The sequence below is a fragment of the Meles meles genome, chromosome 3 (genome assembly GCF_922984935.1).
Source record: "Meles meles chromosome 3, mMelMel3.1 paternal haplotype, whole genome shotgun sequence".
NCBI classification, from domain to species: domain Eukaryota; kingdom Metazoa; phylum Chordata; class Mammalia; order Carnivora; family Mustelidae; genus Meles; species Meles meles.
The window spans coordinates 140,984,585-141,055,745 of NC_060068.1; the positions used below are offsets into that span (position 1 = coordinate 140,984,585).

The 71,161-nt window shown below is 48.2% G+C and overlaps 1 protein-coding gene across 1 annotated transcript; it reads left to right on the top strand.

Moving 5' to 3' along the window:
• The first annotated feature begins 18,831 nt into the window (after positions 1-18,831).
• Positions 18,832-56,000, top strand: CCDC69 (coiled-coil domain containing 69). Its single transcript, XM_046000875.1, has 9 exons — positions 18,832-18,989; positions 35,538-35,607; positions 38,120-38,226; positions 38,719-38,806; positions 49,166-49,239; positions 50,224-50,325; positions 50,829-50,948; positions 51,846-51,943; positions 52,684-56,000. The coding sequence occupies exons 1-9, from the start codon at positions 18,942-18,944 to the stop codon at positions 52,859-52,861; spliced, it is 885 nt and encodes a 294-aa protein (XP_045856831.1). The 5' UTR covers positions 18,832-18,941; the 3' UTR covers positions 52,862-56,000.
• Positions 56,001-71,161: the final 15,161 nt, after the last annotated feature.

Consider the following 71,161-nt stretch of genomic DNA (forward strand, 5'->3'; position numbering starts at 1 on the left):
TAGGTTCTTTATAGATTTCAGACAGTAGCCCTTTACCAATATGTCATTTGCAAATATCTTCTCCCATTCTGTTGGTTTTCTTCTGGTTTTGTTGACTGTTTCCTTTGCTGTGAAAAAGCTTTTTATCTTGAAGTCCCAATAGTTCATCTTGCCCTTGTTGCTTCCCTTGCCTTTGGCAAGGTGTCCAGGAAGAAGTTGCTGTGACTGAGGTCAAAGAGGTTGCTGCCTGTGTTCTCCTCTAGGAGTCTGATGGATTCCTGTCTCACATTAGGTCTTTCATCCCTTTTGAGTCTATTTTTGTATATGGTGAAAGGAAATGGTCCAGTTTCATTCTACTGCATGTGGCTGTGTTGTTTATCTCTTTTTCTCAGCTTCTTTATTCTCCGTGATTTTGTCTTCTGTATCACTAGTTCTCTCTTCTACCTCATTTTCCTAGCACTTAGAGCCTCCATTTTTAATTGTGTCTCATTAATAGCCTTTTTGATATCAACTTGATTAGAACTTAGTTCTTTTATTTCTCCAGAAAGGGATTCTCTAGTGTCTTCTATGCTTTTTTCAAGCCGAGTTGATATATTTATAATTGTTATTCTGATCTCCAGTTCTGACATCTTACTTATGTCCATACCGATTAGGTCCCTGGCAGTCAGTACTGTCTTTTTTCTCTTTTTTAAGGTGAGTTTTTCCATCTTGTCATTCTTGCAGGAAGTGATGGCTTTTCTATTTGTAGAGTTGCAGCTATTCTTCTCTTAGCTCTCCAGTTGAGTTCACGGGGTACAGAATGATTTGATAGCTCTCTAGCTGAATTCCTGGGACCACACAAAATTAAGGTCTCCTGCTCCTCTGCCATCTTGGACTCTTCAGCCTTAACTAATTGATTTTAAATTAAAAAAAAAAAGAAAAGGGTATTTTTATAAAAACTAAGAAAGTGGCACTGTTGCATTGCTATTAACTAACCTCCAGACTTTACCTGATTTTTTTTTAAGATGTTATTTATTTATTTGACAGACAGAGATCACAAGTAGGCAGAGAGGCAGGCAGAGAGAGAGGCAGAAGCAGGCTCCCTGCCAAGCAGAAACCTTGATCGATCCCAGGGGCTCAATCCCAGGACTCCGGGATCATGACCTGAGCTGAAGGCAGAGGCTTTAACCCACTGAGCCATGCAGGCACCCTTTTACCTGATCTTTTAATATGCTTTTGTTAAGTTTTTATTTAAATTCCAGTTAATTAGCATACAGTGCAGTATTACTTTCAGGTGTACAATATAGTGATTCAACACTTCCATATATCACCCAGTGCTCATTACAGCAAGTGCCCTCCTTAGTACCCTTCACCTATTGCACCCATCCCTCTACTCACCTTCCCTCTGGTAATCATCAGTTTGTTCTCTATAGTTCAGAGTCTGTTTCTTAACTCTCTCTCTCTCTCTCTCTCTCTTTTGTCCCCCTTTGCTTATGTGTTTTGTTTCTTAAATTCCACATATGAATGAAATAATATGGTACTTGTCTTTCTCTGACAAACTTACTTTGCTTGGAATAATACACTCTAGCTCCATCCATATCATTGCAAATGGCAAGGTTTCATTCTTTTTCGTGGCTGAGTAATATTCCATTGTGTACATATACCACATCTTTATCCATTCATCAGTCAACGGACACTTGAGCTGTTTCCATAATTTGGCTGTTGTAGATAATTCTGCTATAAACATCAGGGTGCATGAATCCCTTTGAATTACTATTTTTGTATTCTCTGGGTAAACACCTAGTGATACAATTGCTGATCATAGGGTAGCTCTATTTTTAACATCTTGAGGAACCTCCATACTGTTTTCCAGAGTGGCTGTACCAGTCTGCATTCCCAACAGAGTAGGAGGGTTCTCCTTTCTCCACATCCTCACCAACATCTGTTGTTTAGCATTTTTCACAGAGCCAGAACAAAACAATCCTAACATTTGAATGGAACCACAAACAGCCCAAATAGCTAAAGCAATCTTGAAAAAGAAAAGCAAACCTGGAGGCATCACAATTCCAGACTTCAACATATATTTTGAAGCTGTAGTAATCAAAACAGTATGATACTGGCACAAAAATATACACACAGACCAATGGAACAGAATAGAAAACCCAGAAATAAACCCACAATTATATGGTCAATTCATCTTCAGCAAAACAGAAAAGAATATCCAATGGGAAAAGACAGTCTCTTCAACAGATGGTGTTGGCAACATGCAGAGGAATGAAACTGGACCATTGTCTTACACCATACGCAAAGATAAATTAAAAATGGATGAAAAGCCTAAATGTGAGAGAGGAAACCACCAAAATCTTAGAGGAGAACACAGGCACCAACCTCTTTGACATCAGCCATAGCAACTTCTTCCTAGATAAGTCTCCTGAGGCAAAGGAAACAAGCAAAAATAAACCATTGAGACGATATCCAAATAAAAAGCTTCTGGTCAGTGAAGGACAGTTTTTGTTGAAACTGTCAACAAAACCAAAAGGCTACCTACAGAATGGGAGAAGATATTTGCAAAAGAGATATCCGATAAAGGGCTAGTATCCAAAATACCTAAAGAACTTATCCAACTCAACACCCCCAATATGGATAATCCAATCAAAAATGGGCAGAAGACAAGAATAGACATTTTTCCAAAGAAGACATATAGATGGCCCAATAGACACATGAAAAGATGCTCAACATCAGGGAAATGCAAATCGGAACTACAATAAGACACCACCTCACACCTATCAGAATGGCTAAAATTAATATGCTTTTTAAATTACACACCTTCCTCCCATTCTGATAAGCTCTTCGTTCTCTCATCTAGAACAGCCTTTTCATTATATGTAAGTGCATTTTCAGGCCCCTTGAGGTAGAGGATTTGCCCAATGACCCACAGCACAAGAAAAATTAAAACTCACTTGTCGGGGCGCCTGGGTGGCTCAGCGGGTTAAAGCCTCTGCATTCGGCTCAGGTCATGATCCCAGGGTCCTGGGATCAAGCCCCGCATCGGGCTCTCTGCTTGGCTGGGAGCCTGCTTCCTCCTCTCTGTCTCTCTCTGCCTGCCTCTCTGCCTACTTGTAATCTCTATCTGTCAAAAAAATAAATCTTTAAAAAAATAAAATAAAAAAAAAATAAAACTCACTTGTCCTGGAGCTAAGCCCACAGTGGTATGAGAGGTGCCTATGTGCCTATACTCCTTGGCACTTGTGTCGGTGATAGATGGAGGAACTGGAAGCTCACGCTGGTCTGCCCTAGAGCCTCATTAAGAACTAGGAAGGGGGCTGCACTGGCTCCCTTCCAGCATCATTCCTTCTCCATCTTTGTACCTGTCAAGGCCCTTCAACCCCATGACCCTCTTCCTCCCCACTCCTGAATACTCCAGTCTCTCAGCCTCAGACACACTCTTTCCCACAAGCCCTTATTGATCTTGGGCATCAAAGGCTAATGCTTTCAGCCATCTTGGAAGATCTCTCGTGAGCTGGCACGTTCCTTGTGGATGAGAGTATTTGATCTCCATATGAAGGGCTTTGGAGGAGCTGCTGGAAGTCCACAGACACAGTGACTGCAAACCAAATCTATAACCAAGGTAGAAGGTGAAACCACAAGTACAGTGTCTTGTTCAGAGCACTTGTTTCCACGTCAGGCAGATTCTGGCCTTTTCCAGCAAGAGCATATGAAGGGGCCTTATGCTCTCTGGCCTCATTTTCCTCATTTGCAAAGCAAAGATTAAAAGAATAATTGATAATAATAAACAACTACTCGTTGGTGCTAAACTATTCACTCATTCAACAAATACTTACAGATTGAAACTATAGAAAGATTTGAACTATATAAACGTCCTGCCCCCACCCTTATAATCAAAGCCCTATCACCAACAAAGTTCATTCCAGAAAGGTAGTCAGCAGGGAAGGACATAAACAAGATACTATCTAAGAGTAATCATACTAGAAGACGAAAAATACAAAGTGTGGCAAGCTTGAGTCTGGTGGGAATTCTCTGAAGAGACAGACTTTTGATAATCCTTGGGAGAAGTGAAAAACATCTGGGGTAAGAGTCAATGGGAAGTGTAAACATAGTCAAGACCATCAGGTGGTAGTTCCCAGCCAGGGCTGCATACCATCATCAAGGCAGCTTTTCCCCATCCCCAGGCCTACACTCCAGACCAATTATATCTCTACATCTCTGGCCTCAGTGCATTTTTTAAGTCCAGACAATTCAAATATGTAGCCAAGAGTGACATCCGCTGATATGAATCACCTGGCCCACAACAGGTGCCCACGTACATGAAAGTGGCAATTATTAAAACAAGCCAATTGTCTTGGAAGACATCACATCCTAGGAGTGATGGGTTGGAAAACTGGAAGTTGTTATCACTCTAACGTTCATGGTCATGAGCTTCCTAGAAGAGTAACTGGGTCTGAGCCCTCCGATAACAGGGCCCAGGATGACCTACCAGCTGTGCCCCTGTGTGGTAAGTCAGTGTTGCCAGGGACCCAGCAGGTGCACACAGGCTGGTAGGGTGAGTGCCCCGAGTGTGATGAGGAGTGCTTATCACTTTAAATTCACAAGAAGTGGGCACTGAGTCAGATCAGAAGTCACCAGACAGGCAACTCCAGCCTCAAACTCATGATTTGTTTGCATGGTATTTTTTAGAAATTTACATAGTTGCCAGTATATAATAAAAACAAGGGATTCCTCATTAAATTGTGGATTTCCTACTTTTTCTGAAACAATCAGAGAATCTGGACACACCAGCCTGCCTTCCCACAGGCAACAGTCCCCTGCCCCTTTCCGTGGCATCTGAGCTTAGGGGTCTCCACAACCCCTGTGGGCATACTTGGATCTCTCATTTCTGTTAAAGACTGGTCTCTGTGTGGTTTCAACCCACGTTCTTGTTTTTTGTTTTTTTTTTTAAGATTTTATTTATTTATTTGACACAGAGAGATCACAAGTAGGCAGAGAGGTAGATGGAGAGAGGGGGGAAGCAGGCTCCCCGCTGAGCAGACAGCCTGATATGGGGCTCGATGCCAGGATCCTGAGACCATGACCTGAGCCAAAGGCAGAGGCTTAACCCATTGAGCCACCCAAGCACCTCTGGACATCGGTTTCAAATTGTGGCTATGCTCGTTAGTAAAGGATCATTGTCAAAAAGAAGGTAAAATCATAGCTCTCATACAGATAGAAAATGAGCACACGTGAGAGATTTTATTTAACTTCCTCAGTGAGGAATACAGATGTTACAACCAGTGCAAAGGAAAGTCTAAAACACAAACACATTTGTAGATCAGGAATATTGAGATAAATGTGCAAATGGAGGTAAAGCTGCCTCCTTCGTCATAGAGGACAGAAGTCAATTTAACAGGGATTTGCATGTCCACAAAAAAAAAATGATTTTCCAGGGTCATGAGTTATCTACAACTCATGCAATGAAAGGCTCAGAGCCCGAGGCGTAGAATCACAAGCGCATATTGGAAGGGGACGCTCTAGGCAATAAACAGCTTTGCATTGAAGCCAAAAATTTTTTCTCTAAATGGTAAATGGTATTTCTGACTTCAGGCAATGCCTTCTAGTCTCCCAGGTCAGGGCAACACCCCTGGGCAGGATTGCCAAAGCTCAGAGGAGCACCACATGCTTCTCACCCCACTTGCCAGAAACCTGAGCCTTGGGTGGCCTGACAATGCCCTGGGGGAGGGGTTGGCTCCATCTGGCAGGCAGGGCCTCCCTGGGGAGGGTGCCTCTGAGCACCAGCCAGGCCTAGCTGCCCTTCCACCAGCCTGAGTCTGAGGGCCCAGGGTGGGAGGCCCCTGTACAAATTTGTATGGCTTCGATTCCCAAAGATTTTTATCGCCTTCGAGCCTTTGCGTAGAGCCGTGGTCCCAATACTGGCACACATGGAAATCACCTGAGGAGCTTTAAGCAAATTACCTGAGAGCCCATGCCCAGGCTGCATGCAAGAGTGGGACCCAGATATCAGACCTTATTAAAAAAAAAAATTATTTATTTATTTATTTTAGAGGGAGGAGGGGCAGAGGGAGAGAGAAAATCTCAAGCAGACTCTCCACTGAGGGTGAAGCTCGATGCGGGGCTCAGTCTCACGACCCGGAGATCATGACCTGAGCTGAAATCGAGTTGGGTGCCTAACGGACTGAGCCACCCAGGCACCCAGACATCGCATTTTTAAAAGTCTCCCAAGGGGGGGCGCCTGGGTGGCTCAGTTGGTTAAACAACTGCCTTAGGCGCAGGTCATGATCCTGGAGTCACAGGATCTAGTCCCCCATCTGGCTCCCTGCTCAGCAGGGGGTCTGCTTCTCCCTCTGACCTTCTCCCCTCTCAGGCTCTCTGCTCTCATTCTCTCTCTCAAATAAATAGATAAAATATTTTAAAAATTAAAAAAAAAGTCCCCCAAGGGATTCCAAGGTCAAGCCAACACTGAGAACCACTGGCCTAAAGCCGCTTTTATCTAACTGTGAAATGCATGCAGAACATCTGGGATCTCATTAAAAAGCAGACTATGATTCCTCAGGTCTGCGGTGCAGTCCAAGATGGTGCATTTCTAACAAAGCCTCCTTGAAGTCAATGCCGCTAGTTGGAGGACCACAAAGAGAGTAACAAGGGTCCAGACTGATTGACTTTTCTCCACCATTGATTGGCAGAGATAAGATACAGAATCACTATTTCCTTCCAAGGAAGGCATCAGGTGACTCCTCCTGATTTACTGAGACAGAGCAGGAAGGCTTTGTCCTGGCGTTCCTAGGTTATCATCTCTGCCCATCGCCCTACTGCATGCTGAGGTGAGATGGATTTTGTGATGTCTGAGAATCAGTCCAGAGGCATCATCCAGCTCCAGTGAGTCAGGGGAATCCAAGCAGGCTGATCAGAAGCCTGTTCTTTGAAAATCTCTGTTCTACACTTCCTACCCTTCCTCCCTCCTGCTTCTTTCTCTGCTCCCCTGCTTGTCTCCAAAGTAGCTCTGAAGGATTGAGTTTAACAGATCCTGGCTGTTTCTGTCAGTAATTTCCCAGCCAAGAACAATCCCACTGACTTCTCAGGAGGTCCAGGCAATGCCTTTAAAAGAACTTTAATTATCTGGTAACTCCCAACAGGGTTGGGGATTGAGGGTGGGAGTCTAAGAATTTTGCCCCTTCTTGGGGATGTAGTTTTGGAATAGGGGCGAGGTTGGTAGGGTCCGGAGCCAAAGGTCAAGAAAGAATTTTTGAGACATCTTTGGTGCAAAAAGGTGGTTTTACCAAAGTACAGGGACAGGATCCGGGAGCAGAAAGAGCTGCTGCTGCCCCAGGATTGTGTGGAGCAACTAGTTATATACTTCAGGGTTGGGGGATGTAAATATAAGGGAAGTTCCAAAAGGATTTTCATATGCTGAAAGAAGCCTCAGGAAACCTGAGACCTTGTTATAGTCAAACCAAGGTTGTTTCTCCCTCTAGCAAGGAATTAACATTAAGACAGTTGGGAGCTTCCTGGAGGAAGGTTACACCCTTCCTGCCTCAAGTGTTTGTCCATGGGCGGCAAGTTATAGGGACATTTAATTTTATCTATATTCTGCCTTTGCTTCCCACATCTTTAGGACCTGGGACCCGGACTCTGGGGTAGGAGTTAAGTAATGCTCGGGCACCAGATGTCCGCTAGCCAGCACCATCGTCACAACCTCTGCACGCGTCCTTTACAGGTTCCAAAGCATTCCATTAACTGGATCATTTACTCAACAAGCATGTACTGGACAGAGCGATGCCAGGGTCTCAGGCCCCTGGGATGCCAAACTGAATGGGCCTGTGCTCTAAGTACTCACCACAATCGCTCTGGGCACCTCGCACACTCTTGCCTGCAGGGCTGAACGGAAACCTAGGTAGGTGAGGCTGTCGGCACCTCCCTGTAGTACATTCATCCCACCGGCAGGGGGCGGCGGTTGCCCAATTCGAGCTTCTGTGAGCAGGCACGCCGCCCGCGAGGGGTGGACAGATCTGATTTTTCAAGAGAAGCTGGAAATACAGAATTTTATGTGAATTTTTCAAATCGTTCAGTGTGCGTAACTGATTCAGATCGCTATAAAAGACCGCGTGAGCTAAAAATAAGTCCGCAAGATGGATGTACCCTAAAGAATCTTCGTGGACCAACTGAAGTTTGATCCCAGAGAGTGGGATCCTGACTTCATTCAAAACTGCCAGAGCTTTACATCATTATTCCAATGCTCGCATTTTATCTGTGCGGAGACGGAGTTCAGAGAAAAGAGGGGCTTGTCCCGGTTTGTTAGGGCGGAGCCGAGAGTAGGACTCGGGAATCCTGGCGTCCAGCGCAGGTGTCTCCTGCTAGGAAGAACGCCCATCAGAGCCCTGGGGTCCCCCGCGAAGCACGATTCTGTAGCTCAGAGGGCGTGCTCCGGAGAGCTGGTGCTGCCCAGGGGAACCCTGACGGGGCTGGGGAGGTCGCCAGAGCCCAAGGGCAGGAGGGGGAGCAGGAGTTTATTTTTAGCTGCCTAGAATGTGCCTGTAAGCCTTATTTAGACATCAGGCGACAGAGTGAGCTGGAGGCAGCCGGGGGCGGGGGAGGAGATAGCCTCCCCCCCCCCCCCCACCCCGGGCTCCTTTTACAACCGCTCTCCCCTGCCCGCCCCCTTATCCTCCTTTCTGGGGGCTCTGGGACTGCTCTAAATAGCAGCCTTGCGGGGGCGTGGGCACCGTCCTGCTCTGGCTGGTTGGCTCTCTCCTCCACCTCCGCCCTCTGTCCCGCGTTCCCCACAGTTCCACAAAGAAATAAAACTCTGGGGTCCTAGAATGTTTTCTCTTCACCTTCAGGGGTCATGGATCTCTTTGAGAAGCTGGAGTAATTCTCCACAGTGGTTTAGAGCTCAGGACCGGAAGTCTGGTTGACGTCAGCCTTACCCAGCATATGACCCTAAGCAAGTCCTGAACACTCTTCAAACCTGGGTTTTCACTTTAGTACAGTGGGTGGTTCCTGATGATTAAATGCAATAAGATGTAGACTTAGCATATCATAATAAATCATCAATAAATGATGGTAATGGTGATTAAAGTGATTGACCCTATCCAAGAAAAAAAATGGGATCATTCAGACATACACAATTGTGAATAAAATTTCAAGAGGTTCACGTAACCTCTGAAGCCCATGGATCCGGGTTCAACTTTGGACCCAATCCGGTCAATTAATCCATTCATCATCTGTTCAACAAATCTTTGCTTGAGTTCACTCTGTGCCAGGCACTGGGTCAAACATGGGGCAAGGATGTGAGGACAGAGAAGTGAGTGCGTGTGAGTTATCCAGGGTCAAAATGCAAAGCAGTAGCAAGCCAAGGATCAGAATGAAAGTCTTTATAAAAAAAAAAAAAAAAAAAAAACAACTTTGTTGGACGCCTGGGTGGCTCAGTCAGTGAAGCATCTGCCTTCAGCTCAGGTCATGATCCCAGGGTCCTGGGATGGAATACTGCATTGGGTTTCTTGCTCAGTGGGGAGCCAACTTCTCCCTCAGCATGCTGTTTGTGCTCTCTCTCTCACAAATAAAATATTTTAAAAAATAAATAAAAACAACTTTCTTGAGGTATAATCCATGTAGAAAGAACTGCACGTAATTAATGTATGCAATTCCATGAGTTTGGGCATATGCATACACTCCTGAAATCATCACACAAAATCAAGGGGAGAAACATTTCCATCACTTCCCAAAGTTTCCTAGTGCTCATTTATTTTTCCTTTTGTTTTTGTGGTGAGAACACTTAACATAAGAGCCACCCTATTAACAAATGTTTAAGCGCACACTGAGGATTGTTAACTCTAGGCACAATGTTGTACCACAGATCTCGAGAACCACCTCGTTACTCTCTGCTTCTATGACTTTGCCTATTTGAGACACCGCATATAAGTAGACTGGTGTGGTATCTGTCCCCCTGTGACCGGTATATTTCACTTCACATGATGTCCTTCAGGTCCATCCATATTGTCACAAGTGGCAGAACTCCCTGCTTTTTCAAGGCTGATATTCCCCTTGTAGGCACAGACCACATTTTCTTTACCTACTCATCTGTCAGTGGACATTTGAGTTGCTTCCGTATCTTAGCTATTGTGAATAATGTTGCAATAAACATGGGTGTGCAGACATCTCTTTGAGATCCTGATTTCAATTCTTTTGGATATATATCCTGAAGTGGGATTACTGGAACATATCACCATATTTTTAATTTTTAAAGGAACCGCCACACTGTTTTCCATAGTGACTGCACCATTTTACATTCCTGCCAACAGTGCACCAGATGGAAGTGTCTAGAATCTCAGTCTTTACCCAGTTGAGGAGTAACTTCTGTCTCTGAAAAGGGACCACAGCAAAGATCTCTTCCTGTGGCAATAACAATGGATGTGAGTATCCCTTGTTTCAGGACCTCTACCCCAGCAGGTCCTTGCATGCTTTCTCCAACATGCTCTACCAATGTTCAGTTCTGTTTGCATACCTCCTTCCATGGAGGGCTCACTCCCTCTCGAACCAGACTCCTGAATCTTGGGCCAGCTGGAAGGTCTCTCCTCCCAAGAAGATGGGCTTTATATTCCTGGATGCCTCCACCTGCTGCCTCTGGTTTTTCAAGACAGCTTGGGAGACAGATCACCTTAAGTCCTCTGGAAGCAAAAGTGCCTTGAGGAAGGAAGAGGGGGAATGGGGTGAGCTGGAGATACCATCTGCTTCCAGCCTTACCCCAGGTTCCAAGCCCGGCCTGAACTTAGGCTCTTCCAGAAATCCAGGTTCCTGAGGCTGCCACCCTCTGCAGCTGCTTCTTTAAGAAGTGCCAAGGGGCTGGTCCTTGCTACTGTCCTTGGATCCTGTCCAGGGCCCTGATTTAAAAGGTATTGCAACGTTTTTTAAAAAACAAACATGTGTTGTAACCCAAGGCCCTGGTAACCACAACACGGTCAGCCGGCTGCTAGCTGCCACCTCCCAGGCTAAGAGGGGAGGAAACTGCTCTCCACTTACCCGCCTACCGCCTACTGGAGGCACCCCTACTCTGCAGTGCCCGCCGTAGTTACCATATTATAGCAGGCTGAGAGCTCAATGAGGGCAGGGCTGAGCTGGACCTGGGGGCTGCCATCCTTCTGGACTGAAGTGCCTTACAGACCTGCACCAGTTCTCTCCCAAGCGCTCTGTCCACCCTCCACCAGAGCCTCCTGTGACCATTTGCAACACCAGTCTGATCATATCCCTCTCACTGCCCGCAGGGCAAAGTCAAAGCTGGAACTTCAAGGCCTCTCTTGTCTATCTATCTTCACCTCCCTCACTCCCTTCCTTCGGAGCCACCGAGCCCCCCGAAAACCTACATGGCACCAGGCCTGAAAGACCTTCCCTATTTTCTTTTTTTATTTTATTTTAATTTTATACATGTATCTATTGCAAAATTATCACCACAATAAGGTTAGTTACATCCATTATTTTCTTGACAGGAAGAACCCTTACTTAATCTGCCCAGCCCCCCTCAAACATCACATCCTTGGTGAAGCCTGCCCTGAGCTGCTCTCTCCCAGATGGAATTCGTTACTCCTCCTGCTTCATGGTATTCTCTGTACCCCTTGTAACATTACTTGTCCACCTGGAGCAGAAGTAAGGTAACGTCCTCCTCCTCCTCCTTCTTCTTTTTAAGATTTTATTGATTTATTTGAGAGAGAGAGAGCACAACGGGATGAGGGGCAGAGGGAGAAGCAGACTCCCCGCTGAGTGGAGAGCTGGACATGGGGCTTGATCCCAGGACTGCAGGATCATGACCTGATCCTGACCCTCGGACCTACATCCTTTCTCACATTTGTTCTGAGCCACTCCCATTTACCCGTATTTGACTTCCTTGTCCCCGTAAACTGTTTGGATAGCCCAGAAACTCCAATATGCAGGTAAAGAGTAAATGAATAAATAGAATCAGGTCAATAAAAAATATAAATGTCACAAATTCATTCGTCAAATCGTGTGTTCCAGTTTGGGACTTGGGAAGCAAAGTGTCCATCCTCACCATCTCTGGCTCTCGTTCCAGTTACTTTCCTGGAGGTAAGATAGTCTCACTGGAATGGAAAAAGGAGGGTGATGTCAGGGCTAGGAGGACTAGAGGGCGGGGAATGGAGCAGTTACCTGTTGGGAACGGGTGACTTAAATTGTGAATACATAGCAGTTGACATAGGTGGACAAGCGTTCATTTTTCAAACTGAAGAATGAGGTGGCCCATGAGAAACTGGGATCCCACCCAACAAGGACATACAGTAAATATGTTTGACACAGAATGGCATGGAGAGCATGCAGAAGGGAGAAGCCATCCTCTGATAAGGGGGATGAGGGGGCACATAGAGGGACAGGTCCATTTCAGGCTTGGATGCAGCCAGACAAGCAAATATCCATCTCTGATCTGGAAAGCCCCAGCCCGTGTTGCAGTCCTGCTCATTCATGTACACTTAAATCAACAAACTGTTCATCAGAGGACTTTCAGCAGAAGGACTCACTCTTGGTTCTAGAGGTGAGATGACTCAGGGCTTAGCTCAGAAGCCGCAACACAGTTCCCTGTGTTTCACATGGAGGGTACAGGAAGGGGTGACCTAGACCAACCCAGCCAAGGATGTCTCAACCATGGAACATGGGACTGGCGCATACACGCACTGAGCCCTGGACCTCACTCTCTCTACCTTATCTCTATACCCATTTAAAAAAGAAATCACAATCAGATAGGAAGAGGACATAAAGGTCAAAACTACTCAAACATAAGCGCACATCCAAATGAGCCGGGGGACTTGTGCAATGCAGATGCCTGGGCCCCACACCCAGTGTTTCTGATTCGGCTGGTCGGGGAGAGTGGGAGGGCAAAAATTTCTAACAGTTTCCCAAGAGATGGGGATGCCGCCGATCGCTGAACTACATTTAAGAACCACTGATGTGAAGAAATGTCCACTCCTGTTCATTACTTGTAGTTTCCAGACCCTAGAGCCCACCACTTACCATGCTGGACAGTTTTCCTTAGAGTAAATCCCTGCATGATGTTATGCCTCTCCTACTCTGTGTTACATATAAGATCCTTGAGAACTTCCTTCTGAACTTTATCCAACAGAGAGAACACTAACCAGATTATTGACATGAATCAACTCTTGGTAAAGAAAATGGTAGAGTGAATCTTACTGCCTGCTCTCCTATGAGAGCCCCAAATCCCAAGCCACGGGACTCCTGGGAAAATGGGCAGAGGTGGCTTCTCACTAATTAGCATTACTCAGGCTCCATTCTCCCTTCCAAAACCTCCCCATTAATTTAGTTGAACACAATTTAATATAATTAATGTAGCAACTCAACTCTCTGGTGAGATGATGACCCACCACAACTACTGGAGACATAAGGCTCAAACTTTAGTATGTAAATTCCTTTGACTCTGTTCTCCAGTTCCTGGTAGATAGGAAAAGAATGAGGACTCCAGAGGATTCCAAAGGACATGAGCCTGCCCATTCCTTGGGAAATACTCCAGTAGAAGCCTAAAGACTCGGGTGCCTGGTTGGTTTGGTCAGTAGAACATGCTATTCATGATCTTAGCGTCATGAGTTCAAGTCCCAACTTAGGGTAGACCTTACTTAAAAACAACAAAAAGCCTGAAGACTCAAAAATTTGGGGTTTTTCCCTCATCTTTTTCTCTTATATATAATTTCAAGAGGAAGCTATCAAAACATTTCCATCAAAGACCTGACAAACTTTTCTCAGCAGAGCCTCACTTCCTACCTCACTTCCTCACTTCCTTTGGGATCTCTAAAAGGAAAAATATTCCAATTAAGTTCAATATAATAAACTTTAATTAGTGACCTATGAATTGGTTAGAAATTGCATTCTGCTGCTAGTGACAGAATCTAAATGGCAGTGGCTTAAACAAATTTATTTTTTATTCTGTTGTGTGAAAAAATTAGTAATTGATCAAGGCTGGTATGGGGGCTGGATAAATTCATCAGAGATCTGGACTCCTTTTATCTTTTTGCTCAGGGTACTAAGATGGCTGCTGGAAGTCAGCCATCATGTCTGTATTCCAGGCAGGAAGAGGAGGTGGGGTCGAGGAAAAGGGGGAGCCTTCTTCCCAGATGAGTCATTTCCTTATTAGAAATTTTCCTGGAGGGGTGCCTGGGTAGCTCAGTGAGTTGAGCTTCTAGTTCTTGATTATGCCTCTGGTCGTGATCTTAGGATCATGCAATCCACCCTGTGTTCGGCTCTGTGCTGTGCATGGAGCCTGCTTGGGATTCTCTCCCTACCTCTCCTCCTGCCTCTCTTCTCTCTCTATCTCACTTAAAAAAAAAAAAAATCCCGGATGCCCCAACCAGTAATTTTCTTTTACATATCACCAGTCACCCCTAGACCCTAGATACAAGGGAGGCTGGGTAAGTAATCCCTTAGCCCACACATTGCTGCCCCGGAAAATAGGATGATTTTATAACTAAGGAAGAGGGAAGAATGGAAGTTGAGTAAGGTGACTGGAAGTCTCTGCCACAATCTACTAAGTACCGGCTGGGTAAGGAGGGAGGAGACATAACCCTTAGTCTAGGTGGGAGGACACACAGAGCCCACAAACAAGTATAACTCAGAGGAAAACCACACGTGTGCCAAGAGAGCTGCGGAACAGGTGCCACAGGCTTTCAGGAGGAGAGGGCATTTGAGCTGCTTTGTGGTGCTTAGTGGAACTATAACCTACAGAGAGGGTGGCATGGAAAGTCACTCTTGGCAGACAGCACACTTGGGGAACAGCTGAGTTCAGTTGGAAGAACTTGAACAGAAAAAGCGTTCAGGGCTGGAAAGACATTTAGCATCACTGAGTTCAAATATTCTTAACTGGGGGGTGCCTGGGTGACTCAGTGGGTTAAAGCCTCTGCCTTCGGCTCAGGTCATGATCCCAGGGTCCTGGGATCGAGCCCCACATCGGGCTCTCTGCTCCATGGGGAGCCTGCTTCCTCCTCTCTCTCTCTGCCTAGTTGTGATTTCTCTCTGTCAAATAAATAAAATATTTTTTTAAAAAAGTTCTTAACTGGGGTTGCATATGCAGCCTTACTGCAGGGGCTTCGGGGGCCCCTGAATTGCCTGAAGTTCTAGACAAAACTTTTTATATATGGGTATATTGTACTTCTCCTATGAAAGAAGTTCAGGATCATCCCCATAGTGTTCTTTCCAATTTTTCCCAAAGAGCCCACCCCGTCCCCGACTTCTGTCCCCTACATGCAACTTAGCCACAAACTCTAATTCTTCATTCCCCAACTCCCCAACCTCCATCTCTACCCTGCCTGGACACGCGCTCTTCCTCCCTCTTGTAATTGCTTCTCCCTGCTTCTCCTCTTACCCTAGATATGGGAAGATGAGTAGTGATCTCCTCCTTGCTGGAAGGACAAAAACATGGCCTGCACAAACACCTAGAAGGGAAATTATTATTTTTTAAGAGAACTTTTTTTAAAGATTTTATTTATTTACTTGACAGACAGAGATCACAAGTAGGCAGAGAGAGGCAGACAGAAAGAGAGGAGGAAGCAGGCTCCCTGTGGAACAGAGAGTCCGATGCGGGGCTCGATCCCAGGACCCTGGGATTATGACCTGAGCCGAAGGCAGAGGCTTTAACCCACTGAGCCACCCAGGCGCCCCTAGAAGGGAAATTATTAAAGAAAGTTGTCTTAGTTGCAGGCAACAGAAACCAACCTGGGATGGTAGGATTCCTTAAAGCATGATCATCCTTTGGCATTGGTATTCCTCCAGGAAGTCCTCCTTCCCTAACTCTATTCACCGTGGTCTCTTATCTTCTTTTAATACTAATACTTTCCACAACTTAACATTAGCTTTATATCCTGTTTTGTATTGTTCCCTCTCTTTTTCTCTGTATAGGTCTAACATTAAAAAACAAAAAGCAGACTATAGCTAATTCAAGGACAAGAACCAAGTCTCCTCCCCTTTTTCTTTGACCATGCCATGACCGAAAGGTGACCAATCATCCCAGTGGTCTTAGGACTAAGGAGACATGGGACTTTCAAAGCTAAAAGTGCAGAAATACTGAGCAAACCAGGATGAATTAGTCACCCTATTCACCCAAGAAATGGGTACACCATACCTTCTTATTGATGGCTCACTATGGGAGACAATTCTGCCATTCACCAGTATTTCTGGTTCTCCTCTCCTTCTGGGTACACACTGTCTGTTCCATCTCCCTGAAGTTGAGCATGACCATGTGACTTGCTCTGGCCAATAAAATGTGAGAGGACTTAACAGGTGTCACTTCTGAGTTGACCCATTTAAGACCTTATGCTTCATTCCCTGTATACACTCTTCTCGTGCCCTGGCAAAACTTGAAGGCCTGGTGTTGAGAAGCCTGCATCAGAGGTTGGTGCAGAATGTCTGTGTGCCGCAGAGTCCCCTGCCTTCCCATGCTGGGCATGTGGTGGGAGCAACACTTAGTTTCACTCACAATAAGTCACTGCATTTTTATGTGTTTCATTACCTCCTCAAAACCTAACCTAACCTGACTGGTACATCAACAAATCTCATTAGCCACTTATTCAAATGCAAGTTACCAAATTAAAAAACAAAACAAAACAAAACAAAAAAAAAAACTCTAGATTTTTTTTCTGAGGCAGGAGCTTTGAAAAATATCACCAAAAAGCCTGTTGTATGGAAGTGGCAAATCTGAGCCTGGTCTCCCAGGAAGCTCAAAGAAGCTGGAGGCAAGAGCTCTTGAGAACAGAGGCCCTAGGAGTTGCCTTCCCAGGTCCCACCTGCCAGCCCAAGCCATTGATTTCAATTGTTGGCATTAAACATTTCAGATCAGTTTTGGAAACTGCAAGTCTTCAGTGTTCAGATGGGAAACTCTCCAAAAGGGGAAGCAACGGGTTGAGGATCAAACAGGGCAATTCCTAGTTATGATCTTCCCACACATTTTTGGCCATTTTGGCTTTGTTTTTTTCCTTTTCTTTTCTACCTAGTTAATTCACAGTCATTGTCTCTTTCTTCAGGTTTTCATATATTAACTCATGTATTCACTTCATGGTGAAAAACTAGTTTTGGTCTCATGAATGGATTTACAAACATATTTTTTTTAAAAAACTTTCTTTTCACAATTGTGATTTTTATATAATAGTCATAAGTATATACTCATTTTTTAATATCTGAAACCTCTCCTGTACAGAGGTGATCACTATTAATACTTCTTTAAAAGTAGGAATGGATTTGTTATTTCTTGTCTTTTTTTAAAACAAGATTTTATTTATTTATTTGACAAGAGAGAGAACACAAGCAGGGGGAGTGGGAGAGGGAGAAGCAGGCTTCCCACTGAGTGGGGAGCCAGATGCGGGGTTCAAACCCAGGACCCTGGGATCATGACCTGAGCTGAAGGCAGATGCTTAATAACTGAGCCACCCAGGCACCCCATGTTATTTCCTTAAACTGAAAAAAATTCATCCTCATCAGTATTTCTACTGGTTACATAACTTTCTGTTTTTATAGATATGTCTTAGTTTATTTAACCAAGCTCCTTTTTTTGGATATTTAGGTTGTTTGGGGTTTTTTTCTGTTTGTTGGTTTATTTAATTTGTTTTTAAATCCTGAGCATGGTTTCAATAAACATTGTAAATTTAAGGAGACACTCTTTTCTCATTACCTGTTTAACATGTCCTATAGCAATGGTTCTCAGACTTTAGCAGGGCTCAGTATCACCTGCCCGGCTTGTGAAACTGTAGATTCCTGAGCCCCATCCCCAGAGTCTAGGATATGTAGGTCTGGGTGGAGTCTGATAATTTGTATTTCTAACAAAGCTGTCTGGTAGTGCGGATCCTGCTGATTTGGGGACCACACTTTGTAAACCACTGTCCTATATTATTCTTCCTTCTAAGAACCTCATATCATCTAGGCCCTTGGTTTCCTTCCTTCTAATCCGCTACACTTGGTTTTATAATCTGTGGAGGGGGAAGTTCTTTTGTAGTGTCATACTCTTTCCTCATTCATGACTGTAAGTCCCTTTCACGTTTGCACACCTTCCCAAGTGTCTCTGGCCTGGTATCATTTGCTAATAGACACACGGAGACACATGCACACTGATTTTCAATGTTAGGTGTGGTTTTGTGGCATTGCCACTCTCAGAAACCTCAGGTAGTGACAAAGTGAGAGTAAATAAAAGTTCTCTTCCCCAGGCAGTGGCATGTTCTGTCCCTTTTTCCCACTGCATCTACCTGTCTGCTTCCCAAGGAGTTGTAATGGGAAACATTTATCCAAGGCAGAGTGTTACAGATGCTTGTGAGCTGGAAAGAGCTATTGACTCAGAAGTGAGGAGGTATTATGATTAAACTAAGTATCATAATGTATTTGTAGGGAAGTGGTTCAAAGCTTAGGTTCAACAAATTCCAGTTTTATTTGGAATTTATTTGGGTTCTGGTACTCACCAGTTATGTGAGCTTAGGCAAATCACGTCTCTGAGCCTCATTTTCCTAACCTGTAATATGTAAGGAATAATATCTTTGTTGCAAGGAGATGGAGAAAAATAAAGTAGTATGTACAATGTAGCCGGCAGCTCTCAAGAAATGGTAGCTGTTGTGTTTTCTCTAAGTAATTGTCTTAAAATTTTTCCAGGTCTTTTCTCTGGCGAGGGCCCGGAAAAGCATCCGTTGCTCCTAGGGAACTCTTCTGCCCTGGCCCAAGGTCGTTATCATTTACAGAGATGCTGGTCACCTGCCTTGGGAGGCAGCACCGTGAACCCCGCGGGCTTCGCGGAGGCCCTGCTCTTCGGGTATTTACGGCGCGCGGCCGCCCCAGCTCCGGCTTAAGTCTGCGCTTCCAGGTTCAGTTTCAGGGTCTCGCCGGCAGCCCCGGCCCGCGGGCGCGCAGCGTTCAGCGGGGCCGGGACTGCTGGGTCCCCCGGGGGGGGGGGGGGCCGCCGGAGTTAGGAGGCGGCGCCCGGGTGTCCCCGGAGGAGGATGGGCTGCGGACACAGCAGGCTGAGCTGCTGCAAAGCCCCCAAAAAGGTAATGGGCGCGGGCGGCGAAGTTTGCCTCGGGAGGGGAGGAGGGTGCGGAACCGCTCCGCCGCAGGGACTCTCGGCGCCTCCGGCCCCCTCCTGTGGTCCCGGGGTGTCGGGCGGAGGACGGCGAGAGGCCGGCGCGGAGGGAGGCGGGGAAAGCTCCGCGGGGCGGCGCTCTTAGCGCCGGTGCGGGGCTGAGCCGCGCGGGGCAGCCGAGTTTACGAACACGGCCCCTGGGCCGGGGAAGCGCAGCTAATTCCGGCTGCCCGAGTGGGGAAATGTTTAGCTGTATAGCAGGTGCCCTTTTCCTTCCGTCTGAGGCTGCTCGCTGTGTGGCCACGGACAAGTGACTTGACCTCTCTGGGCCTTCCTCTTTCCCCACCGTTCTGAGGCACAGAGTCTCCGCGGCCGCTACTCGCAGAGTGGTCCACGGATTTACAGCAGCGGCACCACCCGGGACCTGTTTGAAATGCAGAATCTCAGGCTCTGCCCGGGACCTGCTAACCTAGAACCTGCCTTTTAACGAGATGTCCAGGTGATTACAACAGGCTTTAAACTTTGAGAAGCGCTGGTCTCAGACCTCTTCAGGCCCCAGAGCCGGTGCGTGTGGGCTGTCCTGGGAGTACTGGGAGGGGCCAAAGAGGGAGGAGATCTACCGCCTGCTGCTGCCCTTCCTTTCCTTCCTGTCCCTCCCCCGAGGGGCCTCGGAGCTGGGTTAGGGCCGGGGAGACTCGACTCGGGTTTCTGACAGTAGGACCAGGTGCCCCTTGGGTTCTGACCAGCACAGAAGGTCGGAGCCTGGAGCCAGAGGACAACTTCCTCGGGGGGACGCCCGAGGCACACAGGGGGAAGGGAGGACCCTCAAGTTCTAACCCTTCTGCCTACTACTCCTTGCTTTTCAGCCAGGTGGGAGTCGGTGGTCCCATAAACTTGATGAGCAGTCCCTCCGGAGACCCAGAGAGGCCCCACACTGCAACCAAAAGTAGTTATTTTTCATAAAACTTTAATTCCTCTCTCTCTCTCTCTCTCTCTCTCTTGCTTTACTGGGGCCAATGCAAGCTTTCCCTGCCCTGTGCTAGCTCAGGGAGAAGAGTTTTCGCCCCAAGTACAATGCCTCTTGCTCCTCCTTTATTTCTAAAAACTTCACGAAGCTCTGATGGGAAACCCTCCTGCTGGTCTTCCCTTACTCCAACAGGGAAACTGAGGCTTGCCTGCAGCCGTGGCAGCAGAGGGCTGGCTGATAGGGATAGTGGGCGGAGAAAGCTGAGCCTGTTTTGAGACCCGGAATGGAGCCAGCGATGGGTGGACATCAGTCCTGGCTCTACCATAAACATGTTAGTGACCTTGAGCAGCCTGTACCACTCTTAGGGCCTCAGTTTCTTCCTCTACATGGAGAGGGAGGGAGATGAGCAGGATGATTCGCAAGGGTCTGAGAGTCTGTGTTCTCTGTATCTGTGTCAGCATCTCTGTCTGCAAAGTGAGCCAAGAGTGACTTCCATCTAGGCAGGGGCGGAAGGAGGCTGGAAGAGGGGCTCCATTCCAGGGCTGACACTTCCACAGTGAGCATGGGTTCCCCTGCCTCCTTGCCCTTCCAAGAGCATTACCAGCTGTCCCTGTCTGTCCTTGGCGTAGCCTGAACTGGACAACCCCCACCCCCCACCCCCCACCCCAAGCTGTGAAGGGCAATAAAACCCCCACAGACTATCCCCTTGGAAAAGGGCCCCAGGTACCACCTGTGCTGATGCACAGATCAGAGGGTAAGGCCTGGAGAAGGGAAGGGTCTTGACTGAAGTCACAGAGTAACTTAGAGTGGAACCCAGGTGTCCGGCTCCCTAGTCCAGTGCTCTTTGTCTGTATCCCTACTCTGTGCTTCTGGTGGCTTCTTATTGATTCCAAAGCCTTTTGGCATTAAAGCCTTCACTCCATTGCCTCAGGGCAGTCTGGCATGTCTTCCCGGCCCCAGCAATGCCAGGCCCTTGCCCCTGTGGGGCAGGACCTATAAGCCAGTTCATTTGAAGTTCACGCCTGTTTCCATCCCTCCAGGCTGTGCCCCTGCCCAGTTTCTCATCCAAATCCCACAAGGCCTGAGCTCACAAGGCCATTCCCACCAGCTGTCAGTCCCCTCGGGGATACAGGGCTTCAAGGATGGGATGTACAAAAATGAGCTCACACTGCAGAAGGGTTAGGTCACGGCAACCATGACTCACGCTGAGTGGACTTTGCAGAGAGCTTTCACATCCCACGGGCCTTACAAAAGCCCCGGAAGCTTGGCTGAGCTGCAGGCACTTTGCCATGCCACAGGTGAAGTCCCAGAGCTTCAGGCAGCAGTGATGCATCCAGCGTCGTAGGGTCCATTGATGACAAAGCTGTTCACCTGAGCCTGGTTTTCTGTACCTCCCTCTGGTGCTCATCACCTCATTTAGGTGCTGCCCAACTATTTGAGTGAGCAAGTGAGGGCCAACCAGCCAGGCTAGGGGCCAGGCCGGCGTGCAACTGTGGTATCTCACCCAGCCTCGGGAGATACAGGAAGACTCCTTGGATGGGGAAAGAAGAGGTGTGGGGATGCCTTGACTGAGCGTTGATGGTTTGGGAGGAGTTCCAACTGAGGCAGAGAGAAGAGCCTGAGTGGGGGCTGAGCCGGAGGAGAGTGCAGAATGACGGGGCTCACTGTGGAAAGTAGAGGTGGCCGGCAGCAAGGAAGGAGCCCAGCGTGCTCAGTGGGGACTACCCCAGCTGGGGACAGAGATCTGACCACAGGACCTCTCAATCCTTCCAAGTTCAAGGATTAGAGGGTTTGCTGAGTCCTGTAGTCTCCTGTACCTGTGACCTATGCCTGGTGGGCTTAGCTAAGAGACCCAACCTGAGGCTAAGTCAGGGCCTTACTGGGATGAGTTGAAACCCTGATGAGTGCTTAAGTGGGGATCCCTGGCAGGTGGGGGCTGAGGAGTCATTGGCACTGTCAGGTCCTTTCTAAACCCATCTTGACTGAGACCCTGGGTGATGTGGTCATGTCCCCAGGAAGACTTGAGGGGGAGGAGCCAAGGAAAGAAATTTGCTGTGGACTTGGCTATAGGAATGACATGGGAGTCCAGAAGGGCCTTCTATCCCCAGTAGCTTACAGTGCTCCCCCCGGCCGGGTGGGGAGGGTCACCTAGTGCCTCATGGTCAACCCCCTGTGTGTGTGCCTGGTGTAGTGTCGGAACTCCGCAGCCCCCCAGGACTTTGGCTCTGGCCGCAGCACCACAGCCCAGAGCAGAGAGTCAGAGAACCCGCTCAGCACAGCTCCCACAGCTGGGCCTCAGGCAATGGGTTCTCAGTGGGTCGGTCTTTCAGGAGACTTTCAGGAGCACTTCTGGGTAGCAGGCCAGCAAGCGAGGTAGGGATGCAGAAGTGAATGACCTGGAAGAGGCTGGCAGGGGTACACGGAATTCCGAAACAAACCATGGACACTGAAGGGGTAGGCTCTAGAGCCGGGGTCCTGGGTTCTTTTTCTCCCTGTGTACAGCGGGGCTGGGTGTTAGGTGCTGCTTCGGTCTTAGCTCAATCGCACTCCGTTAAGTGGCTGTGGACAGGGCTTGGCTTCTCCATGCTTCAGTTTTCTCATCTGTGAGAGAGGTGTGAGATTAGCTCCTGGGTCATAGGGTTGTTCTAAAGATTAGTTGAAAGAAGGCACGCAGCAGAGCCCCTGGTACACTGACTGGCAAGTGGCATGCCCTTGATAGGAGGTCATGTGGGTGAGGCCAGAGGGAGACGTAATCATACTTCACGGACATCACTGCCTGGATCGTGCCCAGCAAAAGCAAACAGGGATGTGGGAGACAGGGGGATATTAATGACCTTGAGGTTGGGGACATGAAGCCTGGAGCCTGGCTGTTGCCTTCGAACCTCTGAAGTGTTGCCAAGGGGACGTAGGGAGCAACCTTGTTCTCTGTTGTTCCAGAAGGCAGAACTGTGGCCGGTGAAGCTAAAGGAAGCCAGATTCTACTTCTCGTGAGGAAGAAAGGTAGCAAATTTCCCATCTCCAGAGGAGTTCAAGCAGAAGTCAGGCAACATTTTGGCAAGACTAGAAGAGTGGATGCGAGCCCAGGACTAGTAAATATTTAGGATTCGGCTTAAGAAATCTAATTCTGGGTCACCTGGGTGCTCAGTGGGTTAAGTGTCTGCCTTCAGCTCAGGTCATGATCCTGGGGTCTTGCAATTGAGTCCAGCATCGGGCTCCTTGCTCTGCGGGGAGCCTGCTTCTGCCTCTGCCTCTACCTGCTATATTCTGTCTGCTTGTACTCTCTCTCTCTATCAAATAAATGACTAAAATTTTTTAAAAAAGAAAAAAATCTAATTCTGATTATTATAATATTTAATGCAAAATTTCAGGCTTGGGAAAATACAAAGAAGTTTAAAAATCACCATTAAGGGGCGCCTGGGTGGCTCAGTGGGTTAAAGCCTCTGCCTTCGGCTCAGGTCATGATCCCAGGGTCCTGGGATCGAGCCCCGCATCGGGCTCTCTGCTCAGCAGGGAGCCTGCTTCCTCCTCTCTCTCTCTCTCTCTGCCTGCCTCTCCGCCTACTTGTAATTTCTGTCTTTCAAATAAAAAAAAAAAAAAAATCACCATTAAGAGGCACCTGGGTGGCTCAGTGGGTTAAGCCTCTGCCTTTGGCTCAGGTCATGATCCCAGGGTCCTGGGATCGAGCAGGGAGCCTGCTTCCTCCTCTCTCTCTGCCTGCCTCTCTGCCTGCTTGTGATCTCTCTCTCTGTGTCAAATGAATAAATAAAATCTTAAAAAAAAAATCACCATTAAGACATAGCCTCTGTGTACATTTCAGTGTCCTGTATATATATGTATGTATATGTATAATATACATAAGGGTGACTATTTTTACATGATTGGGACTGTATTTTATTTTATTTTATTTTAAGATTTTATTTATTTATTTGACAGACAGAGACCACAAGCAGGCAGAGAGGCAGGCAGAGAGAGAGGTGGGGAAGCAGGCTCCCCACTGAGTGGAGAGCACGATGCGGGGTTTGATCCCAGGACCCTGAGATCATGACCTGAGCCGAAGGCAGAGGCCTAACCCACTGAGCCACCCAGGCTTCCTGGGACTATGTTTTAAAGAGGTTATATTCTAGTTAATATTTTGCTGGAGGACTTCTTGTTACATAGTCCATGGAAACACAATTTTTAATGCACCTAATATTTTGTGCATGCTCCATGGCTTATGTAACTGGTTTGGACCCTTGGTTGCTTGCATTCCCCACTCCTACCCTCATTCTTCATAAGCATCCTCAGGTTTTCATCCTAATGTGTTGGGGAGGGGTGGCTCTGAGCTCAAAATGAGGGGAGCGGAGAGGCTGAGGGAATGCCTCCTGGGAGAGCTGGCCTGTTGGCTGGGCTTTGAAGGTTGGCGTGATAGGGCTAGACAGTTGTGTGGGGGTGAGTGGGATAGAGGCAAGTCCAGGCTCCTGACACCTGGGCAATAGAACAGGGCGAATCTGACCTTTCAGCTTGGTTTGTCGAGGGTTGGGCAGTTGAAGAACTTGAGAGGAAGCTGACTTTCCCGGGCCCTGAGCCCTGTCCCCCAAGCATCGTGGAGACGATGGTGTGTATGTAGCCTCTGAGCTGGCGATTTTTGCCCAACCCATTAAAATCATCCCAGCTAAATCCAGTATCAGCTTCCATATACAGGCACTCTGAGAATCTTGTGAGGTTGGAAGCCAGATTTCTATTTTATAAGAGGATTCTATACCAGTGGCCTATGACCATTAGAAAACTTTAAGATAATCCTTGCCTTAAAGACACAGTCTTTGACAACACATTTTCTGCACAAGTATGCAGTTTTAATTCTGTTCTTTTCCTTTGTAGTTGAATTCCCAGGTGGCTAGTGTAGGTCCCCCAAGGGTAGGATATGTCCCCCACCACCTAAAGACTTCCATCTTTGCCTCAGTTGGGTGCTGAGTTTGGGGCCCATGCTTCATGTCCTTTTTGTTGTAAAGAGGGCAGAAAAGATAAAACTTCACATTAGTTGCCCAGAAGCAGGCTGCTATGAAAGTCAAGTTGGTGATGGTCCTAAGCGGGGAGGCACTGCCCACTGACCTCTCAGCGTTCACAGATCAGCTGCTAAACAACAGCCTGAAATCTGCCTGGAAAGGGGGTTCTCAAAGGTCTTCATATAACATTCATGAACATTCATGTTCAAAAAAGAAACTTGGAAATTGTAGAGACACCCCCTCCCCCCCACCCCAGTAAAAGGGAGAGCCCGATGGTTGGCCCAAGTTCTGGCTCTGACATTTTGGGGGCACCTGGGTTCCCATATTTGTCCCCTCAGCATCCTCCACCCTCAGAACCCTGTGAGCCCTGCTGGTCGACCAGGGAGAGCAGGACACATAGGTGGGGGAGGAGGAGCTCCTGTGAGCCCGGTGTGGGCAGACAGTAGGAGCAAAAGAAAAAAACCCATCCATCTTTAGCATGTGTAGATCTAAATCTGTCCATTACCTGAAGACAAGTCATCCTGCTTCTCTTGCCAGGTGAATTTTAATCCCTAGGAATCGTTTATCTTGTTACTTTATTTTCAAACCTGAATCTTCCAGAACATCTAGGCCAAACGCCTTACAATAGATAAAACATCCATCCCACGTCCAGGCTTTCCCCCGGATAAGTGATGTACAGCCTGACCTACTTCCACTTCTCCCTCTCCCCCACTGTACACTGAGTATAGGAGGAACCTTGTAGACCTCCTTGCCACTTCTCCACGGCTCCCCCAACCCTACCCGCTGCCCATTCCTTTAGGATGTAGCCTTGACATTAGATTAGAAAGTTATCTGTACTGGCATGGGGGTAGAATGCACCCCCCCCACTAAAACTCAGGTACACCGAGAACCTATGAATGTGACCTTTTTTGAAAATGGGTTTTTTAGGAGATGGAATCCAGTTAAGATGAGGTCCTACTGGATTACAGTGGGCCTTCATCCAATGACTGTTGTCCTCATAAGAACAGGACAATTCGGACAGGGTGAAGGCCATGTGATAACAGAAGCACAGCTCAGAGTGCTGCAGACACACAAGCCAAGAAACACCAAGGATTTGTGGCATCCGCCAGAGGCTGGGGGAGAGGGATCGAACAGATTCTCCCTCAGAACCCCCAGAAGGAACCAACTCTCCTGACACCTTGATTTTGGACTCCTAGCCTCCAGAACTGTGAGAGAATCCATTTCTGTTTTAGGACTCCGACTCGGGGGTAATTTGTTACAGCAGCCCTGGGAAGCTTGTACATCTTCAGGTTAATGACTCCCAACCCCAGCTCTCACCCTCCACTGTCAGTCAAAGTGGGCAGCAAGAACCCAAGACTTCCCGTTTGGACCCATGGCTGCCCCAGAAGAGTAGGGAGCGTGGCAAGCAAGGAGGGGCTCGGGCAAGGCCCAGAGGCTTTTTCGGCCACCAGCCTCGGCTCCTGTGGGAGAAAGCGCCGCCCTGGGAGTCAGCCAGACTCTGACTCCAGCCTCTGCCACTCACTGGCTGGGGATCTGAGCTAGGAGGTCCTCTCCCTGGGCCTTGACATCCCCATCTGTACAATGACTGCCTCGGCTGCTTTTAGGTTTCAAGAGAGGTATGTCTTCTTGTTGTTAATCCTTTGCACACAAGTAAAACATGAATACATCACTATTTAAAAGATTCTAAGAATTCAGGTAACACTAAATGTCCCCCTCCTTGGCTACAGCAGTCTTTGTCCTTTCTCTAGAAATGACAAGTGCCGGCCGTCTGTGCTTTCCTAGGGGCTTTTTCTCTGTTCATTTGTGTGCATTGATGTACCGAGAAAAAAGGCTCATTTTGCATATCCGTGTTCTACTAAATGCCTTTCTGACTTTGTAGGTAAAATGTCCTCCATGGTTGAGACTTACACGTGACCTTGCGTAGTGTCACGTACGTTCGTGTGTTGAGGCAGGCCCCACGACAGACATGCGGCTGGCTTCCAGAGTGTCCCTGTTACAAACGGCGCGCCCTGAGTTCCCCGGGGAGGCACGGCTGCCCTCGCTAATGTGTGTCTCTCTGCGGGCAGTGCGGTTGCGGGGGTGTGGGGCCCCGTGCCTGTAACCTGGGGTGGGGAGGGAAGCTACTGACTCCCCGTCACCCTCTGCTCCAGGCAATTACTGCCTCCCCACAGGGGCTGCTTGAGAACAGGGGGTGGTGGGAAGGGCTCAGGACACCCACCCGGGTCCTCCTGAGCAAGGGCGCCTCTTTTCTTGTCCTCTGGGGAAGCCCTCTTCACTCAGGGGTTGACAGCTGAGTGTCAGATCGTCTGCCCTGCTCTGCCCCGAGCAAACGAGCCCGACAGGACTTGACACAGGATGAAGTGGCAGGGTGACCTCACTCTGCCCCTTCTCCTACATCCGAAGCACGTCAACACTAGAAGGACTCCGATGTATCCCCATTGCCCAACTCCTGGCCACAGAGAAGAAGCAACCATAGCCAGGAGAGGGTCAGGTACTTTCCCAAGGTCACGCAGCCAGTGGCAAGCCCGGATTTCGACTCTAGACCCCCACGTGGGAGTTTGCCATTGGGTTGGAGAGGCCGGTGGACATCTGGCATATTATCTCAGCCCCTGCCTCAGCTGCTGACATCATTTTCTGTCTCATTCCCTCAGGGTCTCAGGCGGACCCAAATGCCAGACTTGGTGCTGAAGGCTTTTGCCGGCTCCAGGCCCTCAAAGCCGACCGGAACTGTGGACACCCCAGGAAGCTTGTAGCGGACAGGAAAACGTGGGCTCTGGGGAGAAAGACAAGGGATATCGCGCATCGGAAAGCCTTTCTGTCACTGTCTGTGAACAGGGCTGGGCCCCATGCTCAAGGCCTCCCCCACAGTCCACCAAGGCCTCGCCGGCCTGGTGCTAAAGAGGGAAGTGGTTCTGTCCTCCTCTGAGATCTCACTTCTCAGTTGATCAGATAGAAGCACTAGAGACCACATCCGGCCCTGCCTGGGGAGCGCTGGGGGCATCGCAGGTGTCCCGAGAATGCGCGGTGCGCCACAGTGGAACTCAGTGGTGCAGGCTGGCCCTCCAACCGTTAGACCACCCTGATCTCCTAGCCACGCTGGTCTGTCCCGGGGCACGCAGTGGGCGATGCTGATGCCACATGCTGAAACATGAATGAGGTGAACTAAATCTTCAGTGTCCCCAGCATGGTGGGAATAAAATCAAATTCAGACATTACTTGGGCAAAATGCTTCTGCCCGTCCATCTTAGAGATAGGGAAGCTGAGACCTGTGTCCTTACTGTGATCTTCCAATGGAGCCTCTGTGATTTGGGTGTGAATGCTTGTATTTCTCAACAGCCCTGAACATTTAGGCCCTGCCTTTCCTCCCCCTTCTGGAGGGGGGCCCTTTGGGCCTCCACACCACCCCACCCCTCCTTCCTGCCTCTCCCTTCAGCCAATAGGCTCTGCCCGGGGGTTGTTAAGATTCTGAAACTACTGGTGCGGGCCCCACCCACGCTGAGTCTAGACACCGGAAAGGCAGCTCTGATACAGCACAGGGGTGTGATCTGAGTCCCCTGAGGCCCCGGATCTGGTCTGTCCTCTCCGCTTTGGCTATGGGGATCAATCTGGTGTATGCATAAAGGAAATGGAAGGGCCTCCAGGCTCCCCCTTGAATCTGGATTCTCATTAGGGCTCTGCTCCCCTGCTTTGTGCTTTCTGACAAGTGTTGTCCATCCCACCTCTGGGCCTCCATTTCTCCATCTGGAAATAGGAAGCAGGGATTAGAATAAACAGTCTTCAGGGATCCTTCCAACCCTGCCTTCTGGTTCCTAGGAAGCATTCCTCAACCAGAATGGGTGTGATAGATAGAACTCTGGCCGTGGGAAACCAGGGGACAGGAAAGGAACTAGTGACTTTTTAAAAAAATCTTATTTATTATTTGAGAGAGAGAGAGATTGAGAGAATGACCAGGAGGAGGGGCAGAGGAAGAAGCAGATTCCCTATGGAGCAGGGAGCCTGATGTGGTGCTCCATCCCAGACCCTGGGATCATGACCTGAGCCAAAGGCAGATGCTTAACCAACTGAGCCACCCAGGTACCCAAGAGCTAGGTAACTCTTAAGGGTCCTTTGATTACTAAATTCTCTAAGCAAAGCAGAAATAATGAGGACCACTCTGACTGATACCACTCAATCAGAAATACACAAATCCTGAAGGCCCTTGGAAAGCATGGAGTGATGGTCCCTACAGCGAGGTGAGAACAAGTGTGGTCAGGAAAGCCTGGGCCATCCTCAGGGCTGCTCTTGACTCCCATCCTAGCAGGGGCCCCAACATAAGGGATGCCTGGGCAGCTTCTGTCTGAGTGGCTTCTGCCTTACTCACCGTTGCCTGGTGCAGCTCACAGTTTGAGGGAAATTGAGGCATCTACCCCAAAGACTTTAGTGCAGGACTCTGGAAATTCACCCCAAAGTACTACAACCTGGAGAATATTCAACAGAACCCTCCGAGGTCATGTTCATGCTGGTGGCTTTCATACACCACCTGAACTTTATGCTTACCAGAGGGCTTAATTTGCTGAACATCAAAGATGCTTTATAGAATTATAGACTGTCAGAGTTGAAGGTTCTCTGTGATCACTCCTTCCAACCTGCAAAATGAAGTTTGCCTTTCTTGAATGCTACCAGTGACGGAGAACTCACTATCACCACCAAACCCCCAACTCTAGTAAGGCAGCCTATCTCTGTATGGGATAGTTCTGAAATTCTACTTCATGTTGAACTGAAACTTCTTGGAACTTCTAGTCCTTAACCACAAGCCTGCCCTCCGAGGCTGCAGACCACACACTAGCAGCTTCTACCTCACGAGATTTGAAGGCAACGGCCAGGTTTCTCAAGGCTGAACAACGATTGTTAACAGGAGCTCCTGTAATCTGGTTTGGGGCTCCTTCCACGTGTCATCAGCTCCATTTGGATGCATTCCAGTTTGTCAATTTACCGTTAGAAATGCAAGCATATCCTTCGGGGTCTCACTGGACCCGATGTGAGCTCATCTGGCTTCTCCGCAGCTCTGGCCACCACGCTCCCACTCTACCCAGCTCTGCACCCGTATTGGGCAGCCACATCCTACCGCAGACCAGGTTCGTTTCAGGTTGGACCCAAAGCAGGGCTCTGCTCCGGGCCGGACCAGACCTGGGTGTGTGTTACCAAGATACAAGGACGCTGTTTCCGGCCTCCATATTGGAAGGGCTGTCCTGGTGTTTGGAAGAACGAACAGAACACCTGTTCCGACCCTGAGGTGTTGCAGATAGAGAAACTGAAGTCCAGCGCAGGCAAGAGACTTGCCTAAAGTCTCATAGGAAAGCTGGAACCCAGGTCTCCTGGTGTCTCCCCCAGTCCTAGGTTCTCCCTACGTCCTGTGCTGCCAGCTGCCCCCCTTTCACTGTCTTCTCCCAGTTTCTGTTGACTCGGGAAACCCCACTGACCCTGCTATCCCTCTTCCAGAGCTCAGTCTGGATGACTGACCCCAGCCCTGGGCCTCCCTGCTCTGCTTTTGGAGGGGAAATTCTTGTGTCCATCTCCCAGCTCCCGTCCTCTCCCACCACAGGGTGATCTCTGCTCAGTGGCCTCTGAGGAGGGAGCTGCCCGAGCCCCAGCCTGCGGATTTTCCATGTGCTTATCAATCCTGCTCAGCTCTGGGCTATGTGTCCTCAGGTTCCTGTGAGCATCAGAGTTGCTTGCATAGACTGGCCAATTAGAGCTCCCCGGCACACCCACCACCCTTGGATCCTGTGGGTCTAGAACTGGGTGCCGGAGGTTGTGTTAAGCAAACATTCCAGGAGGTTCTAATACGGGAGATCTAGAGACCACATTCCTAGAAATAGTGTTCTGGGCATCATAGCAGATGCTGGGACAAATTCGAAGTGGGTTTCAAACATGGTCCCTGTCTCAAGGAGCCGGTTGGCCTCGTTGGAGAAACATAGGGATCCAGGTAGATCCCCACATGGGTGTCCGAGCAGACACCCAGGCACAGAGCTGCTGGGGACTAACCCAGTGCTGGGGAGAGACAGAGAGGAAACGTGACAGGTACTCAGTCTGGAAGCCTGAGGAACTGTGGAGGGTGCGTCATGCTGGGATGAATGCCTCGGGATGGCCTCCAACACAGGGATGTGCCCACTGGGGCCAGGAGTACAACAGGCTTGTTTGGTCTGGGTCTAGCAAATTTGCCAATTTTTTTAAAGAAGTAATACTAGCCCCTGTTGGCAGGGCTGCTGTGAAACTGTCCTTGTCATGCTCCAACAGTGGGTGCATTCATGGGTAGAACCTTTATGGAGGTTAAAGCCAGTGGTTTTGGATGGGAAAAAAAATCATATAAATCAGCAAGTGATTGGTGAAAGCATAATTGGGAAATTAAGAAATGGAAATAAATGAAGTATTCAGGCAGATTGTTAAACAATTGAACTCGTTCACAAAGATGTAATATTTGAGTCATTCAAATTAATGTATCTACAGAACACTTAATGCCGTATCGTAAAGGCCCATAATATATTTGAAAAAGAACAACATAAGGAAGTATGTCATGTTCCAGTAATTAATAAATAGATCTATTATTACTACTACTATAATTGGAGGGAGATGTTTACAAATATTTATGAAAGAAATAGGGAGAAAGAAGAGGATGTTCGCCTGAGGACAGATAGTGGTGAGTCTTTTTTTTTAAAGTCATATAAGTAGAAAGAGAGTGAGTACAAGCAGGGGTAGAGGCAGGCAGATGGAGAGGGAGAAGTAGACTCCTCATCAAGCAAGGAGCCCAAGGAAGAACTTTATCGCAGGACCCTGGGGTCATGACCTGAGCTGAAGGCAGATGCTTCACTGACTGAGCCACCCAGGCATCCCGGTGATAAGTCTTGGACGTCGCTGGTAGCTGTAATCCTGGGAGTTATTTTGTCAGGATCTGGGGACTTGAGCGCAGGGTCCTGGCCTGCCTGTGGTCCAGAAGCTGTTAGTGGGGGAGAGTTTTTCATCTTTCTGCGGTGGTGATCTGGCAGAAGACAGTTTTTCATGAGCTCGATGATCTTACTTCAGGCCAGTCTGAGGGAGAGCTACCAAAGCACTACAGGGCCTTTGTTCTTGCCCTGCTTTCCAGACAGAACGTAGTAAACTCAGGCAATGTTTGAGCTCTCAGAATATGCCAGACACTCTAAGGCCATTATCCCATCTAATCCTTAAAACGATTACCTGAGGAAACCCAGGCTTGGGAGGGCCATGCAGTCACACAGTGTTACATTTAGGATTTGAATCCTGGTGTGGGTAATTCTAGAATCCCAGAGTTCTTTTGTTTTTATTTTTTAAAAGTTTTTATTTATTTATTTATTTATTTTAGAGATAGGGAGGGGCAGAGGCAGAGAAGCAGACTCCATGCTGAGCCCAGAACCTGACTTGAGGATTGATCCCACAGCCCGGATGTCATGACCTACGCCGAAACCAAGAGCTGGATGCTTAACCAGCTGAGCCATCCAGGCACCCCTGGAATCCCAGGGTTCTTAACCACACTGCTCCTGTCTCTACTGTGCTGAGACCTGGTTCTAATGTTGAGTTTGCCATCTAGGCACAGCGTGACCATATCCTACCTCCCTGGGTTTCCTGTGATAAACTTGGATGTGAGTACTACGGAGAGGAGCAGAGGTCAGAGGCTGACCTCCACCACGGGGATCCACTAAGACCTTCTTGACTCTATACCTAGCAAAGGAGGGAGCAGGAACCCAGAGGAGGGAAGAGATTTGTCCAGGGTTGTAGAAGAGCTGGGACTAGAATCCAGGAATTCTCAGTCCCACGAAAACACCCCCAGGTTAGCGTAACCAGGGGTGGAATGGGGGATAAGACAACTATTGATCTCCCTCCTTCCAAAACCCCTGGGTACAAAGGCTGGCTCCTGTCACTTCCCCAGACTTGCTTTGACAATTTCCCTGACTTGGGCGTGGGCCAGGCATGCCCTCTCTCATGGGCAGAGAGAGCTGAGTCTTCACCCTTCACCAGGTGGAAGGAGACCTCTGTTGTCAGGGATATCGGCCCCCGAGGGCCAGGGGGACGGCACCGTGTCTTGTTCCATTTGCCAGGGCTCCTGCTGCACCGGGCTCTGTGCCAGGCACTGTGGGGCAGGAACAGAAGGTTGTAGAAGCCTGCTTGACTTACCTTCCTTCCCCAACCAGCAGTACACTTTCTAGCAGCAGGTCAATCATTCTTGAGTTCAGGAAATTGTTAATAATTGTATGCAATAACTGATGTTTAAAAATCTGTGACCAGAGTAAACAGTACAGTTAATTGAATATTTTCATACTCTTTCCACAGGATGGCTTATTTTTTTTAAGTATCTCTCACTTTTTTCTTTTTCTTTCTTTCTTTCTTTCTTTCTTTCTTTCTTTCTTTCTTTCTTTCTTTCATTCTTTCTTTTAGAGAGGGAGGGAGGGGGAAGGGGGCAGAGGGAGGGAGAAAATCTTAAGGAGACTCCACACCCAGTGTGGAATCCCAACAGCCCGGAGCCTGATCCATCTCCCAACGCTGAGATCATGACCTGAGCTGAAAGCAAGAGTCGGATGTTCAACTGACTGAGCCACCCAGGTGCCCCTTTAAAGTGTTTCTTAAAATGGGATCTAGAATTTTTTTTCCACTTTTTTAAGAGCATCTTTTTTTTTTAAAGGGATAGTTGACAATATAAACATTATATTAGTTTCAAGTGTACAACAATGATTCAGTGTATGCATATATTATGAAGTGATCATCGCAGTAAGTCTAGTTAAAATTCAGGGACATTTTGGGACCCCTGGGTGGCTCAGTTGGTTGAGCGTCTGCCTTCAGTCAGGTCATGGTCCCAGGGTCCTGGGATCGAGCCCCACATTGGGCTCCCGGCTTGGCACAGAGTCCCTTCTTCCTTTGCCTCTTCCCTCTGCTCTTTCAAATAAATGAATAAAATCTTTAAAAAGAAAAAAAAGTGATGTTATATATTTTAAAAAGTCATCCAAGAACATCTTTAAAAGTTACAGAATGCTTAATTTATATTTTCTATCCCAGATTCTGGTCTAGTGGCTAGTGTCATGCCTTGGCTGACTTTCCACCTATCTGGGGTAAAATGAGAAAATTAAAGGTGTAAGTGTGTGTATAACATTGGGTATGGATGTCAGTTCCCCTTTCCTGGAAGGGTGTATTGAGCTTTCCTTACTGTATTTTAGAAGGTTAGAGACGGTCCTCTATTTTATGAAATGATGGTGTTAGTCTGCAGATAATGTTCTCAGACTCCTTGGTTGTCAACCCATATCAACTCTCCTATTAAAAAATGTTATTTACGAAACTCGAAAATCTGGGAACCACTAACTCTGCTTCAGGATTTAGCCTTTTGGCATCAATTTCCTACTTTGATCAGGTTCAACTAGTACTGGCCCAGGTTGGTGAAAAAGCCCACAGGTATGGCTCAAGCCCTTGACTCCACCAGTTTTTCACTAACCACCTTGACTGAGTCCTCACCTCCTTCAGCCCCAGCCTCCTCTTCTGTAAATTGCGGATATTCCTGTTTCCCAGGATCACTTTGAAGATCAGCTAAGGTAGTGTAGATAAGACATCATAGTGCCTAGTACATCATGAGTATGGTGCCTTACCCCCAACTGTCAAGGTAGATACCACTGCCTCCTTATCGTTGGCAAAACACCCCTCTAACAAAGAATAAGCATGGTAAAACCATGGCCTAGACTTCTCCTTCTCCTCCTCCTCCTTCTCTTCCTTCTCCTCCTCCTCCTTCTGATCTTCCTTCTCTACCCTCTCCTCTTTCCCCCTCCTCTTCCTCCTCCTCCTCCTCCTCCTCCTCCTCCTCCTCCTCCTCCTCCTCCTCCCCCTTCTTCTTCTTCTTCCTGAAGAATTTATTTACTCATTTGAGAGAGAGAGTACAAGCAGGGGGAAGAGCAGAAGGGGAGGGAGAGGGACAAGCAGACTCTTGAGCTGAGCGTGGAATGACACACCGCGCTCAATTCCAGGACCCTGAGATCATGACCTGAGCCTAAACCAAGAGCTGGATGCTTAACCGACTGGGCCACCCAGGTGCTTCCCACCCCCCACCCCACGGCTTGAAGTTCTGATGCGTTGCCCCAAATACAGGGAACTTGGAAAGAAGTTGTGGTAACCATAGTTCCTGAGAGGAAAGGGTAATTGTCTCTGAATTAGAGGTTGGGAAGTTTCATCTGTAACTGGGTTGAGGGTAATAGCAAAAGGTCTGGCCAAGAGCTGGAAGAAGGAAGAGGTGGGGAGGGCCTCATGGATGATGGCACAAACCACGAGAATCTAAGGAGAGGTCAACCAGCAGCAAACTCCCCACTGAGGGTTTCCCTGGCGATGATGAGAAATCCTACTCGGGGAACCCCTTCTCCACAGAGGGAGTGCTGCCTTTGTCTAGTGAGGGAGGCAGCCTAAGTAACTAGATCCAAGGCAAGGTCTGGCATAGCTGGACGTCGGTCCTGTCTTGCCTTTGGAAGGATCCTACTATAGCATCCATCCTTACACTGACCTCCTACCCTCTACCTTCACCTCATTGTTGTCTCATTTCTTCCAGAGGCGCCAAAAACCAGATCAGTCACCCAGACCAGAGCCACAGGAACTAGGTCCCCTCAATGGGGATACAGGTGAGTAGCAGCCCTATAAATGCCCTCCCTACCCTCCATGAGGTTTCCTACTTTATAATCAACAAAGCTGGTATAGCTATTTAATTACTTCATGAGATCTTAGGGAGGTTACATTAATAGCAGTATCATGTCTAAAATCAAGGAGGTGATACTCCTGACTGGTACTTGCCTCTTCCTGGCTACTGATACCACACCTGGGGTGCTGAGTTTATTTCTGGAAAGTACCTTTTCAGGAGAATCCAGAAAAATTGGAGGGAGAACAGTGGAGACAATCAGGCTGGTGAGGAATCTGGAACCCAGTACTGTAAGGAGGACTTAAAGGAGCCTTGGATCTAGTTACTTCTGGAAAGAAGATGTTGCAATAAAACACAATAGGTCTCCCTAAGTGTCTGCAGTGCCCTCAGAGAGAAGAAAGATAAGCCTTGTTCAGTGTGACCCAGAGGTCAGTACAAAGGCCTCAAGATGGCAGAAACAGGCAGGCAGAATTCAGTTCAATCTCAAAGGATGTTTTGTGTGATTGTTGGTTTAAAACCGCCAGAGCTACCTAGTAATGAAATGAGCTCTCCATCTCTAAAAGCGTTCAGTTACAGACTGGAGACTGGCGGGGCCATTGTAGATGACGTTTAAGTACCAGATAAGCAACTGGACCCAAATTCAGAGGCTCTGTAATCTGCCTGTGCACAAGAATTACTTGGGGGAACTTCAAAGATACGCATTCTGGGGCCCTGCCACAGACCAGCTCAGCAAGAGTCTCTGGGAGTGGGGCTGAAGACTCTGTCCTGGTGATGACAGTCTGTCTTTGTTCTAAGCTTCTCCCTGGCCGGGGCTAGTCCAGGTACTGGTCTTGTGGACCAACATTTGGGACCCTGAGCCCAATGGTTTGTGAGAGTCTGGGGTTCTCTGAAATTGACTACGGCCATCCCCCAGGACCCAGGGCACTGACTCGCTTCCTCCAACCCCCATCCTGACAGGCAGCCCAGGGCTGGCTTCCTGGCTAGCAGCCCACTCTTCAGCTTTCTCCTCATGCTCTTTGCCACCCCTGTCTCTGGTGCTCTGCAAAAATAATATGACCATTAATGACAATGCCACCTACATCCGTGATGCCACCCCCTCTAATGGTTGTCAGGAGCAATAATGACTCTCCAGAGAGCATTCAGTAAACAAAGCAGCACATTTATTGAGCTATTTCGAAATGCCTGGCCCGATGCGTCCTGCTCTGTGTGCATCAGCAGGCAAGGTGAGGTGGCCGTCAGGAGGTCCTGCCACGGGATCAGACTGTGCAGGTTCCAGCCCAGGCCCCGACTATGAACGGTGCGATCCTGGGCCAGTTGCATAACTTCTCTGTCCCTCAGTTTCCTCTTCTGTGAAATGGGGATAAACATAGTCCCCACCACACTGGGTTGTTGTGAGGACTGCGTGTTCCCCATGAGGCCCCTGGAACAAGGCTGGCATGTTCCTGGGCACGGTAAGCTCTCAATATTCCTTACCTTGCTGGTGTTATTTCTGTCCCCATCATTTCCTGATTTGATCATCTCCATAGTCCTGTGCGCTAGGTGTTATTATTATCCCGATTTCCCATATTGGGTAACTGAGGCTTAGAGAGGGTGGGTCGTGCCTTAGGGCACACCCAGAGCCTGTTGGACTCAGAGTGGCATTGGCAGGGCCCGTTTCTAGAGTTTCCATAAGCAAGGGCTAGACTTCCTGTTTGCATCTGCTTTCCACTCACAGCAGCCCCTCTGCCTCCATTTTGGTGGGGGGGATGCTAAAGGTCAGGGGTCCCACACTCAGACACTCACAGGTCCCAGCAGGCAAAGCGGGTGGTGAAGTGGCCCCTCAGGAGAGACAGGCGAGGTCTGTGGCAAACAGCAGGCCCCATCCCGGATGAAGCAGGAGACAGCTATGTCTTGGCTTTGGGTCCTGGTTGGCACAAAGGTACACACGGCCAGGCCTTTGGCTTCTTCAAGAAAACTTGGAAATCTGTGTATGAAGTAAAAGTTGCCCAGTTATTAAGTCTTGGCAACTTTTTTTTACTTTATTTTTAAAAAGATCTTATTTGTTTGAGAGAGAGAGTGAAAGCCTAAGTAGGGGTGCCAGGGAGGAGGAGGAGCAGGCTCCCCACTGAGCAGGGAGCCCAGGGTGGGATTCGATCCCAGGACCCCGGGATCATGACCTGCACTGAAGGCAGACGCTTAAGCGACTAAGCCAACCAGGTGCCCCCCTTTTTTTACTTTAGATATTTGTGCGAGCAAACAGCATTGTTATGGGCTGAGTCTGTCCTGTGAGTTACCAGCTCTGCTGCGGATCATAGGGGGCAGAATGAGACCACTGGCCCCCACACAGAGGAGGGTCTCCAAAGTCAGAGAGATGTGAGTGGTGGCCGCTGGAGGTTGCTCCCAACTGACACCATTCTTGAGGTGGAGCCTGGAGTTCTCACCCCTTCACCCTGGCTTCCCATAGGGAAGACCTGGCCTCACCCCGGCTCTGTGTGAATTTTTTGCTTTCTCACCTGTAGCCCCAGCCGTCCAGCTCTGCGCATCTGAGGAGGCTGAGGAGTACCAGAAGGAGATAACCAGAATTCTCCTGCAACACGAAGAGGACAGGAAGAAATGGGCACAACAGGTGAGACCAGGTGACACACAACCCTTCTCTCTTCCTCTTGCTCAGCCAACCTTGCTCTGTGCCGGAATGAGGACCACCTTTGGATTTGGGTGTTCTAACTATCTCTTATGCCGTTACCAAGAAGGAAGTTCTTTATCTTTTGAATAAATATTTGTAATTGCTTGCATATAATTCATGATATTCATTGTATGCAGTGCAAGATGGGGGAACACTGACACGGTCGAAAAACTTCCTGCCTGTAGTGGGCATCAAGATTAGAGGACTCATACATCCCTTCCACCTAGACAGTTCTCTGGGAGCCGCCTTCTGAGATCTAAAGAAGGCAGAGTCAGCGACACCTGCTGTGTCCTGATGGTCTTGTGCCCATCGCTCAGATGATGGGATGGGACTCTAATCACCAACCTCTACGATGCTCCAGGGGCTGGTGTGTGAATAAGGGGGGCTGCATTGAACCTGCTCACTCTCATGCTGGGGGCCACCTCCTATCCCCAGGTGGAGAAGGACAGGAAGCTAGAGCTTCAAGAGAAACTAGATGAACAGAGAAGAGTCCTGGAGGCAGAGCATGAGGAGACCCTGCAAGGTAAGGATGGAGATTCTTCACTACCAAGGGTGTGGAGGACCCCTTCTTTTGTCCCCACCTCCCGAGTTCACAGGGGGACTCCCACCTCCTGTCTCTAGCCCTCCCTCCCACCTCTGGGCCCTCCCCATGCCTCTGGCTGCCCCCTCCTGCCTCTGGTCCACAAAGAGTTGGCTGCTTCAGGGCTGGAGTCTTCAGAGTCCTTGGACTTGTCCCTTTGGACATGATTTTAAAACTGACACCGTACTTTGTCTAACCTTAGTGGAGAGATTTTTTTTTTCCCTTTCCATTTTAAAAGCAATTCATATTCCTTAAAGGGAATTTGAAAAATCTAGACAAATAGAATTTTTAAATATCTATATTCCTTTCCTACAACAATGACAGGTCTTAAAATTTATAGTTAGGTGATTTTTTTCAAATACTTTTTTCCCCTTTTATAATGTGATCTGACCATCATAAAAATTTAGAATCTATGGATTAAACAAAATGATCTTAGAATGTCTTGGTTAGGACCTCAAGTTCTGCAGGCACAGTCCCTGGGTTGGGATCCCAGCCTCTCCTCTTACTCTCACTGGCTGTGTACCCTTGAAGAACTGGGTTAACTTCATTCATAGGGTCGTTATAAGAATTAAATGATTTGATGCACAGATAGATAACATTTAGAACAGTACCTAATATTTCATAAGATACCTAGTGAACAATTATTAGTACTTATTACTTTCTTATTGAGAAAATTAAAATTGTATGTAATTCCATCAGAACGAGTCCCTGTTACCCCTTTGATATACATCCCTTTCATTCTGTGTGTGTGTGTGTGTGTGTGTGTGTGTGCGTGTGTGTTTACCTGGGATATTCATCTACACACATATACACACAGACTTTGGAGGGAAGGAGATAAATTGTTCTCACTTTGACTTCTACTAACATCTTGTCATTAAACTTCTATAGCAGAAGTTTTAGTAATTACACATCCTTCCGTTGTCAGCCCTTGTTCATTTAACTGAGCCCCGTTCGTTAGGCATTTGGGTGATTTCAAACTTCTGCCATTGTTTATAGTAGAAATGATACTTCCACAGTGAGCACTGTCTTGTAAACTCCTGGCCACATTCATGATTTTATCTTTAGAATAACCTTCTAGTAGAAGCGGTGTGACAAAGTTTATGTATTTTTTAAATTTTGGTAAAATACACGTAAGACGGTTACCATTAGTGACATTTCATACATCCAGAGTGCCCTGGCACCATCACCCCATCCCGTTCCAGTACACCCTCATCACCCTGACAGTGAGTCCTGCCCACACCAAGCATTCACTCCCTGCACCTCCCCAGCCTCCTAGCTCCTGGCAGCCACCAGTCCACTCTCTGGCCATGGTTTCGTCTGTTTGAGACACTCACTAAATGACATCATGCCATCCGTGGCCTCCCATGTCCAGCTTCTTCACGCAGCACAACGTTTGCTGGGCATATCCCTGTGGCACTGTACATTTGCACTATTTCTTTATTTCCCTCCCATTTCAAAAGCTAGTTCATTCCTTTTTATGGCTGCATCATATTCCATTCTCACTGGCACGGACACGCCACACTTCGTAAACACACTTCATAAAGTTGATGAACACCTGGGCTGCCTCCACCCTTTGGCAACCGTGAATAGCGCCGCTAGTACGAGCACCGGCTTAGACACCCACTTTCGGTTCCCTGGGTGTATTCCCAGCGGTAGATTTGTGGGGTCATTCAGCAAATTCGTGCTCAGCTTTGTGAGAGACAGCCAAACAGTCTGCGACAGCAGCGGCACCGCTCTGCGTCCCCACCAGCGATGCCCAAGGGTTCCGATTGCCCCACATCCTTGCCAGTCCTTGTCCTTTTCCCTTGTTGTTATTGTTGCTATTGTTGCCATCCTAGTGCAGCTGGAGTGGTAGCTCATGGTGGTTTAGATTTGTATTTCCCTTATGCCTAATTATGCTAAGCATCTTCTCATGTGCTTTTTGGCCATCTGTATGTCTTCTTTAGAGAAGGTTGGGTACATTTTTTTTTTAAGATTTTATTTATTTGATAGAGAGATCACAAGTAGGCAGAGAGGCAGGCAGAGACAGAGGGGGAAGCAGGCTCTCTGCTGAATGGAGAGACTGATGCGGGGCTCAATCCCAGGACCCTGGGATCATGACCTGAACCAAAGGCAGAGGCTTAACCCACTGAGCCACCCAGGCGCCCCATTGGGTACATTTTTAATGTTACTGAAACAGACCTAGAAATGTTATACCAGTGTTTGCTTTCATCATTGGTATTTGCATCGTCTTTCTCGAGAACTATCTTTTAAAAATATAGGTAGGATTATTTTTTTTAAATAGATAGATTTGAGAGAGAGAGAGCACACAAGCAGGGGGAGGAGCAGGGGGAAGAGAGTAGGAGGGGGGAAGAATCTCAAGGAGACTCCATGCAGAGCCCGACTTAGAGCTCGATCGTTCTTAAGACGCTGAGATCATACCCTGAGCTAAAACCAGACGTCAGACAATCAATTCACTAAGCCACCCAGGTGCCGCCCAGTTAGGATTATTTTATGTGTAAAATTTTAGATCCTGTTCTTTTCATTTAACATTGTTTCCAACATGTTTCCAAATAATTATGCTGCTTGTAAATGTTGATAAAGTTAGGCCATTGCATACGCGGTTTTCCTTATATCTTGAGTCTAGACTTCCAGATTTTAACTGCTGTAAATAACACCGCACTAAACGTCTTTTGCATAAAGATGTGCCCACATTTCACGATATGTCCTTAGATTCCCAGAAATGGAATAACTAGAATAGAGGTCTGAACAATTTTAGGATTCTTGAAACATATTGCAACATTAGCACAAAATGTTTTGGAATGTATTTGAAGCCCTAGCCCTGGGAATCTGAAGAACTGTGTTTTAATTCTAACGTGCTGCGCAATGTTGGGCCTGTCACTCACCCTCAGCTCTGTGTCTGTATCTCTAGAAGCTACCTTGAACCTCAGGTCACTTTCCATATCTCTAAAATCTACCTTCCCCTTGTCGCTGTTGTAGGAAAACAGCTCTGTTCTCCATGCGTTGCTTTGATACTATTTTCAGCATTATAAATATATTGATAAGAAAATTCTCCTCATGGAAAAACCCCAGAGGAGAAGGGACTGCTTGTCTTGAGTTCTTCCCATCAGTTAGAATTCCTACATAATTATTTCTAAATCACTTGGCTTATATTAGGTGGTACACCGGTGTGTGTTAAATGAATAAATAAAAACATAGTGGGAAGGGAAATACAGGATTTTATGTGTTTGGGGGACAGTACATAGATAACTGGGAGAAGCTAATGGTGATTTTCACCTTTGACAATGCTTTGTTGTTTTTTATTTTCTCTTTTTTTAATTTTTTTAAGTTACCATACAGTAAAATTGACTGTTTTGGTATACAGTTCCCTAAATTCTAACACAGGTGTACAGTCACATAATCACACCATAATCTGACACAAAACAATTCCAACTCCCCCAAATTTTCTCAGGCTATCCTTTTTTAAAAAGATTTTATTTTATTTTATTAGAAAGAGAGAAAAAGCACACAAGCAGGGGAAGGGGCAGAGGGAGAGGAAGAGGGAATACCCAGCACTCCGCATTGAACGAAGGAGTCTGACAGGAGCCTCCATCCCAAGAGCCCGAGATCACCACCTGAGCGGAAACCAAGAGTCAGATGCTTAACTGACTAAGCCACCCAGGTGCCCCTCAGGCTGTCCTTCGGTGCTCAATTCCACCACTACTCCAATTCCTCTGTGTAGAATTACCACACAGGCACCCACTGATTTGCTCCCCATCCCTATGGTTTTGTCCTTTCAAGGTTGTTTTATAAACAAAGTAATACCTGATTTTTGATAGTGGCTTCTTTCACTCATCATGGCATCTTTTTTTTTTTTAAGATTTTATTGATTTATTTATTTGAGAGAGACAGAGAGAGGGAGCATGAATGGGAGAGGGGCAGAGGGACAAACAGACTCCCCGCTCAGCAAGGAGCCAGATATGGGGCGCCCTCCCAGGACTGGGATCATGACCGGAACGGAAGTCAGATGCTTAACTAATTGACTGAACCTCCCAGGCAGCCCTCATCGTGATGTCTTTGAAATTCATCCAAGTTACATGTATTAATAGTTCAGGTTTTTTTTCCCCACTGCTGGGTTGTATTCCATTGTTTACTCATTCACTTGTAGGACATTTTGGTTGTTTCCATTTTGAGGCGAATGTGAATAGATCCTCTTCTGAACATTCACGTACAGATTTCTGTGTGTTCCTAAATTTCCATTTCTCTTGGGTAAATAATGCAGGAGTAGGATAGAGAGGCCATATAATAAGTATATGTTGAGCTTTATGGGAAACAGGAAACTGGTTTCCTAAGTGGCCATGATGCTGCTTTCCAGTGAGCCATATAGGATTTCTACTCTTCCTTCTTGCCCAACACTTGCCAATTTTTCTCTTAAGTTTTAGCCATCCTAACTGGTGTGTGGTGATATCTCATCATGGATTTGATTTGCATTTCAGTAATGACTAAGGATGTTTGCCATTTCTTCTTGTGCTTACTCGCTGTCTGGGTATCATCTGGTCCAATGTCCATTCCAATCTCTTACCCATTCACTAGCTTGCTTGTTCTTACTGCTGAGTTTTGAGAGATCTTACATATTTTGGATGCAAGTCCTTTGTATTTGCAAATATTTTCCCCTAGGCTGAAGGGGTTTTTTTCTCATTCTCTTTATAAAGCAAAGTTTTAATTTTGATAAATTCTAAATTTATTATTTTTTCTTTCATTCATTATGCTTGAGGTATCATATCTTAGAAATTCTAACCCCAGACAACAAAGATCTTCTATGTTGTCTTCCAAAATTTGTATGGTTTTAAGTTTTACATTTAGATCTATGACCCATATAATTGTGTGATTTATCTTCTTTGGACTGTTAATATTGTGGATTACATTGATTTAAATTTCAGATTTTGAAGTAGCCTTGTATTCCTGGCATAAACCCTACTCGGTCACATTAATGTATTCTTTTTTATGTATTGCTGAACTTGATTTGTTAATATTTTACTGAAGGTGTTTGTGTTCATGAGGGCTGTTGTTCTAGACTATCTGTCTGGTTTTAGTTTCAAGGTTTTCTTGCCCCATGGAGTGAGTTGAAAACTGTCCCTTCATCTTTCATTTCTGGAAGAGATTGTATAGAACTTGTATGGTATCATTTTTAAATGTTGAATAGAATTTGTGAATGAAACCATCTGTTCTCAAACATTTATATTCCGGAAAGTATTTAAGTACAAATTCGAATTCTTTAGTAATTATAGGAATGCCCAGGTGATGTGTTTTACCTTAGGTGAGTTTTGGCAGTTTGTGGTTTTTCAGGAGTTGGTACGTTTCATCAAGTTGTCCAGTTTATATGCATAGTATTGCTCATAATAATCTCTTACTATTGTTTTAAATATCTTCTGTGTCTGTGGTGATATTCCCTCTTAATTTCTTGATATTGGTAGTTTGTGTATTCTCTTTTTCTTTGTCAGTCTTAAGGTTTACCAACTTTATTAATCCTTTCCAAAAATCAGCTTTTAGTTTTATTGATGTTTTCCCCAATTTTTCCATTTTCAATCTCATTGATTCCTGTTATGTTTATTTCCTTCTCCTGGCTCCTTTATATTCCGTTAACTCTTCTTTTTATGATTTCTTACACGAGGAGCTTATATTACTGATTTGAGACCTTTCTCCTTTTCTTACAGAAGCATTTAATGCTACGAATTTCTCCCTAAGCACTGTATTTCTGCATCCCACAGATTGATGTGTTGTATTTTCCATTTTTGTTCAGTTAAAAATATGGTCTAGTTTCCCTTGAGACTTCCTCTTTGGCTCTTTGAACACATATAAGTGTCTGGAGATTGGTAGTTCTCTTTCTGTGACTGATTTCCAGTTTGATTTCATTGTGGTCAGAGAACAGAGTTTGTATTTTGCTCCTTTTATAATTTGTTAAGGTTTGTTTTATGACTCGGGATATGGTCTATCTTGTGAATGTTTCATGTGCACTTGAAAAAAATGTGTATTCTGCTACTGTAGGTTGTAGTTTATAAAGTGGTTAAATCAGGATATGGACAGAGCTCAGTTCTTCTATATTCTACTGATTTTATGCCTCCTTGTTCTATTGAATGCTAAAGGGTGTTGAAATTCCTCACTATAAATATGTATATTTGTCTATTTCTCCTTTCAGTTCTGTTAGTTTTTGCTTCATGGATCTCAAATTTCCTTTGTTAGGTATACAAACATTTAGGATTGTCATGTTTTCTTAGAGAACTGACCTCTTGATCATTATGTAATGCCAATGTCTTCATCCCTGATGTTATTCCTTATTCTTAAGTGCACTTCATCTGATATGAACACAGCTACTACTGCTTTCCTCTGATTCATGTTGCTTGTTCTGCCTTTTTACTTGTGATCTACATGTGACATCTATTTAAAGCGGGCTTCTTGTAAGTAGCACATAGCTGGGTGTTTTTTTATTTTTAAATTTTATTTATTTATTTATTTATTTGATAGCGATCACAAGTAGGCAGAGAGGCAGGCAGAGAGAGAGTGGGAAGCAGACTCACCACTGAGCAGAGAGCCCGATGCAGGGATTGATCCCAGGACCCTGGGATCATGACTGGAGCTGAAGGCAGAGGCTTTAACCCACTGAGCCACCCAGGCGCCCCACTGGGTACTTTTTTAAAGATCCAGTCTGATAATCTCTGTCTTTTCTTTAGCATGTTTAGACCACTTAGTTTGTGATGTACTGCTGTGGCTGGATGTAGGTCTGTCCTTTTTATGCTCTACATTCCTTTCCCTGGTTTCTTTTGGAGTATTTGAACATTTTTTAGTATTCCATTTTTAACTTGTCTCTGATCTTTTTTACTATATCTCTTTGTATAGTTCTTTTTTGTGTGTGTGTGATTGCTTTAAGAATTACAAAATAGTTAAGAGTCTCCTTAGAATTCACATTCTGCGGTTTCCAGGGGGATGTAGAAAGCCTACCATCAAGAAGCCTGGGTGACTCAGTTGGTTGGATATCTGCTTCGGCTCAGGTCATGATCCTGGGTCTTGGGATTGACTCCCACATCAGGCTCCCTGTTCAGTGGGGAGTCTGCTTCTCCCTCCCCTTCCCCTCCTCCCCCGTGCTTGTGCACTCCCACTCTCTCAAATAAAAAAATTAAAATCTTAAAAAAAAAAAAAAAGAAAGAAAAAGGAAAGAAAGAAAAGAAAACCTGCCATCCTCTAGCTCACTATCCTCTCTCCTTTTTGTTGTACTGATCTTAGGTATGACATCCACATACATTGACTGCCCCATCAGACAACGTTACACTGTTTATAACATTGATTTACCATTAATCATATTTTAAAGAGCACGAGGGGAGAAAAAGAAGAAGACTAATCTATTATATTACCCAGGCATTTACCGGTTCTGTTTTTCTTCCTATACTCTTGAAGTTCAGAAGTTGCCTTTGGTATCATTTTTTTTTTGATCTGAAGATTTCCTTAAGTGGTTCCTTTAGAAGGTCTGCAGATGAGAAATTATCTTAGTGTTTCTTTTTCTGAGAACGCCTTAGTTTCACCTTCGTTCCTGAGGACATTTTCACTGGCTATAGGATTTGAGATTTACAGCTCTTTTGTTTTCGCAGTTTTTATTCCCTATTTATGTTCTTATTCTCTCTAGTCTCAAAGGTTTCTAATAAGAAATTCACAGTCATTCAAACTGTTGTTTCCTCTAAGTAATGCATTGTGTTTGTCTGGGTCTGTTTCAGATTTTTTCTTTGTCATTAGTTTTCAGAAATAATGTGTCTGGGGATGCCTGGGTGGCTCAGTCGATAAGGATCCCAGGATCCTGGGATCAAGTCCTGCATTGGGCTCCCTGCTCAGGGCAGAGCCTGTTTCTCCCTCTGCCTGCCTCTCTCCCTGCTTGTGCTCTCTCACTCTCTCTGACAAATAAATAAGTAAAATCTTTAAAAAAAAAAAAAAAAAGATGTGTTTGGGTGTAGATTTCCCTGGGCTTCCCCTGTTTGGGGTTCAGTGGGTATCTCTTGTCTGTAGGTTTATATTTTGCAAGATTTGGGAAGCATTCAACTATTTTCTCTTCAAATACAGTTTCTGTACCACACTCTTTCTCTTCTCTTTCTGAGACTTCGATACACAAATGTTAGACGTTTTTGGATTGCTTTATATGTCCCTGAGGATTTGTTCATTTTTTTCCCAATTGCTTTTCTCTCGGTTGTTTAGACTGGATAATCTCTACTGACCCATATTCATGTTCACTGCCTCTTTATCCGTGTCATCTCTGTTCTGCTACTGAGCCCACCCCGTGAGTTGTTGTTGGTTTTTTTTAATTTATTACATTTTTTAGTTCTAAACTTTCCTTTTGGTTCTTTTTAATAGCTTCTGTATATTTGCTAGGGCTTTCTATTTTTCCATTCTTTTCAAGAGTGCTCACCCTTACTTCATGAGACGTTTTTGTATCCGCTGTCTTTAAGTCTCTGTCAGTAATTCCAACATCTGTAGCATCTCAGTGTTGGCATCTGCCGAATGTCTTTCTCAGCCAAGTTGAGATTCTCCTGCTTCTTTGTATGCTGAGCCACTTTGGATTTTTATGCTGAGCCGTTTGGATTTGCATGCTGAGTAATTGTAAATGATATCCTGAAATATTTGAAAACATGAGATTCTGAGTCTTGTTTAAAACTCTTGGTTTCACGCTACTTCAAATTCTGGTCTTCTTGCCACATCTCCCTGCCACCATTTACTGTTCAGAGTCTGCAAATAGCTATTCCATCCATTCTGCCTGGGTTTTATAGCTACATGGTGTAGGACAAACTGTATGGAGCATACATCCTCCAGCTTACCTGGAATCAGAAATTGTCTTGATTGGCAAATTAACAGATTTAGCCCATAAAAATAAAAAAAAATTCAGCTTATCATTTTTATACAATTTTATAGCTGATCTCTTGAATTTGGGGACTCTTCACATTTATATGGCTGAATGTTGTTTTTTCTCTGTCACTGCCCACTGAGACATAGGCCCACTACCCGGGCCTTTGGTTATATGACACTTTTTTTTCCTGTCCTCTCTGTCCTATTTCCCATCCCACCCATTGATTGGTCACTTCCCCATTGTCTTCTTTCAGTTGAGACAAAGTTGGAATTTTCCACAAGGGACTCTGTAGAGGTGGGATAAGAAATATAATGACACTGATTTGGGGAAATAATAGCAAATCTGCACAGCACTGCCCAGTCTGGAGAGCCCTTGTGTGTCCTTTCCTCACGTCATCCTTAGGTCATCCTTGGGTCATCCCTTAGAACAACTCATGTCACAGTTGATGCAGTAGAACCCCCCCTTTTTTTTTTAAAAGATTTTATTTATTTATTTGACAGAGAAAGACAGGGAGAGAGGGAACACAAGGAAGGGAAGCAGGAGAGGGAGAAGCAGGCTCTCCACCAAGCAGGGAGCCCAATGTGGGGCTCAGTCCCAGGACCCTGGGATCAGGACCTAAGCAGAAGGAGGACATGGGGAGAAGGAGAAGAGAAGTGAGTTGGGGGGAAATTGGAGGGGGAATGAACCATGAGAGACTGTGGACTCTGAGAAACAAACTGAGGGTTTTGGAGGGGAGAAGACTGGGAGGTGGGGTGAGCCTGATGGTAGGTATTACGGAGGGCACGTATTGCATGGAGCTGGGTGTGGTGCATAAACAATGAATCTTGGAACACTGAAAAAATGAAATGAAATGAAACAAAATTTTAAAAAAAGAAGGCAGATGCTTAACGACTGAGCCACACAGGTGCCTGCAGTAGAATGTTTTAATATCTGAGGTGATCCTCTCAAGGTCCCTCAGTTGTAAGAAGCAGAATGACAACAAAGTAGATTTCCTGGCTCCAGAGCGAATGTACTTACTGCAGTTCTCTGCCCTGGTTTGAGAAATAATGCTTTAATGGTTTCCAAGTTCGGGTAACTCAGCTTGCAAAACATCAGCGCTGTGCATTGTCATGGCTGGCGAGTCAGATGAACAAGCTTGCTGCAGGGTCTTTGGGTCTCCACCTCAGTGCGGCGTGGGTGGGTCCTGCAATCTGGTAGGGTTCACAGCTCCTCCCAAGATATCATCTGTCTCCATTTCCATGAGCTTTCATTAAATCTCTACCATATTTCTGGCGCAGCTGCACGCCCAGCAAACGAAGGATGAGTAAGACCATCCCCAGCCCCCCGGCCCCTGTGGGCCCCAGCTGATCGCCCAGGTTCTCCAGGCCTCATGGGGCCTGCCAGAAGGCATTGGGGTAAAGTGCCTGGGTGTCTGAGCTCACGGAGGTCTCCTTTCCCTACAGTCCTCCGGGCCTCGCATGAGCAGGAGAAGGAAGCCCTTACCCACTCCTTTCAGGAGGCCAAGGCGACCCTGCAGGTGAGAGGGAACTCATGGCCATCTCTTCGGGGGAGGGGAGGACCTGCAGGAAAGCCGCCTGGCCTCTACTTAGGGGTGAGGGACAGAGGTGAGTGTCTTCTGTATATCCAGCCCCTCGATGTGGTGACTGACCTATTAGCTCCAGAGGACGTGGTATGAGATCGGGGTGGGCCTGTTTCTCTGAGAACTGCGCTTGGAGGATCTTGGAGACCTCATGGGCCAGGTACCATGGTGAGACCGGGCTGGCAGGTGGATACACGGGGAGCTGCGGAAGTATGAAGGAAGGCATCTGAGTCAATTTATCAGGTCAGGGCCTTCGCAGAGGGATGAAACCTTATCTGGAACCTGAAGGATGGATTAGCATTCTTCTGATGAAAAAGGGTAAGAGGAGTGCCCTAGGTAGGAAAAAAAAAAAAAAAAAAAAAACAACCCAGTGTGCTTAAAGACATAGAGAAGAGGGGGAAATGTGGTTACCTGTAGAACTGAAAAAAGTCCAAGATCCCCCTGGGATGAAGAGTATGAGTAACCAGGGAACTAAGGCTGGTGAGGAGGCAAAGGCCAAGTGGTGGGGCCCATGAGCCCTATGAAAGGTGTGCTCTGTCGTGAAGGTATTGGGCAAGGTTTGGATGCGGGAAGCTCTTGGAAGGGGAATGTAGGAGGCAAGAATATACCTGGCAATGGGAGGACAGAGAGGGAAGACTGAGGAAGTGCAGAGCCTGACTTGGGTGGGCTTTGAAGGTCGAGCTAGCCTCGAACACTGGGACATGGTCCCCAAGCGCACTGGGAGTCCGTAAAGGCTTTATGAGCAGAGATGGGGCTTGTATGTTTCAGGCAGCGGTTGAAGCAAATCGGGCCTGCATTGGTGGGCAGGGCAGGGTGAAGATTCATGGAAGAACCCAAACCGTGCCCTCTCTGGGATGAGAAGTCCACCTCCAGTCTGTATGAACCAGCCTTTGGCCATCTCCCTCCCACTCCCTTCTCCAGGAGACCATCGATGGACTGTCCTCACAGCTGGAGGTCTTCCAGGCCAAGATGAAGAGGGTAGAAGCGTCCATTTTGAGCCGAGACTACCAGAAGCACATCCAGGCAGGTGGCAGTTAACCTGGCAGCTTTTCCTTCTCAAATCTCCAGGGAGGTCAGGGTCTGGGCACCTGGAAAATCCGGGTCCTCTTCAAGGCCAGGGCTAGACCTGACACTCTTACTTTCACAAGGGCCTGGAAGAAAGAGGGTCCCCGTGTCACTGAGGGGGAAAGTAAGGCTGAGAGAGAAACATGGGGGGTCGTGATGTGCTTGGGCTCTGGATTCAGAAGGAACTAGGTGCAAAGAGGTAACCTAGCACTTAGCACGAGCAACTTAACTGCTCTGAACTACAATTCCTCATCTAGGGTGGGAACAGGGCTTGCGGCTGAGGGTATTATTAGGCTGGAAGGAGATGGAGCATGTTAAGCACTTACCGTGAGCCCCAAGGGAGGGGGTGACTGGGGAGAGGCAGACAGTGATTTGGAGGCAGAGTGGGAGAGCAGCAGGTAGCCCGTACCCCTCTCTCCCCGCCTGCTGGTCTGATGTGATGATTCTGCATCCATGTCTAGGATTATGGGAGCCCCAGCCAGTTCTGGGAGCAGGAGCTGGAGAGTTTACACTTTGTCATCGAGATGAAGAACGAGCGTATTCACGAGCTGGACAAGCGGCTGATCCTCATGGAAACAGTGGTCTGTGCCTGGCAGCTGGGGGCAACGCAGCCACAGGCTTGGCCTTTCTGAGCATTTTCTTTGTAAAGCGTGTGGAGGGCAGGCCCTTTGAGGAGGTTCCAGCATAGGCCACACCAGCGTGGACCTGCCACCCATGCTGGCCCTGGAGACAGCTGAGGCTGGTCTGCGGCCAGTCTGGGTCAAGCACGGGCCCTTTCTCATATGGGCCCTGGGCTTTTCTGGGCTATTCTTGCTGCTCTGACTTGGGTGACCCCAGGAGTACCCTGGCTAGTTGGGAGAGGCTGGCAGGTGTTACGTGCCAGGCAGGGGCTGAGGAAGCAAGGCTGAACCATCAGACAGAAAGGAGACCAGAATCATCAAGGACAGGCCTGGGGGGTGACGGGCATTGAGCACACTGATGGCTTTGTCTGCAGGAGAAGGGAGGCCTTGGGAACCTAGGGCGGCATCCAGAGGGAGATTATGTTACTCCAGAAGAAATCTCCCTACTCGTGGGTGCCGCACAACCTGTATTCTAATCAGACCATCTCAGACGCTCCCTGTGAATTTTGTTCAACCATTTTTGTGCACTAGCATAACAGACACATGTAATTTTATTTATATAGATGATATCCTGACTTCGGAGAACCAAAAGTACCCTTTCCCTTATGCACTGATGGAGACGTTAGATGGGAGTGGCTATATTTTTTTGCTACGTCTCACGTGGCAAAATTAAAAACTGGCAGCTCTGTGTTCACTCCTCGGGTGTGTTTTTTAAAGTAATCTTACTGCTTCACACAATGTAACATCGAGTCCAGACGGAGTCAGTGTTTTCAGTGACCACAGATAAGAGGGAGGTGATGGTATCCGTTCTGCCATGTGAGGTCGGTGGCTTTCTGAGTGCCATCTGATTTGTTACAGAAAGAAAAAAATCTGATGTTGGAGGAAAAAATCTCCACCCTGCAGCAGGAGAACGAGGACCTCCATGTCCGGGCCCGCAACCAGATGGTTACGTCAAGGTAACTGTCCCGTGCCCCCGTCTTCCCCCCACCATCATTTGGTCAACATCTCCGGTTCAGAGGGTCTTGAAGAACCTGGGAAATGGACCGACAGGCAGGCCCAGGCCTTTCTGGGGAATGTGGCTCTCTCTTTCTTTGACAGTCAAGAATCCCAGCAGACCAGCTCTGTCCAGGAACCTCGGTCTTAGTGTCCTGATTGATATCTGTCCCCATCCTGGCTGAGTCGTCTCCACTGCAAAGCCCAGTACGGGAAGAGGGGACAGGAAATGTCTAGCTGGGGTGACCTAAGGAATGAATGAATGAGTATATATGAATGAAGGAACCCATTCTAAAGGCTTGGTAAATGAGAGCCACAATCATGTGTCAGACATAATTCATTGAATTGTTTACATATTATCTCACCTAAGCCTCATAATTACTCTAAGAGCCTGTCCACCTGTTATCACTCCCATTTGACAGATGAGGAAACTGAAACTTGGCAGGAGTCAAAGACTTGTTCGGGGTTACACAGCTAAGTGGTGGGGCAGATCCGAACCCAGAGCCGTCTACCTGTGAGGGCCACTCTGCTCTGTCAAGGGATCCAATGACCTCTTGCGTCCAGGGGGGCGACAGGGTGGTGGGGGTCCTGATGCGGGCAGGCGGCCCCTCTGTGGAAGGCCCCTTAGAGGAATGGGCTGGTTGGTGCAGCCGCTGCCAGGCCGTTCCCCACTGGCAACACGGGCCTCTGTCTACACCCACAGACAGCTCTCGGAGGACCTGCTTCTCGCCCGCGAGGCCCTGGAGAAGGAGTCCCAGTTGCGGCAACAGCTCCAGCAGGAGAAGGAGGAGCTGCTGTACCGGGTCCTCGGGACTGACGCCTCCCCTGCCTTCCCCCTGGCCTCTGTCACCCCCACGGAGGTCTCCTTCCTAGCCAGCTAGGGCCCAGGGCCGGGCCCTCCATGATGCCTGTGGTCACGGCTCCCTCTTGAGGACTTACTGAAGAAGACAGCGGGAGCCTCTCATCTTGTCCCAGGAAGGGCGGAGGGCAGGAGTGAGGTGGGAGCCAGGGTGTGTGCCCAGAGGCCTGGGGGCCTGGGCCATGCAGGATCACCCATGGGGTGATGGAAGGCCCCGGATGTGCCTTCCCTGGAGCTGGCCCAGGGGACAAGCAAAAGGAATCCTTCGTCCCTCCCTGTTCTCTCTGTTCAAATCAGGGACGTCCTGAGCTTTTTCCGGGGGCAGTGCTGCTGAGGCCATCTGACAAAGAGACAAGCCCCCTGGTCCTGACTTGGTAGCTTTCCCCAGATGTTCTCACTTCTGCTCAGACCCTCCCTTAGCCTCAGTTTACCTCTCCTCTAAAACAGGCAGGGGAACTGATGATACTTGAGTCTCTACAATGTCCCATTCTAGGTTTGTTTGAAGGTCAGACAGGGGGCTGGGGACAGGGGAGGAAGTGGGCCAGACCCTGGGAATTAACAGGGAAATGTGGGCAGCTGGAAAGGGGGTCACTGGAGGCCTGTGGGGCTGGCGGTGCCAGGGCCCGAACCAGCCAAGGCAGGGGCTAGACATGACCTGGGGTATGCCACTGCTTCTGGTCCCAGAGTCTGGTCAGCCCAGGGGATAAGCCAGAGATCCTCCTCCCCGACCAGGCAAGGCTCACTCCCTCAGCCCTCCAGGTCTGTCTCAGGGCCACCTCGTGGGTCTGGAGACACCTAGCTGCCAGAGCTAGAACCTCATCCCTGTAGAGATGAGGAAACCACGGTGGGGAGTGGAGCCCACAAAGCCAGGAGGCCCAGGACCTCAGCTGTCATCCTGCTCTTAGATCGCTGTGCTTGTTTTTCTCCTCAGGCTCTGGAAAAATCAGACTTGTGACTTACCTTCTCCACCTTCCTCTACCTGCCCCCCCCCCACCCGCACTTCTGGTTTCTCTCTTCCTCCTGCTCCCTACCTTTACTCCCTCTACCATGCCTGGTGCCAGGTGCCAGGACCCCAGAGCCTGGCCCTCAGCTTCCCCATCAGTGCAGAGGGGTGGCTGGAGAAACCAGCCTTAGCAGGCCTGTGCAGCCCAGACGGTCTGTGGATTTAATATTCTTCTCAGGAAGCTTCAGGTCAGCTGGACACTGCACAGAGAACCCCTCCCCTGCACAGAGCATTTTAATTCAGTGCTCTCCCAGACACTCCCTCCTGTCAGCTACCTAAGATTCTCGAAGCCAGTTCTCATCCCTCTTCAGCAGCAGAGCAAACTGAGAATAACAGGAGCTGGAGGGCCTTGCCCGAGATTCCCCTGCTCCAGCCCCAGGCCCCAGACCAGCAAGTAAGAAAGGCCAGTCCAGTAGAACTGAAGTTAGCTCCATCAATCCAGACCTGGTCTTCAGCCATTTCTTGTTCTGGGATTCAGAGGTGACTCTCTTTCTCCATTTCTCCCCTAGTAGGGCTAAGGGAGCGCTGAGTTGCTTCTCTGGCTGTGGGCAAACAGGTTATATATCTGGGAGCCTTGGGAACAGCTCCGGAGTGAAGTACCCATGTACTTCATGCATCTTTCCCTGAAGTTTGTCTGGGATACACTAATTCATTGCACATTAATAGGCATGACCAAGAAAAGAATTGATAGCCAAGTAATCTGAGAAACTCTAGATTCCCTCAAGTTAAACAGATCTGCAAAGTGCAGAACTTCTCAGAACCCTTAATGCGCTAATGTGAACTGCAAATTTCCAAGAAGGAAGCAGAGTATCCAGCATTTTCTAAACTTCCTTTGACCAACTTCCTACCCCAGCCTAAGCACTTCAGGCTGCAGAAGGCACTTTAGGGAGCATCGTTTTAATTGAAAAGGGCTAGGCTGGAGAAGGGGTAAGTTGTGGGAGCAGGGTTTTCCTCATGTAGCCTATGGCAGAGGCAGGGAGATAAACTGTGGTCACGCCCTCACCCTGGGGAAACAAGCCGTGGGAACCATGGCATTGTGTTTATTTGGCCCCTGTGTTTTCCTGAGAGAGGAGGAGACGCCTCACTGAAGAACGAGGGTCCATTGAACAATATGTCCTAGGCCTGAGTGACTTGCCAGTGGCTCTGGGCTCCCTCCTGGGGTACTGGTGCCCCACTGGCCCTAGCTCTGCCCAGCCTTGGAGTGGGGGCTGATGTTGAAGGAAAGGCTGGCGGTCAGAACAGCTCAGGGCTTGGAGGGAGGCTGTGAGGTTGGTGCAAGGCGTGGAAACAGTGATGTGCAGGCAGAGTATAAGGTGTGAGTGCAAAGGTCCTTTTTGCACTCTTTTGGGAGTAACAACTCCTTGGCATCAAAAATACCAAGGTTCACATGGTTACCTACCCCTGTTTTGGCCCATTGCTCCACACCAGCATGCCTGCAGCTAGGGAGGGAGCTAGGAGGGGGCAGGGGAGACGTGAGGGCTTCTGGTCACAGGGATACAGATGGTGGCAGTCCCCGTGCCCTGAAGGTTGGTGGGCTGGCAGGTATAGATGCCAGGGTCCCTGGCCCAGGACCTCTTCCACATAAGGGTGCTGCTTGCCTCCTGCTGCACCTGTTTTTCTCGGCGAACAACAGTGGTCTACTCCCTGATGCTGGGGGGTCAGCCCAACTGCCGGGACAAAAAATAACTTCATCAGCCAGCCCAGGTGTCCGGCTCAGGCACCAGCAGGCAAGTGAGAGACACTCTGTGTTCCTTCAGGGACAGGGACTCGCCCAATCCACACACGCCGATCAGAGCACCTGAAAGGAAAGGTTCTTTGTGGCAAATGTGAGCTTCTCAAGTCCCTGGGGACAAGCTAGGGTCTCCTCTCCAACTCAAGGAGATGCAGGAAGTAGCTTGGCTGGGAGCAGCAACCCCCTCATCCCCCCATAAGGCACTCTGGTTTTGTGTGGTTGTTAATGGGTGCTACCTCCCCAAGGGGGAAGGGTTCTATTATGAAAATTGTTTGGGAAACACTGAGTCAAGCAATATTAAATTGGAGAGGCTCAGACCACTGAGTCTGTTACATGTGCGTGTGAGTTGTGAGTTTCCAAGGTAAGAGAAAAAAAAAAAAACCACCTTTGTTCGGGGTTTGGGGCTGGACTTTTTGGTATCCTACCATTCCAAGGAGCATATCCGGGGAAGGCCTAGTACAGCAAAGCCATGTCTCCCAACCATCTGTGTGTTCTTTTCCCCTTGTTGGGTCTCAGTTTCCGTTTTGGACAAGTGGGAGAATGATCCCCCACTCTTTCCCTCCTAAGGCCTCTGGAGAACTCACCTTCACCGTGTCTTTATTGGTCCAGCCCTCCCTGCAAGGCTCAGGTCAAATTTCAGCTCTTCCAAGAAGCCCTTTTAAGAATTCCTGAAGTTGTGGGCGCCTGGGTGGCTCAGTGGGTTAAGCCTCTGCCTTCAACTCGGGTCATGATTTCAGAGTCCTGGGATCGAGTCCCACATCGGGCTCTGCTCTGCAGAGAGCCTGCTTTCTCCTTTCTCTCTCTCTCTGCCTGCCTCTCTGACTACTTGTGATCTCTCTGTCAAATCAATAAATAAAATCTTAAAAAAAAAAAAAAGCCACTTCCTCCATGCCACATTTAAAAAAAAAAAAAAAAAAGAATTCCTGAAGTTGTTGGTGCTGGCTGGTCTACTGTGTGACCCAGTTGCTCTCCAGATGTTTGAGGGTTATGGGGGTATGGTCTATGAGAGGAAGGAACATCACTGCCACCTGTCCAGCAACACCTTAGGAAGGTCTGACCCACGGCAGGTGCCCAGGGAACAGTTGCTAAAGGATTTCGTCCATCTCTTTTTTTTTTTTTTTAAAGATTTTATTTATTTATTTGACAGATAGAGATCTCAAGCAGGCAGAGAGGCAGTCAGAGAGAGAGGGGGAAGTAGGCTCCCCGCCGAGCAGAGAGCCCGATGTGGGGCTCTCACAGGATCCCAGAACCCTGAGATCATGACCTGAGCTGAAGGCAGAGGCTTAACCCACTGAGCCACCCAGGCATCCCCTCATCCATCTCTTATTACACACACAGAGCATAAGGCCCAAGCACTTGCCCCAGCCCCGTGTTCATGCCATTTGGGCCAGTCTGATCTCGGCTTGAATGTCACCTCAGAGAAGACTCCCTGACCACTCTGTCTTAAGAAGCTCCTCTCACGTTGCCCTGTAGTGTTCAGTCTTCTCTCCATGATCATGGTCATTTCCCACTTCTTCCTCCCCAGGTAGACTGTGTGCTTGCAGACAGCAAAAGCCAGAGTTCTTTGTGCCTCATCCTTGCGGTCTCTGCACTAAAAACAGTGTCTGGAATATGGTGGCTGCTCAGTAATTATTATTGGATAAATTAACAAAGGAACACATAATTTTATACAATAACCTAAACAAGGACACTGAGGCCCAGGGTCACTCAGAGTAGCAGTCCAGCAGTGCTTCCACTTGGACATGATCACTCCTGACCCTCACTCTCATGCTCTTGGCCAACACACCATCACCACAGACACAATTCTGCAGCCTTTTCTTCCCCTCTGCCCGGATATTCCCAGACAAAGCCCACAGCAATTTCCGGCTCACCCAGAGACATACAGGTCACACTGAAGTTCTCTCCCAGTTGGACTGATGTTGCCGAAGCTTGGACGGTGGTATGGGGGAGGAAGATGGGTGTGCTATAGAGAGGATAGGAGAGAAATGGGGACAGACCTGTTGAACTGATTGTTAGAATGACTGAATGAAATGAATGGGCAGAATGGTTGAGTTCATAGAGGATGAATGGTTGGGTTGGTTGAATTGACAGATGATGGGTAGCTGATGGAACAGGTCATCTGATGGAGGATGGGTGAATAGGGTGATGGATTTGAGGGAAGACGGATGAATGGAATGTTGTGGCATGACTGAGAATGAGTGGATAGACAGAAAGCCTGGATGCAAGTTTGTTCAATAGCCGATTGGCTTGCTGGCTGGACAAGTCAGTTGACTACATGGGGGTGTTGTTGAAAGTTGATTGGTTGTTTAGAGTTCCATAATCCAAAGAACCCAAATCTGAGGTCCCTAAAGGAGGCATCTCTCCCCATGTCCTCCCTTGCCCTGCCCATCCACGCCCTAGGCCCGTGCACAGTTGGTGTAGATCAGCATCTACTTGGTAGAGATTTGTCTCAAGCCACCAAGGCAGCCAACCAGAAGAGGGAGTCAGCCAAGGAAGCTCGGGGCCAGTGGATGGTGAAGCCCTTCTTCACATCTAAGGAGATGTCAGTCCCATCCCATCCACTGGGACTTCCTCCGGTGGGAACTCCGGAGGCAGTGTCCCCTGGGCCAGAGGTTTGGTCACCTGAAAGAGACGCAGGACTGACTGATGGTTGTACCACCTCATAATAATCCTCTGAGGGGTGGGGGACAAAGAGATGCTCTGGGTCTGGGAAGGAAATAGGGGGGAAGAAGAATGAACTTGACCTAGACAAGTTGTTTAATGGGGCTCCATGACCCACCAGCATGAAGTCCCTCAAGGGCAGGCCAGAATCACCTCAAAAGGCCAGCTAACCCTTTCCTCTACTCAGTCCCCTGGGGAGCTGGCCTCAGGGCTGGCAGATCGGGCCTGCCGTGCCCCTAGCCCTAACCCTAGGTTGGATTTTCAGGCTTCAGCCCCAGAGGCCTGGCCCGCAAGCCCTCCAGATTGGGGACCCCTGAGCCACACCCCAGGACTCTGACTGCCACCCAGGAGGAGTTTGCACCCTTTGGAGCTGCACAAAACCCTCAGAGCAGAAGAAACTGGCATGCCCTGCTGAGGCCACCCTCACATTTGGCAGCCCCCCAGCCACAAAGCTGGAGCCTGATGCCCCGTCTCACCACTGCCCTCCACTCAGCCTCCCGGGGAGCCCACCTCAGTGCCAGCCCATTGGTCCTGCCATGCCCCTAGCCCCTAACCCTAACTCAAGGTTGGGTTTTCTGGCTTCCATCCCCAGAGACCTGGCACCCAAGCCCTCCAGATTGGAGACCACTGAGACACACCCCAGGACTCCACCTGCCACCCAGGAGAAATCCATGCCATTTGGAGCTGCACAAAACCCTCAGAGTGGGAGAAAACTGCATGCCCCCACTTCGAGGCATCCCCCACCTTCAGCGCCCCATGGGGCCGCAAACACAGAGGCTGACACTCAGTTGAACCCTCTCCCTCCATACTGCCCCCAGAAATCTCCCCTGGGCGGGGGCCCTCAGATAAGCCATGGGGACCCAGCCCGTGTTATCGGATGGTCGCCACGTGCACCTAGCGAGAAAGCACTCTAGACCGCGGGCACCAGCACGGCCCGAATCGCTGCCCAACACCGGCCAGTTCTCATGGGTTTTCTGCCCAAATCGATATCGATTTAGGCTTAGGGTTAGGGCTTAGGGGCATGGCAGGCCCGATTTGCTGGAGCTGAGGCAGAATCCCTGGAGGGCTGAGTTGAGGGCCTGCGTCCGGCAGCGCACCAGAATCTGGGTTTGTGGCAGGATGGGGGGGTGGCCACTGATTGTTAAAGTAGCTTTAGGGGAGCATGCAGGTTTCTCCCTCTCTGAGGGTTCTGCGCAGCTCCGAAAGGCACGGTTTCCTCCCCCGTGGCGGGCAGAGTCCTGGGGTGTCGCTCAGGGGTCCTTAATCTGGGAGCATGGGGGCCAGGCCTCCTGGGCTGGAAGCCTGAAAACCCAAACTAGGGTTAGAGCCTAGGGGCATGGCAGATCCGATCTGCCGGTGCCTGAGGCAGGCTCCGTGGTGGGCTGAGTCGAGGGCCGGTGTCATGTGGCACAACAGACTCTGGGTTTGTGTCTAGGGGGACAAATAAAGCTGGAGGTGCCTCAGGCGTCATGCAGGTTCTGCCCAACTCCAAATGGCACCGTTTCACTCTGGGTGGCAGGTGGAGTCCCAGGGGGCATCTCAGGGGTCCCCAACCTGGCAGACTTGGGGGCCTGGCCCCTGGTCATGGAAGCCTGTCCACCCCACCTAGGGTTAGGGTTAGGGACTAGGGGCATGGCAGGCCGGATCTGCTGGCCCTGAGGCAGGCTCCTCCTGAGCCTGAGCTATGGGCATGCATCTGGCGAAGCACCAGATCCTGGTTTGTGGCCAGGGGGCCATCAATGGTGGGGGTGGCTTTAGGGGGGCATTTAAGTTTCTCCCTCTCTGAGGGTTCTGCACAGTTCCAAACGGCATCATTTTGCCCTAGGTGGCTGTCAGAGTTCCGTTGTGAGTCTTAGGGGTCCCCAATCTGGCAGGCTTGGGGCCAGGCCTCTGGGAACGGAAGCCTGGCCACCACAGCTAGGGTTACGGTTAAGGCCTAGTGGCGTGGCAAGCCCGATCTGCCAGCATTGAGGCAGGTTCCCCTCGGGGCTGAATCAAGGATTTGGGTCAGGAAGCTCTTCATGCTCTGAGTTTGTGGTCAGTGGAGACCGCAGAGTGTGGGGGTGGCCTCAGGCATGAGGGTTTCTCCCGTGAAAGTTCTGAACAGCTCCAACCAGCATGGTTCCTCCTAGGTGGCAGGCGGACTCCTAGGGTGTGGCTCCAGCATCCACAATCAGGAGGGTTTGAGGGACAGGCCCTTGGAGACAGAAGTCTGAAAACCCAACCGAGGGTTAGGCAGAGGGCCTAGGAGCATGGCAGGCCCGATCTGCCAGGGCTGGGGCGGGCACCCCAGGGGGATGAGTAGCGGGAGGTGTTGGCTTCACATGCATCTGGCTTGGAGAGGGCTTCCTCGCAGGGTTCAGGCCATGTCCACTCAAGACCCTGGGCCAGGCACAGGCGGCGACCCTGCGGGCCCGCACTGCCAGAAGCAAGTTCGCGGGTGGGGCGGGGGCGGGGGGGAGTTCCGGCCAATTCTCAAGAGTTTTCTGCCCAAATAGATATCAATTTGAGCAGAAGGCTCGTGAGAACTGGCTGGCGTGGGGCAGCAATTGGGCCCATGCTGGCGCTCGCAGATAGAGCGCTTTCTCGCTAGGCTGTGTTGCGGGCATCAGGGAACACAGGCCAGGTCTATGCAGCTCCCCTGAGGGCCCCTGCACAGGGGAAATTTCTGGGGGCAGAGTTGAGGGAGGGGCTCCGGCTGACCGTCAGCTTCCACGTTTGCAGCCCAGTGGGGCTCCAAAGTTGGGGGTGGCCTCAAGGGGAGCATGCAGGTTTCTCCCGATCTGAGGGTTTGGTGCAGCTCTGAATGGCACAGGTTCCTCCTCGGTGGCAGGCAGGGTTCTGGGGTGTGGCTCAATCTGGTCCCTAGACCCGGAGTTCTGGGGTCCCCAATATAGAGAGCCAGGTCTCTGGGGACAGAATCTTGAAAACAACCTAGGTTTAGGATTAGGGCCTAGGGCCTTGGCAGGCCGCATCTGCCAGCGGTGATGCTGGATTACTGGGGGGCTGAGTTGAGGACGGTGGTCAGGCGGCATGTCAGGTTTTGTGTCCAGGGGGGCCACCAGATGTGGGGTGGCCTCAGTGAGGCATGCAGTTTCTCCCACACTGAGGGTTTTGTGCAGCTTGGAATGGCACAGTTTCCTCCTGGGTGGCAGGCAGAGTCCTGGTGTGAGGCTCAGGGGTCCTCAATCTAGAGGGCTTGGGGGACAGGTCTCTGGGATGGAAGCATGAAAACCCAACCTAGGGTTTGGGTTAGGGCCTAGGGGCAGGGCAGGCCTGATCTGCCAGTACTAAGGAGGGCTCCCCAGGGGGCTGAGTTGGGAAGCAGGTCAGGCTGTAAGTTTGTGGCCAGGGCGGGCCATCAACTGTAAGGGTGGCCTCAGGGGGACATGTGGGTTTGTTCCATTCTGAGGGTTCTCTGCAGCTCCGAATGGCACGGTTTCCTCCCGGGTGGCAGGTGGAGTCCTGGAGTGTGGCTCAGACGTCCCCAATCTGGAGGAACAGTGCCAGTGTGGCTTTAGACCTGCGGAAGCGTTGGGAGCTGCTTTAGAAGTCTTTGGAAGACCGGGCAGTGCAGGTTCACGCCACTGGAGGGAGTGGTGAACTGTGGTGTGAGAATCCCTGGAAGGCGTGGTAATGCCGCTTGCCACCACTGGAGGCAGTGGCGAGCTGCAGTGGGAAACTGGAAGAGGGGGTCAGGGCAGCCTGTTGGCTGAGTGCAGTCGTGAAGTGCTGGGTGAGATACCCTGAAAGGTGAGGCTCTGCCGCTTGTTTTTACAAGAGGGAGTGGTGAGCTGTATAGTCTCTGTTTCTCCAGGCTCAAGAGTGGTGGTAACAACCCCTGGAGCCGGGCCCCCACTCAGCATTGTGCCCCGTTTTCCCGTTTGCTGGCAATGTGCTGTCAGGATGGTTCAGGAGGGTCCTCCCGGTGGGGGTCTGGAGCCGGAGGTAAACCAAACCCGGCTCATGTTGCATTTGGAACCGAGGAGTTGAGTGTTTGTTTGGTAGAGTATATTTGCTTCTCCAAAAAGGACAAAGGCGTTGGTCAGCTTTAGAAGGAAGTTAATTACCACCTAAGAAACAAGCATGTGTCTCTCTCCCAGGAATCGGAGCAGGTGTGTGGGCGTTAGATGGGAGGTGCTTGCTTATCCCCGCCTGACAACCCTTCTTCACTCTGGCTCCACGAGACCTGAAGTTTGGAAATCAGCAACAGAGTCAGTCATGCAGCTTGTCCCAGGACGTCCGCGTTCGGGGAAAACAGCAGACCCATTAGGCGCAATGTCACATCCATGCTAGGATGGGAGGTAAAACTTCTCTTTCACCCCAAACCTCCTGGGCTTTTCTCTGGTCGCCAGTGGAGCCACAAAGTCCCACTGAAGCAGCTGTCAGCCATCTAGAGTGGGCGCCAGAGTTTCCAAGTTTCCCTGCAGGGAGCACATGGCAGGGGATCCCATTTTTCTCTGTTCATTTCTGGCTTACAAAGGTATGTGGAACATCTCTTTCCTAGGCAATCCCTTGGATTCAAAAGGGAAGATGAGACTGACTTGGTGTGTGTTTTGAACATAGCATGTGTTCCTTCATCTAACAGTGTTTATTCTGTGGTCTAGGCTGTGGTGGAATGGCCAGCAGCTAGAGTGAGGTGGCTTTTTGTGGTCAGATAGAGACTTGGAGGATGGCTTCTCCTTTGTCAAAGGTGATGTACCCTAATGGATTCGTCTTTTCATCCAAACAGTTCCAATGAGGGCAGAGGGAAAATTCAAAATGACTCCAAGGAGCCTTGGACGATTTAAAAGGGAAGCTTGACTTTCTAGTTTCACTCAGTGGACCATCTAGAGAGTTGGACATGCTGTATTTTCTCTGCAGTTTCATGGGTGGTGAAGTCAGAAGGAGAGTCTTTGGGAATTCCCCTGGATAGAGGCATCCTGGTGGCTTCAAGGGGCTTGACGTCAGGAATGCTGCGGCAAATTTCTGTGGCTGCTTGCCTGATGCTGGGTGAGTCAGGTTGTACCACAGGTTTTCCATTTTCTCCTTAGGAAATTGTTGGCAGGTAACATTCTGCTTAAAGCCGAACCGACCTGCACTCTCGGTGGGCATACCAACTGTTGCAGCCAGTCTGGAAAAGCGTATGGTGGTTCCTCCAAACGCTAAAAACTGAACAATCCTAGGATCCAGCAATTGCCCTCCTAGGTATTTCCCCAAAGGGCACAAAAATGCAATTCAAAGGGGGTACAAGCACCGTGATATTTACAGCAGCATTATCAACCAGAGTGAAACTGTGGAGGGAGTCCCAATGTCCATTCACATTCTCTCTCTCTCTCTCTCTCTCTATATATATATATATATATAATCTCCCACATCTTCTGAATGGAATAGGAGCCAGCTTCAACAAGAATGAAATCTTACCATCTGCAAGGATGTGGATGGATCTAGAGTGGATTAAGCACAGCAAAATCAGTAGGATAAGACCAATACCCTATGACTTGACTCCTATGGAATTTCAGAAAGAAAACAGATGAACAGAGTGAGGGGAGAAGGATAGGCCAATGAGGAAACAGACTCAACATTAGAGCACAAGCCGAGGGTTGCTAGAGGGCTCCCCCAAGGGCTTCCATGCAGGGGAGCCTTCCAGGGGCAGAGTTGAGGGAGGGGGTCCAGCTGAGCGTTGGCCTCTGTGTTTGCGGCCCAGTGGGGCGTCGAAGTTGTGGGTGGCCTCAGGTGGGGCATGCAGGTTTCTCCTGCTCTGAGGGTTTTGTGCAGCTCCTAACAGCACAGTTTCCTCCTGAGTGGCAGGCGGTGTCCCCAATCTGAAGGGCTTGGGGGCCAGGTCTCTGGGGATGGAAGCCTGAAAACCCAACCTATGGATAGGGTTAGGGTCCAAGGGCATGGCAGGCTCAGTCTGCCAGCACTGAGGCGGGTCCGTGGGGGTCTGAGTCGAGGATGGGGGTCAGGTGGTGTTTCAGGCTCCGGGTATCATGGCCAGGGGGGACCACCGGGGGTGGGGGGTGGCCTCCAGGAGGCATGCAGGTTTCTCCCAGTCTGAGTATTCTGCACAGCTCTGAACAGCACGGTTTCCTCCAGAATGGCAGATGGAATCCTAGGGTGTGGCTCCAGGGTCCACAATCTGGTGGGCTTGGGGGACACAACCCAGGAGGCCTGCCACCCAGGAGGAAACTCTGCCATGAGGAGCTACACAAAACCCTCAGAGCGGGAAAAACCTGCTTGCCCCGCTGAGGCCACCCCCACCACCGGTGATGAGTGGGCTGCAAACAGACTGACGTCCAGACGGACCCTCTCCCTCAACTCTGCCCCGGGAAAGCCCCCCTGTGTGGGGACCCTCGGGGGAGCCACGAGGGCCAGGACCTTATTCCCGGATGGCCGTGACACACACCTAGCAATAAAGTGCTCTAGACCACGATATCGATTTGGGCCGAAAGCTCATGAGAATTGGCTGGAAAACACTGGCAAACTCATTTTTGGCAGTGCTAGTCCACAGGGCTGCTGCCTGGTCCTGGCCCCAGGGTCCCAAGTTGTCACAGCGGAACCCTGAGAGAAAGCCCTCTCCGAACCAGGCACACGTAAGGCCAATGCCGCCTGTTACCCAGCCCCTGGGGTGCACACAGGGTTCTGGCAGTTCAGGCCTGCCATGCCCCTAGGCCCTTGGCCTAACCCTCGGTTGGGTTTTCAGGCTTCTGTGCCCAGGGGCCTGTCCCCTGAGCCCTCCAGACTGGGGACCCCTGAGCCATACGGCAGGACTCTGCCTGCCACCCAGGAGGAAACCGTGCCCTTGGGAGCTGTGAGAAACACTCAGAGTGGGAGAAACCTGCATGCCCACCTCAGGCCACCCTCACATTTGGCACCCCCTTCTGCCAAAAAAAGCCCAAGCCCTATGTGCTGTTGCACATCCCCCCCTCCACAATCCGCCCCCAGGGAGCTTTCTTCTGCGGGGGCCCTCAGGGAGAGGCCTCCTGCGATGCGGCTCAGGGGTCCCCAATATGGAGGGCTTGGGGACCAGGTCCCTGGGGACAGAAGCCTGAAAACCCAACCTAGGGTTAGGGCCTAGGAGCATGGAAGACCTGATCTGCAGGCACTGAGGCAGGATCCTGGGGGCGGGTGGTGGGGGGGGCTGAGTCAAAGATGGGAGTCAGGTGGCATGTCAGTTTCCGGGATTTGTGGCCAGGGGGGCCGCTGGAGGTAGCGGTGGCCTCAGGTAGGCCTGTCTGAGGGTTCTGTGCAGCTCTGAACAGCATGGTTTCCTCCAGGGAGGGCAGGCAGAACCGTAGGGTATGGCTCCAGGGTCCCCAGTCTGGAGGGCTTGGGGGACAGAGCATGGAAGCTTGAAAACCCAAAACAACAACCCTAACCTTGGTTAGGCCAAGGGCATGGCAGGTCCCATCCGCCAGCGCCAGAGTGGGCACCCCAGGGGGCCGAGTAGTGGGAAACATTGGCTCACGTGTGCTGGCTCGTAGAGGGCTTTCTTGCAGGGTTCAGGCCCGGACCACTTGGAATCCCAGGCCAGTCCCAGGTGGCGGCACTGCATGCCCGAGCCCCGGAAGCAAGTTTACCGGCGCTTTCCGGCCAGTTCTCACGAGCTTTCTGCCCAAATCAACATTGATTTGGGCAGAAAGCTCGCGAGAATTGGCTGGCATTGGGCGGCGATTTGTGCCACGCTGGCGCCTGCGGTCTAGAGGGCTTTCTCGCTAGGTGCATGTCGCGGCCATTCGGGAACACGGGCCGGGCTCACGAGACTCCCCCAAGGATGCCCGCACAGGGGAGCTTTCCCGCAGCAAAGTTGAGGGATGGGAGCTGGCTGAGCATCAGACTCCATGTTTGCAGCCTGCTGGGGCACCGAAGGTAGGGGTGGCCTCAGCGGGGGCATGCAGGTTTCTCCTGCTCTGAGGGTTTTGCGTGGCTCCAAATGGCACGATTTCCTCTTGGGTGGCAGGTGGAGTCCTGGGGTGTGGCTCAGGGGTCCCCTATATGAAGGGCTTGGGGGACAGGTCCCTGCAGGTTAGGTAGTGAAGGTGGCCAGAGTAGATGGAAGTTTGGTTACATTGTGTCAAGTCTGTTGATTGGGCAAATAAGTACACTGGGAATAGTTGGATTTACACTTTGGTAATGCATTATCAAAGGATTCGCAATCATGGCAATGACAAAGTCCAGTTTGAACCTTGAGATTTGGGTTTGGAATTTAAAATATGGGTACGAACTCTTATGATCCTTTTAACTATACAACTTAACCCCAATTATTCATGGATTACATGTTTCAGGTTTCGTTTGCTTGCAAGAATTTATTTATAACCCCCAAATCAACCTAGTCTTTTCATAGTTAATTGCAAACATGAATAGAGTCATAAAAAAAAATCAGAGTTTCTAACTTGCATGTTGCCAACTGAGGGCAAACAAAGCAATGCTCTGCTTTTTTTTTAAATGCCCACAGTGTGAACAAATTTTTTTTTTCAGTCTGCTTAGTGTCATGGTTTTCACATTTCTGTACTTGGAAAGGGGGGCAGATTTTGTTGCTTAAAATGGCTCCCGAAGCATAGTGCTGAAGTTCTGGCTAGTATTTTTTTTTTAAGTTTTAATTAATTAACTTATTAATTCATTTATTTTTACTTAAGAGAGCAAGGGGAAGGGGGCGAGCGAGGGAGAGAATCTTAAGCAGGCTGCACACCCAGCATAAAGCCTGAAGCAGGGCTTGATCTCACAACCCTGAGATCATGACTTAAGCCAAAATCAAGAGTTGGTCCCTTGACCGAATGAGCCACCCAGGTGCCCCTCCTGACGGTGCACGGGAGAAGAATGAGGCACAAACAAGTCAGCTACAAGAGAAAGGGAGCAGGGAACAACAGTAGAAAAGACCGTTGCCCCGAACAACTCCTCAGTCCCGCTTTTATTAGATAGAGACAGTAACCCACAGAAGAGCTGAAGAAGGCCAAACATTAATCATATGCCTTGTAGATAAACAAGAAGGAAGGCAAAATATGTCTGGACAAGCAGTATAAAGTTTATCGTTGAACAAGCACATTCAAAGGACTTATTTAACTAGCCACAGGCGCTTGAGTGGGGGTGGGGGGTGTGCAGATAATGGAGAAAAGAAGCAGGGGGTGTTCTGCCCTGAGCTGGCCGGGCATCCCCGGCTGCTCAGCTTCAAGGCCGTATATCATCCTCTCCCCCAGAGACCTGTTGCCAGTATGTGTTTTTCTTAAGGCTATATCTAAACGTGCTTGATAACTAGTAAAATTTCCCATGGGTTATATTTTAAGTAATATATTGTTCCGAGGGACAGGGACTAGAGACTCATCTCTAGTGTTCCTAGTACAAAGTAACTATGATGTGCCTTATGGAAAAAAATACATGTTTTAGATAAGCTTTGTTCAGGTTTAACTTACACTGTTACCATAAGTTATATCTTAATGAATTAATAATATATATTAAAAAATTGGTTTTCAACCAGAAACACACAGAGAATGTGGTCGTGTATTGATCAGTTGGTGGAAATGTGACCAGAGGCTGCTGGGAAATTAACCCTGCATCCACAGGGACGATGATTCAGTGTTTCCTAATTTGGGACTTGGAATGACTTCATAGAAAAAAGTCTATTTTTGTGCTATAAATAATGAGAATCAGGTGTGTGTGTGTGTGTGTGTGTGTGTGTGTGTGTGTATTCACGGATGAGTGCAGGCTTTCTGACAGCCACTTACCATTATTTTTGGTTTCTAAATATCACCAGCACTAACAAGACTTCTTGTCCAGGAACAACTTATACCAGAAAATGAAGATGTGCTCCAAGAATGATAAAGACATGTCAAATTATATAAAAGCCTACTTGATGGTTCTCTCAGTGAGAATTATCTAGGACAATCGGGCCATCAAAATAATTAAAACTATCAGATTATACCCCCTTTCATAAAACAGGAACTCATGAGTTTCATACTGATACAGATATATAAACACAAAAATAGAAGTTTAAAGAAAATTCTTCTTTAATAAGGTTAACAAAATAAGGAAGTAACGCGAGCCATTAATAACTGGGGAAAATAATGATGGTTGCTGGAGCTTTGTTAAGGATCAGTGTGCTGGTGCAATACTGAAATAGCTCTCTTCACAATGACGACTTTACCACGGAGAAATCAGAGTCTGAGTATGAGGAAACATGCTCCAGACCCAGGTGAGGGATCATTTTATAATGTGAAAACTTGCAAATGTTCAAGACTGTTAAGTTTATAAAAGACAGACCAGATTAAGCAACTCTTTCAGACTGAAAACTTATGAAACATGAAAATCATGAACAACTGTTTCCTGGGCTAGACTGGACTAGAAAAGGAGATGGATTAGAAATGGAGAAGGCACATTCATGCGGTGGCGGCAAAATTACAGGGCCATCTCTGAACTGGAACATAGCATCGTAGGAACGTTGATTTTCTAAGTGAGAGGATTGTATGATGGTGATGTAGAAGACTGTCCTGATTTTTAGAAGGTGTACACTAGAGTACTTGAATAGTGGGAGGGCATTACAATAGAAAAAGATGCTCTTTCTTTCTTTCTTTCTTCCATGTTTGTATATTTGTATATATGTAATTTATCTATATAATAGAGAGCAATATTTCTTCATCATTTCACTCAGGGGAAGTTTTTAGAGTAATTTTTAGGTTCAGCCACACAAGAAATTATTATATTCACAGCTTTTAGTAACTTAATGGGGTCACTAATTTGTAGATATAATATTGCAGTAATACTTTTCACTGCCATTTTAAGGAGAGAAGGACATTTTCCTGTGGATGTGCTTTTTTCAGCCATTTCATTAGCTCACTCTCTCTGTGTAGTTTACCATCACCATAAACTATATTCACTTTATGTCACAAAGGCAGGTCATTGAAATTCTAGTTTTTCCCTCCCAAAAAATGTATTCAATTAGATCTTAAATTCTTTTCATAAATTTCTTCTATACAAGTTGCTAATGAAGTAGATAAATTGTACATGATTTATTTAGCATCCGTTTCAAGGCTCCCCACTCTTAAAACTAAATGCAAACTTCTTGGGAAGAAGAAAAAAGGCTCTTAGGAAGAATTGACTTTTCTTAAATTTAATTTTATTTCTTTGTATAAATTTTTTTTTTTAAATGTTTATTCGACAGAGATCACAAGTGGGCAGAGAGGCAGGCAGAGAGAGAGGAAAGCAGGCTGCTCGCTGAGCAGAGAGCCCAATGCGGGGCTTGATCCCAGGATCCTGGGATCATGACCTGAGCTGAAGACAGAGGCTTTAACCCACTGAGCCACCCAGGTGCCCTCTTTGTATAAATTTTTAAAATTCATAAGGTAAATTTAAGTTTTTGTTAAATTACTGAAGTAAAATCGAAGTTGATTTTCATTAATGTTCTTGACAGTGTTCAATAACAAATTTTAACTCATCCATAAACCAAAACAATGTGAAAACAAATTAGTCTAAGACACAAATTTCTATGTCTTTGAAAAAACATTCCTTATGGAGTGGCATCATAGAAGTGAATTGTTAGGCATAGTAATTACAGAATTACCATATAAACTCTTTATTTCCATGAACTCCTTTTACAAGCTTGTGTATGTATAAAAAGTATTTTTGTGCTACAGGTAAAGAATTGAAATTTCTTTAACGTGAGACCTGTGCCTACTTTTGCTGCACAAAACAATTCTCAGGCAAGATTAAGTTAGATGCAAAGGGACTTATTTTCAATTGAAATGAAATAAATTCTACTGGTGCTCAGGATGCTTGTTAAATACAGCAGCTTGCTCACACATAAAAGAATGGAAAACAATAGCAAACTATTCACTGCTTTCTTATGAATGGCAAGATAGTCTTTTTTTTTTAATATTTTATTTATTTGACAGAGAGAAATCACAACTAGGCAGAGAGGCAGGCAGAGAGAGAGGAGGAAGCAGGCTCCCTGCAGAGCAGAGAGCCGGATGTGGGGCTGATCCCAGGACCCTGGTATCATGACCTGAGCCGAAGGCAGAGGCTTTAACCCACTGAGCCACCCAGGCGCCCCTGAATGGCAAGATAGTCTTAACGGGAACTGTGACAGAAATAAACTGCTGGCTTAGGACAGAGCAGTCATCTCAAACTGAAGGTCATCGGACTACATACTACAGCTCACTGACATTTTCTTCTCTCAGAGGCCACTACTCTGGCCAAGCCAAAGGTTCAGAAAGAGGATTACACTCGCTCAGTCCAGAAAGGAAACTAAATGTTCGTTTTGTCCTGTAGGGCTTCCCTTCCTTCAGTAAGACTTGAGACTTGAGTTCCTTCTGCGCTCTCAAGCCTAAGCACAAAAACACAATTTTCGAGTGGTTTTTGGTCAACGTGATTTTCCATAAGATTTTGTTTCCGTTTAACTCAGAGGATTTTGCCATCTGAAGCCAAAACGTTTTCTCCAAGGCCTTGCAGAGACTTGTTTAATTGACTTCTGTGTTAAAAATTGTCTCCTAAGCCTAATATTGTAACAGAACTAATGTAAGTTCACTTCTTGGTGAGTTACAGAGAGTGACTATACCAGGAAGAGCTGTCATACAAAGCATGTTTTTTGCAGCAAAGAAGTTGTTGGGGAAGAAGTTACAAAGCTGTGACTCCCCAGTTGGCGGGAGTGGGTTTCTTTTATTTAGGGTGAAGATGAATGTTCACCAAAGGGCGTGTTGTCATCGCATGTCCCGGTGCGTGTGATGTCACGCGTGAGTTCTTAGGAAACATGCCTATACGTGCGTTGTATGTTATGTTCGTGAGGTTTGTAGTGCTCCTTGAGTGGAGACTTTAACATTATAATGAAGCAGAGGTAGGAGGAAGGGAAGGGGGCTGTGGGCATGTTCCAAGAGACCATATAAAGTAGATGGGGCACCGGCTGTGATGAGCACTTGGTGTCGTATGTAAACGATGAATAACTAAATTTTACACCTGAA

Bases quoted from the DNA above. Each gene is read 5' to 3' on its own strand.
- CCDC69 (XM_046000875.1), top strand. From the start codon at position 18,942: ATGGGCTGCGGACACAGCAGGCTGAGCTGCTGCAAAGCCCCCAAAAAG. The intron at 35,608-38,119 runs GTGAGTAGCAGC...TCTCACCTGTAG, and splicing joins TCCCCTCAATGGGGATACAG to CCCCAGCCGTCCAGCTCTGC. The intron at 50,326-50,828 runs GCAGGTGGCAGT...ATCCATGTCTAG, and splicing joins ACTACCAGAAGCACATCCAG to GATTATGGGAGCCCCAGCCA.